The sequence below is a fragment of the Zingiber officinale genome, chromosome 2B (assembly GCF_018446385.1).
Source record: "Zingiber officinale cultivar Zhangliang chromosome 2B, Zo_v1.1, whole genome shotgun sequence".
NCBI lineage: Eukaryota > Viridiplantae > Streptophyta > Magnoliopsida > Zingiberales > Zingiberaceae > Zingiber > Zingiber officinale.
The window spans coordinates 34,552,025-34,624,113 of record NC_055989.1 but is presented as its reverse complement, the minus strand read 5'-3'; the positions used below and the strand labels follow the sequence as shown (position 1 = coordinate 34,624,113).

At 38.6% G+C, this 72,089-nt stretch overlaps 1 protein-coding gene across 1 annotated transcript; it reads left to right on the top strand.

The window, feature by feature from the left end:
- Positions 1–28,779: 28,779 nt before the first annotated feature.
- LOC122049062 (cytochrome P450 85A1-like) lies at positions 28,780–31,998 on the top strand. Its single transcript, XM_042610547.1, has 9 exons — positions 28,780–29,008; positions 29,801–30,122; positions 30,379–30,528; positions 30,605–30,856; positions 30,934–31,023; positions 31,100–31,178; positions 31,300–31,406; positions 31,496–31,620; positions 31,813–31,998. Exons 1-9 carry the CDS (start codon positions 28,830–28,832, stop codon positions 31,904–31,906), a joined length of 1,398 nt encoding a protein of 465 aa, XP_042466481.1. The 5' UTR covers positions 28,780–28,829; the 3' UTR covers positions 31,907–31,998.
- Positions 31,999–72,089: the final 40,091 nt, after the last annotated feature.

Below are 72,089 nucleotides of genomic sequence, written 5' to 3'. Positions count from 1 at the left end.
AAGTGATTCCTATAAAGTCCGGTAACGGGATACTCTTGTCACTAGAGCTCCTTGGTCATAAATCATATGAACACACTAACAATCAATAATCATAGAAATAGAAATAATAATTATGTCCAATTCCCTACTTCCTTATGGAGAATTGCTCCTTTCGAGATGATGCTCTAGACATCCAAAAACGGGATATCCTTTTCACTAGAGCTCCTCGGTCATACAATGTAGGGCATTCCCTCTACGAGATCAATAATTCTACACAAACATTCAATCAAACATGAGAATTAAGTTCAAACATATCACTACACACATAAGATCAAATGAATACAAGGCATAGCAATGTTAGATAGATAGGAAATTTGCAAATCCTTGAGTTCTTACATCAATCTACATCACAATTACTCCCTTAATCCTAGAACAATAGATTTACTCCATGGCAAAGAGGAAATATCCAAAGACATTGGAATTACAAGCATTAAAACCCAAACTAGAAGAAGAAGAGAGAAGAAGCTTATCTGATGCTTTGAGTGATCTTCAAATCCAATCATTTACTTTTGGAGTTGATGAGATGATGAAACAGCTTCGGATCGTCGAACGGAGAGCAAAGAGAGTGTAGATTGGAAACAAGATGGATTTTCCAAAGGGAGAACCTTCCTCCCTTAAAAAAGGGAAAGAACCCCCCTTAAATAGTTTTGACAATGGGTCTGGCATGACCCATACCACGATCATGTGGCATCCACATGGTCACCCTCTACTTGGCCTCTAGTCAGGCGGCACGGGCGTGTGGATTCACATGACCATCGTTTGCTTGGTCTCTGGAACCATGTGGAATCCACACGGCCATGGCCTGCTTGGTCTTTGGAAAATCTACACAGCTATGTGGAATCCACACGGCTAGAATCTACTCCTTCTCTAGAAGCCCACACAGTCGTGTGGATCCATATAGCCGGGGTTATCTTCTTCTCTGCTTCATAGCACGACCATGTGGAATCACACGGCCTAAGTCTTTTCCACCTCTAGTAAGTGGCACGACCATGTGGATTCCACAAGGCCAAGCCCCTTTGTCTTCGTTCATTCTCTGAATCACCTATGAATGTCATGTATGAGTGGCACCTCCATTGTGTCATGAGTAAGACCATTTTCAGTCGAGGTGAGAGTGACAGGGTGGTTAAAAAAAAGTTGAGCTTTACTATTTCTAGGCAATGTTGAATAAATTTAAATTTTATGCAGGGTTCCACTTCCTTCAAAACCCTAGCAAGATCTGACAAAGTTATTATGGGTACAATTGTTTTTGGCAAATTAATTACACAAATTACTAAACACTTAGAGTAAAATCTTTTTAGTTTAGATATTATTAGGCAACTCTAATATTGATATTGATACTTGTGCAACAATAAAAATGACTACTCAGGAAGAGAATGGTTTTGGTTTTATTAGGAGAAATGGGTCTCCACTTCTCCTACCTAGCCCCGATCACATCACAGTTTGTAACCCTGCCAATTGGGTTGTTAAGGACTTAATGACCAATTATGCCCCCACCCCCATAGATCGCTCTGAACTCTCCTCCTCTAGATACCCTAAGTTAGCTAGACATTCTAAGTTGACTAGATATTCATTTGCTTATGACGATACGAGTCACTCTAGATTTGATTTTTTTTTTTAAATTTTCATACTTCTATGGAGACTCTTCATGAGGAGCATGTTGCCCACCAACACTTATTGTAGGGGCATGTTTTCCTAACTCAAGATCAGTTTCAAGAAATTTGGAATCATTTTGAGAGGACAGAGGACTTTTGAGGTCAAGTTACTAATTTTGTAGGTAATCAGTACAGGGAGTGGGCAAGAGATGAGTTTATATGCTCCATGGACTTGATAAGGCAACAGTTTTATATTCTTTTTCAATATCATGAGCATCTTGGTACCCTACCTAGTCTACCTAGATTCCCTCCTAGTTCTTGCTCAACTTCTCCACCTCCTGGTCGTTCATTTCCACCTCCTTGATCTCAGTTTCATTTAAGATAATAAAATATCCAAGTCTGGGGGGTTGTACATATTCTTTTTAGTGCATGTTTCATTTGTTTCAGTCTTATTTGCAATTTTCTTTCATTTACTTTAGTCTTGTCTTGCAGTTTGTTTTGGTTGATTTAGTTTATTTTGACTTCATCTTGATTTACATGTGGCATGTCATTTGCATCAATCATCATAGTATTATTATTTTCCCTTAATATAAAAATACTAGCACGTTGGTTCTAGATTTCATGTGATTGTTGTGACTTTTGGTGGTAATATATTTAGTGATCTATCTTTTCCTATACAGATTACATGAAATGAGTAATATTTTTACTATAGCAGTGTGAGTGTTGACCTTATTTTAGGATCTCTTTACATTTTATCTAATTTTAATGGTAGATAACTTTAAAAATTGTCATGATTTATAAAACTAGACTAGTACTTGTGCTTCTAAGGTAACCTCTCAATTACATTTTAGTTATTGAAAAAATTTAGATCATGTCAACTCATTTGGAAAAATTAATATCCTTTTAGTTATAGTACTACATCTTGCAAGCACAAAAAAAATGATTATTCATGAACAATGAATAAAAAAATAGTTATCGTGAGTGGAAACTAGCAATTAGTAACTTTGAGACCGAATTAGGTTACTGGAAAAATAAATATTATGTTTCTCTTGATTTGCATCAATCCTTTGAGACCTTGTGTAATTTGAGAGAGGATGAACCATGTATATGACAGGTAAATGCCTATCCTCAGAGGCATGAAGAATATAGTTAGATAACGACTTGACTAGGCTTAGAGATTAACACTTAAAAATTTTAGGCCACTCATGGCACTAAGTATGGAGAACTATTTTTTAGGACATACTTAAATAACTTTTATATCTTCCTCACCAATGAAACCATATGATAGGATTTGATCGACTCATTAGGGATTATGATGCACTCTTTCACCACAAGACTCTAGATTACAGATTTTTGCTTGAGGGCAAGTAAAATTTTAACTCTCGGGTTGTGATGTGCGTAGATTATGCATATTTTTAGGTATTAGTTATCACACATCTATTTGCATTCATGAGTATAATCTATGTTTATTGCACCCTATTTGATTATTATGGCAAACTTTCACTCTTTTGGTTCGGAGATTTTCTCTTGTTGTATTTTGATTGATATGATATTTTCTGGAGCGAAAATGGAGCAAATCGGGCATTCGAGTATACTTCAATAGCACACATGGTCGTGCCTCATAGGCACACGGTCGTGTAATCTGTAGGCACAAGGCATAATTCAGTGTGAGTAATGACCCAAGAGGCATGGCCATGACTTTTAACAACAGAGATCATGCCCTAGTGATGCCTTAAGGCACGACCATACTCGACATCAAAAGCTATAATTCCACGACCATGCCTCATAGGCACTCTCATGCCCTTCAACAGCCGATGTTATTATACGACAATCATGCCTTTTAGGCATGGTTGTGCTCTTTTCCACCCACATGAATTATGCCACGGTCGTTCCCTTTGCCACAATCGTGTGGTGATGAAGTAGGGGTTGTGTGACCCTAGTATAAAAGGTGCTTTAGATCCCCTTTTGAATGGGAGATGGGTTTTCCCCTCTAAGGAAACCCACGAGGTCCAAATCCATAGTAGATTCCGACGATTCATCAATGATCCGAGGTCATTTTCAATAATCTATCCATCATCCTATCAAGGGTCTCTTTCTCAATGACTCTAATTCATCCCGCTAAGCTTTCTCTTCTCTTTTCTCCTAGATTTGAGTTGTAAATTGTTTCCTTTAATGTCTTTGAGTTCTTGTACTCTTGCTGTGGAGTAGTCTTCCGAATTTTAGGATGTAGGAAGTAATTATATTGTGATGTTGATGTATACACTTTGGATTTGCCAATTTACTATTTCAATGATATGTTTATACCTTGTCCTTGTTTGATTGAATGTGTGTGTGAAGTGTGATTGATAGATTGGGTGTTTGATTGAATGAATGTGAAAGATTGGTCACCATGTAGAGGAGATGCTTTAGATCGTATGACTGGAGGGTCCTTAGTGACAGAGGGTATCCCTTTAACTAGACCTTCTAGAGTATATCGCCTTGAAATAGAGGTTAATTCTCTACAAAGGATTATCTAATTATATATTAAAGGATTTATCCCAATTCCATGTTAGGAAATGATCTGTGTATTTTAGACTGCATGACTAGGGGGTCCTCATGTGACAGGGGGTAACTGGACTTTCTACATTACCTTTTCTACTTAATAGCATTGAAATCTAACAAGATAAACACTCTAGTGCAGCTGACATAGGATCACACCGATATTTAATTAGAATTCCTACAATACCATAAACATAGAGAGTAAGAGATGAACAATTCATAGTACATCAACTAACATTATGATAAAATCAAAATTCTAGAATAGTTTCCCAATCAACTTTTTAATCAAACTTTTATCCTCCGGACCTCTCTCCCTCTCTCTCTCTCTTTCTCTCCAAAATTTTGATTCTTAAATGTTTAAATCTCGATAGTGTAGATAACTTGCTTCGCAGATTCAACTAGTGCTTAGTCTACAGTCCTTATGGAACTGATATTTTATTACTTGACAATTTAACCATACAATTATGATAAGACAATAATGCATGAGGCTCGATATAAGCGAGGTTGTGTACGTGAAAGAGAATTAAAATAAAGGAAAATAATTTTTTTTTCAAAAATTTCATTATAAATTAATTAAATCAATTTAATCTAATTAAATTTGGTTATAATTTAACTAAATTAAATTAAAATCAATTCTAATTTAGATTAACATATTCTTTATCATCACGTTTATACGATAAATTTTGTTCAATTTTATTTTAATCAGTATCTTTACTTAGTGTTCATTCAATTTATTTATTTTATTAAAAAATTCAATATTTAATTAAATTTTTATAGATAATGAAAAAATCCGACTCGGCTATAGTCCATGGCTGCCATCACGTGGCTCTGTCTATCTGTGACGGCATTTGAACCCTTTGTTGGTCTCCACAAGTGACTCTCTATCACTCACCACACTTTGCTTGTGAGTGACAAAGATGAGGGCCAAGTAGGAATTCTCCTTATTTTCTAGTTACACTGCCTGATTCTCTCCTGTTAAGGCGGATTCTGTTTTGTGGAAACGCCAGTCCACAGAGAGTGATCTTGAGTCCTCTCTTTTAATTTTTTTTTTATTAAGGTAAACGAACTCGAAATTAGAAGTCTTTCTTCCCTCTTGCTGATTCTTCCCATGTAAATAGGCCTTATAGGGCTGGGTGGGTCTAAAGTCCAATGGCCTTGCAGAACCTTCTTTTTCGGTACGTGTTAGGAAAAAGTACCATAAAAAAAAATTATTAAAGAGAGATACATAACTTCTTTATCCATAATGCTTTTAACTTTGGCTGCCAATTGCATGCCTTGGCATCGAGGACTTCCTCAAGCTCGCTTTTCATAAACTTAATTTTAGCACTCGTCGATCTCCCTTACCCACTTCCCCATATATCTATTATATCAAAACTCAAAGAGAATCTCACCATAAAAATCCCATTTAAAATTCCACATAAAGGCAATTTTTTTTTAATAAAAGTAGTCAACTCACCCTCCACTATTTGATAAAGATCATAAATATATTGAGATATATATTGAAAAAAAAAAATATTACACTATCGGAACTAACATTCAATTGAGCATGCTATAGTACAATTGAATTTATAATATTACCTGCATGAGGCCAGACACAAATACATAGTTTTGGAAAAATTAAGTTTCCGTATCAAATGATTCCTTCAGTGTTCCTTCCAAGGAGAAACAAATGGTAAAAGTAATAGTTGCCTGACAGAGATCCTTGCCAAGAATAGGCAAAGACATTCCCTCAGCAGCATAAATAAGGAGGGAGAGCAATAGAAATATGCAGTGGACAGGCATGTGTGAGAGGAAATGCCAAGGTTTCCTTTTGGGTCACAAAAGCCTTTGGCCATGGAGGTGGATACCACGTGCGACCTCATGTTTCATCCCAAACAGAATTTTTTTTTTTTTTCCTTCTCCAACATCCAACCCCCACCAAAAGCTTTTCCTTTACCATCTGGCATGTGCTGTGTTGGAATTGAGCATTTTATATAAAGATTCTCTAAATATGTTTTTTGAAATATTTCCAGATCCTTTGATATCAAAACATTTCTTGTCGATGCATTAGGAAGTGCAAATCATCCTTGAGATCTTAATTTTTGGCGGTGTCCTCGCTCTCTTGCCTCTCTGCAGTGGATTGCTCGGATGGAATGAGGTAATTGCGCACTGGAAGAAGGATCTTCATCAGCAAGATATTAATGGAGTTACTTAAAAAGGAACCAGTGTTTGGTTTAGCCATGGATTCAAGTTCTTGACCTCTTCCTTGCATGCATATTGTTCTTCACTGCATGTGTGTACATATTCTATAGCAAAGATTAATCTCCATTTATGTGAATTTTGTGTATGCTTTTAGCATGTTCAATTGACCAATTTAATAGGAGGACATGTAATTAAAGTACTAAAATGTAGTTTAACTATGATTTTTATTTGCCCCTTGGGGTACGGTAGAGATAGGACGGCTGTCATACAATAAAGGGTTTGATTCTCTCGTAAAGTATATCATATGTCCATAGTGTTCGAACCACACGTGATGTTGGGTCATCCATCATGACTCATATTTATCCTAATATCCTATGAAAAATTTTCATGGAATCATATCGGTCATTTTTAGAATAATTGGTTGAAAAAATTGAATATCTAAATTTTATAGGCACCTCCAATGAATGAAGACACCTTACATGTATCGAGGCACCCACGCATATCACACAAGTTCATCACCTAGGATAAAATTACTATATATATATATATATATATATGGATATATAAAATAAATGGTGAGCATCCTCAAAGATACTATAAATACAAGTCTCTTCTTGAATTTTTTTTTTTTTTTAGTTTAGATTCTAATGGTGATTGATATGTCCCTATGAAAATTTCTCATAAATTATTAAAATAAATCAGAAAGTTCTTATGGAGATCCATCAAAACGATTAACTTTTTTAGGATTATGTCCTACTAAAATAAAATTTCTACAATATAACACAGTTAAGATTTGACCTTTAATTATCTGATTGGACCTAACGGCTACATTGCTCGGGGCTAAATCTCTTCTTAACTTTTGCAGACAATAAATTATTGCAATTCCTAAAGCATCATAATTGTATAAGGAGAAGATGGCATGTGGTCCTGCAGCATCAATCATGCAATCTTATATAATATAGCAAAGACATTCTCTCGGCAGTACAAATAAGGAGGGTGTTGAATGGAAATATGCCATGGGCAAGCATGTATCATGGAAATGCCAAGGTTTGCTTTACAGTCTCTGTTTACCCTCAATTGTGGACGATCTAGGAAAAGGAATTGCGGGCGAAAAAATATTGATAGGTGATAGGAGAAGGGGAAATCCAACGTGGAAGAAAGGAAAGAATGGTAAGAGGATGTTTTGCGGCTGCTGCGGCCCGAATCACGACTTCTACAGCTTCGACCTCCTCCCTAACTGCGATTTCATCAGAAATTATTGATACTAGAGTTTAAGAACTTGTCGCCGGAATTTATTTGAGAAGGATGGAAATTTCATTTTCCATCCGATTTTAAGTCGATGAAAAATTTTAAAAAAAAAAATATTGTCAATCCATCCGCGAATAATTTGTAAGCCAAGTAAATAAGAGATTCTATTTCAGTTTCTATGCAATTACTTTTTTTTTTCTTTCGTACGCCCTCTTCGTACCTTCTCCGGAGTAAAAACCTCTATTCCTTGCCTTTGTCCATGGGAGTGGATACCATGTGCCACCTCACATTTCATGCCAAATAATTTTTTTCCTCCCAACATCTAATGCCCACCAAAAACTTTTCCTTTACCATCTGTCATGTGGTGTGTTGGAATTAAGCATTTCATACAAAGCTAAGATAAATATACTTTTGAAATATATTTTAGATCTTTTTAGTATTGATGTAAAAAAAATTAGGTAAAAAAAATTTCTAGTAACGAAATGAAATCGCATACAAGAGCTCACTATCCTTGGTTCTAGTACCAACCACTTTGAATTTTTATGGGATATTCAGTTAGTTAAAAGATGATAGATTTATTATAATAGAACAAGAATCAAATTTTGATGAGCACATATCCTCGGAAAAAAACTCCTCCAACCCTTTAACCGTTTGACGGTCGGCTATAAACTAACCCCGTGATTTATCTCCTTTCATGTAATTTAGACGGACGATGAGAAGCCCCCGGGGCAAGGTTGAGTTGGCTAGTGTAAGGTAAATTTGCTACAATAGGACAAGGGTTTGAATCTCGACAAAGCCGAGGAAAAAATACCCTCCCCGTACTAGACAACTATAGTTTCCCGATTTACCTACTTATAGATGATCAGAGAGCCGACCATGTGGAACCGCTGGGTGGCGGATTCCATCTTTTTTACAACAATAGACGGACGATGAGAAATATATATGGTGAGCGAAAGCTCCATTTTGCTACAATAGAACCAACCACTTTGATAGTGTTAATAGCCCTTTTGAATTCATTCTAAATTATTATAACCTTTTTAAAGATACGTTCATTATAAGCGAATTATTGAAAATTTTTCTAGTGAAAATAGATTATATCAATAAATTTACTGTTCAAGCTTAATCTTGATCACTGGTCACAAATATTAAAAAAATATCTATCAACTATGTTACTTGATTATGTTGGTTGATTAAGTTTGTGACTCACCCCAATCTTCAAAGATATAGATGGATATAATGTGAGAGATTATAATTGAAATAAGAGGTAAAAATATTTAAATTTAAGAAAGAGTTGAAGATGATGCAAGAGATGTTCATTCAATGAGATCATGACACTCAAAAGCATCCCCTTACGAATTGGCGTAGTTGATTCATACAAGGGTGTATTGCCAATAGATTTGGGTTTGATTCCTAATAGATGCGAAATGTATCGTTAGTTGTTTTAACTCCTCCTTGTATGTGTTGTTATTGTTGGGTGAAGTCCCTTATGATTTACCTCCCTTCCAAATATTACAAGTCATCCTAGATGGGTTGTCAAGATGACGGTTTCATCTTTTACTCTCAACGAGACCCAAAAGCATGATATTAAACATAAGAAAAAAAAAGGATAAACTAAGTAACGTTAAACCTGGGGTGACCAACTTGATCCTATGGAAGTTTTCTACCGGTCACTAGGCACCCTATTTTGAAAAAAAAAAGCCTCTACAAATGTACCACAATTGGGGATCAAACTATAAATATCTGTATGACAATTTAACGATCTTCCACTACATTACCTCTCTGGATGATATCGACATAAGAGATACTACATCAACTTCTCATTCGACTCTAACTTAGTGATTGTTCCTGTAAAATCCCATGACTCACTTTCTATGACTCTAGCATATGCATACCACATTTCCATCAAACACAAAGAAAATTTCATCGCATATGAATATCAAAACTCAACATATATCTTTCGAATGGAAAGTTTCATAAACCCGAATCAACATGAGAAAAACAAATAGTCTTCAACTCACAACCACATAACTCTCAAAGGACAAATGTTATTAACATACTCCAGTGCCCCTGGACAGTGTGTCTTGCATCCATCCCGCCTCCTCGTCTACTCCATCCCCTTGTTCTCTACCGCATCCTTAAAGGTAGCGCCCTCACCTACATCATGTACGTTGTGAGCCTATGAACTCAACAAGAACATTCCACTATAATGTATATGACATTCATCATGGAGCAAGAGTGGTAGCTAGGTAGCATAGAATATAAACCCAATTGCATAGTAAAAAGTAAGCACGGTATAATGAATTACATGGGACATAACCTTGTTTGCACATTAAGGAAAATAACACAACATAAGGATAACATGGAACGTAAACTTAATTGCATATTAAGGACAAATAACACAACATATGGCTAACATGGAACATAAACCTCTTTGCACATTAAGAAAAATAACACAGCATATAGCTAACATGGAACATATACCTATTTGCACATTAAGGAAAATAACAGAGCATAAGTACTATAACATGGAACCTAAATTTAATCGTACATTAAAGAGAATTAACACCTCATAAAGGAAAGCCATCACTTAGTTCTGGGTAAGGGTGTATATGTCGCAAATGGGTAACTATCATTTGAGCACATTCCATCTAGTTCATAATAATTTATGGTCATTTGGTCAGAGGCCTCATTCGATGCATTATCGTTCATTTTGGAAGGGCCTTCCCTGGAGCTCATCCCAAGGCATCCAATCCGTACTGTCACCATAAGTGGACATATGTAACTCGTTACCCTACATCAATAGCATATCATATTCCTATCATACTAGTTTAAGTAGCATTGTTCCACACAGACTATAATCATGCCAATCTTGAGAAAAAATAAAATCCATACACACCTAAACTTCTAGAAAACTTGGAGGAGAGAATGCATCATCGAGAGAACATAATCATCAATCCCGAACCTATCAGGAAGAGAAAACCAACTTAATCCTGTTGCTGCAATATTCCCTAGGTCAAGGTTGACCTGGTTAACCAAGCCTGAGTCTTGGTTTGGGTTTCGATGTTTGACAATATATTGGGTTTAGATGATATGGACAATGCAGGTGTAGTTGTTCATTTGGGGAGATTGTTGATACAATTCCCGTTTGGTCAAAGTTGACCAGTTAAGATTGTGAAGGAAAGTCAAGTAGGTCAAGGTTGACTGGATACTTGACTGAAAGTCCTGGTGAGTGAAGCCAGGCAGAAGGAAGTCCTGGTGAGTGAAGCCAGGTAGAAAAAAGTCCTAGTGAGTGAAGCTAGGCAGAAGGAAAATCCTAATGAGTGAAGCTAGGTGAAAGTCCTGGTGAGTGAAGCTAGGCAGGAGGAAAATCCTGGTGAGTGAAGCCAGGTGAAAGACCTAGTGAGTGAAGCTAGGCAATTGGGAAAATCCTGGTGAGTGAAGCCAGGCAGGAGAAATCCAGATGGGTCAAGGTTGACCAGACATCTGGTGAGAGTCCAAGTAGGTCAAAGGGATTGACCGGATACTTTGCACGAGAAAGAAAAGTCCAAGTAGGTCAGAGGGATTGACCGGATACTTGGCAAGAAGAGAAAAGTCCAAGTAAGTCAGAGGGTTTGACCGGATACTTGGCAAGAAGAGAAAAGTCCAAGTGGGTCAAAGGGATTGACCAGACACTTGGTGAGAGAGTCCTAGCTGGTCAAGGGTGACCGGATGCTAGGTCTTATGTACCAACAAATCATGGTAGACTAGATGTTGGTTTAGGGGGCTTTGGATTTTGTTCTGGATCGATCATCCGATCGATTGGATCATGCCCAATCGATCGGCCGATCGATCCGGTGAGTTCCCATGAGCAGAACCCCTCTGGATCGATCGGTGGATCGATCCAGAGGTCCCAATCGATCAGTGGATCGATTGGGACGCTGCTACTTCGTGCGATAAGCGCTGGATCGATCCGTGGATCGATCCAGGCGTTTTTCCAGAGCACAGAAGCGCTCTGGATCGATCCGTGGATCGATCCAAAGCCTCTCCGATTGATTGGGAGCATTCCAATCGATCGGGATTCGACCGTTAGGGTCGATTTAAGCCGCAGGCGTTCATTTCCTTCGGCATCGCTTCTACGACAGAGCTCAGAACTTCACCAGTGACTCCACAGAGCTCTCCACGCTAGTTCTTGAAGTTCTTGGAGGTTCTTCCAAGTCAAAAGGCGGATCTATTGCAAGAGGAAGAAAGCTAGGGTTAGGGTTTTCTTGTACTCATTGTAAGCTTTGTGCTTGTATTTTGTATCCTTTTCCCTTCTTCTTGTAGTGTAAACTTGTAGGGCTTCTCCGCCTTCGGTAGTTACCGAAAAGGAGAGTTTTATTAGTGGAGGGTGCGTGAGTAGGTGTGGATCCTTGGACTAGTCACCTCTTGTGAGGTGGATACCAAGTAAACCAACCTTATTAGCGTTGTATGCTTTTGTTTCTTATATTTTCGCTGCATATCTCTGAAGAAACGAGCAACGCCGACGACGAGCACGCGAAGAGCTATGCACCCCCCCCCCCCTCTAGCTACTTTTCGGTCCCAACAAGTGGTATCAGAGTGAGGCCGCTCTTCACCGGAATCATCGCCGGAAGGGGCAAACAAAACAAGCAAAGCTAGAGGGTGAAGAAGTTGGAGCAATTCTACAAGTCGAAGACTTCATCACAAGAAGCTCAACTTCAAATGGAATTCCGAGATGGACTCGGATTCGACACGAGGGTGCCTCCACCATACACATCTACAAGCTTCGATCTTTGGAAATCAAGGATCGAAAACTTCTTAATGGTGGAGATAGAGCAATGGTTTGCTCTCATGGAAGGTTTTGAAGCTCCCACAAATTCCAAGGGCAAAGTACTCAAGAGGAGCAAGTGGAACCAAGACCAAATCCAAAGATGTGAGGCCAATGACAAAGTGACCAAGCTTTTGGTCAATTTATTGCCAAGCAACATCCTGGAGCAAATTGGGGAGTTTGAAGATGCCAAGGAGCTTTGGAGCAAATTGGCAAGGATTCATGAGATCCCCTCCACTATACCAAATCAAGGAGAATCCAAAGAGGGTGACTCAATGGATCAAAACTAAGAAGAGGAGGACTCCGAGGTTGAGAGATGCTCAACCTCCGAAGAGGAGGTCCAAGAAGCTTCATCCTCAAAGGAGAGCAATCAAAAGAGCAAGGAAGGAGTATATTCCTTGTTTCATGTACAAGAGGATGAAGATGAAGAAGAAGGTGAAGCCTCCACCTCTAGGATTGAGGGGGAGCAATCTTCATTGACACCGGAACAAGAGCAAGAAGAATCCTCCACATCCGGGTCAAGAGAAGAAGAGGATGAGGAAGCTTCTACCTCCGGATCCAAAGGAGAAAGTGTCATCCCTACACAAAAAGGTATAAACATTTCAATTAATAATAAAAATCATATTATATGCTTTGAATGTAGGGAATATGGACATTACAAGAGCAAATGCCCTAAATTGGCCAAGAAGAAGGGCCAAGTGGCATTAAAGGGCAAGGAGAAGCCCAAGGAGACCATCCCCGGAACAAAGAAGAGTAAGGAGCACATTGTGTGCTTCTTTTGCAATCAAAAGGGGCATTACCGAAGTCAATGCCCTAATGGGAAGAAGGTGGTCAAAGCTCATGGAGGAAGTTCAACTCAAGGGGGAGCCTCTAAGGTAAAAAAGAAGGTATCTTTTATTGAGCCTATTTCCTTGCAAAATGGTAAAAAGCATGCTAGGTCAAATTTATATCATTTTAATGCTATTTACCATGAAAATAGGAAGCATGATAGCATTAAGGAAAATCATGTAGCTTATCATGTCAAAACCTCTCAATCTAGGGTTAGAAAGGTAGATAGAAACTTAGGTAAGAACCCTAAGGATTCTAGGTATGTACCTAAGAAGAAGAAAAATCATGATTTTAGTGAAAAATCTATGGTTGAGGGATTATGGAAGGAAAATCAAGTCTTGAGGTCAAGACTTGATAAATTAGAGAAGACCCTTAGAAAAATCACAAATATGACACAAGGGTCTAAGTGTAAAAATCTAGGTCTAGGAGTATCAAAGTCATCCAATGACCATAGAGGTTTGGGATACAAACCTAAGGCTAAGAAGGATGAAATTTCGTACCATAAGGTTCCATATAGTTATGGAACTAACCCTAGGTCTAGTGGTCAAGTCAAGAATACTAGGGAAGTCATCCCTAAGAGTATTTTTGCAATAAATGTGACTAAGGCTTCTAAGAAGTCTAAGAAAGTCACAAACAAGGTCACAAGGGAGACTATCCCTAGAGTTGACCTAGAAAATGTGACCAAGGTTTCCAAGAAGCCAAACAAGGTCTCTAGGAAGGTATCTAGGGAAGTTATCCCTAGTAAATACCTAGAGCATCCAAGGAGCACCAATAGGTGTTGGGTTCCTAGGAGCATTTCTCTACCCCATAGATGGGTAAGAGAGTGTCAACTCTAAGAAGAAGGGTAGTTAACCCAACTTTGAAGAAATTGACACTCAAGAAGCATTTTCAAGGTTATTATTAACCTTTGAAAATGAAAAGGATTATTGTTTACTCTTCGAAAAGAGTAAAATGTGCCAAATTTGAGAAGTCTTGATCTTATTTTAAAATGGCACTGTTTAGGAAAGACATAAGAAATACCAAGTTGGGATTTTGGTATTTGCTTAGTAACTTAAGGCAAATCTAAGCCTTAATTTAAAATGGTACTCTTGTGAAATATGCCAACATTTGAGGAATAAGCTCGATTTCAATTGGCATAAGTTAATCAAGAGAATTAGAAATGCCAATTTATGTTTTGGCATTTTCCTGAAGCATTTAGGGTGATCTAGGTTAATTTTTAAGTTTAGCTAAGGTTTAAAGATACTTAGATAGGTAATCTAGGTATACTTTATTTATGCTAAATCTTGCCATGATTGTTTGCCCATAATATGCCATGACATCATATTTAGGTTTGTATTTTGCATTTATTCTTTTATTATGAAAAATATAAAAATATCATGTCATGTCATACATACATCATATAGTTATAGGAATCTTTCTTTTGAACGTTATTTCTTTTTGATGTATGTCATAACATTATCATGCATTATTTTATTTTCTTTAAATTAAGAACAAATGACATTTATCAACAAGTGTTTTCAACAAGTGTTGTCAACAAGTGGTATTAACAAGTAACATCCCAAGTAGATGTTCAATATCCACAAAATGCCTAGATAGATATGCATGATCCCTAGATTAGGGCAAAACCCAACTTTATATCTCACAAAGACCAATAAGATGACTTGTATGTGTTTTAGTGCACATTAGATATAAGTGAGATGTTAGGATGATGAACAAAACTCAAGATGTTGATTTAGTGCATTCTTTTGAGTTTTAAGTTCATCAAAACATATAGTTATGTATTTTCCCATCATTGGGAAAGCTAATGTACAAGTAATGTGCATTAAGCCCAAGGAATATAGTGGGATATTGGTTTTGAAAATGTTTTTAAAATAATTTTGGAAAACCTTGGTGAAGGCTATCTTTTGATAGTAATCACCATTGAATAGTTAGACACAAACTTGAAGAAAACAATAAAGTTTTTGCAAGTTCTCAAGTTTGTGTCAATCTTTGAAAATATGATGTATTTTCATAAAAAAAACTATTTTTTCATGATAAATTATACCCTAAATAATGTCTACACAAATTTTTACGATTTTTGGAATTTTGTAGAATTTTCTAGGGGTTTCTGAAATTGGCTGAAATTGAATTTCAACAATTTCAGGCCTTCAATCGATCAGTGGATCGATTGGAGTGCCTCAATCAATCATCCGATCGATTGAGAAGACATTTCTCGCGAGCAGAAGCTCGCTGGATCGATCAGCCGATCGATCCAAGAAGACTGAATCGATCAGTGGATCAATTCAGCAGGGTTCAATCGATTGGAACCCAACTCTAATCGATCAAAGATGCTGATTTTGGCTGGGAAGGTCTGATTTCAGCATCTTTGAACCTATTTTAGTCTAGGTAACCATTCCAAACCCCTAAAAATACATTTGTATACATAAAAAGGGTATTTTCGTGTGGAAAACAAGGATGGATTGGTTAAGAAAGGCTAAGTTGAAGTTTAGGTTGAGGTTAGATTTTGAATATTTGAACCTCAAAACTTCTTAAATTGGGTTTCCTAAAGTTTTAGGGATACCAAGTCATTGTTGGTGCAATGACAGAAGTTACCACCATGTCTTTAGGGGGAGGGACTCTTTAAAGACATGAAAATTATTTTTCATGAACCTTGGAAGGTGGTTAACCTTCCGTTAAGAACATGCTCAAGGTTGAGCGTTTGAACTTTAATGGGGAGTGGATATCCTCATTGTTCAAGTGGTTTCAAGTGGATAATGCTCAAGGATGGGCATTTGCCTACATTGGGGGAGAATTTAGGGTTAAGGATAATGAAGGGTATGGGATATTCATTATCGTGTTGATCACAACGAGTGAAGTTGTGAACAACGATGAGCAACTCTTTAGGGGGAGAGTTTTCAACAAGTGAATTTGTTGATGTGTGCCCAAAAATGGGGCATGGTTTGATGTGTGCCAATAGGGGGAGAATGAAAGGGAGTAAGTTAGGATTTCATTACCTAGAGGGAGTTTACCCTCTTAGGGGGAGAATGAAGGGCTTAACTTATGGATTCATATATTGGCATGAAGGGAGTTGAGGGTACGGGAGTAGCCTAATTTCCTAACTTAACAAGAGGTATTGTCAAATATCAAAAAGGGGGAGATTGTTGGTGCAATATTCCCTAGGTCAAGGTTGACCTGGTTAACCAAGCCTAAGTCTTGGTTTGGGTTTCGATGTTTGACAATATATTGGGTTTAGATGATATGGACAATGCAGGTGCAGTTGTTCATTTGGGGAGATTGTTGATACAATTCCCGTTTGGTCAAAGTTGACCAGTTAAGATTGTGAAGGAAAGTCAAGTAGGTCAAGGTTGACTGGATACTTGACTGAAAGTCCTGGTGAGTGAAGCCAGGCAGAAGGAAGTCCTGGTGAGTGAAGCCAGGCAGAAGAAAGTCCTAGTGAGTGAAGCTAGGCAGAAGGAAAATCCTAATGAGTGAGCTAGGTGAAAGTCCTGGTGAGTGAAGCTAGGCAGGAGGAAAATCCTGGTGAGTGAAGCCAGGTGAAAGACCTAGTGAGTGAAGCTAGGCAATTGGGAAAGTCCTGGTGAGTGAAGCCAGGCAGGAGAAATCCAGATGGGTCAAGCTTCACCAGACATCTGGTGAGAGTCCAAGTAGGTCAAAGGGATTGACTGGATACTTGGCACGAGGAAGAAAAGTCCAAGTAGGTCAGAGGGATTGACCGGATACTTGGCACGAGGAAGAAAAGTCCAAGTAGGTCAGAGGGTTTGACCGGATACTTGGCAAGAAGAGAAAAGTCCAAGTGGGTCAAAGGGATTGACCAGACACTTGGTGAGAGAGTCCTAGCTGGTCAAGGGTGACCGGATGCTAGGTCTTATGTACCAACAAATCATGGTAGACTAGATGTTGGTTTAGGGGGCTTTGGATTTTGTTTTGGGCAAAAACCAAGATCTGGATTGATCCACCGATCGATCCAGCAGATCTGGATTGATCAGTCGATTGATCCAACAGATTTGGATCGATCAGTGGATCGATCCAATAGATCTGGATCGATCATCCGATCGATTGGATCATGCCCAATCGATCGGCCGATCGATCCGGTGAGTTCCCATGAGCAGAACCCCTCTGGATCGATCGGTGGATCGATCCAGAGGTCCCAATCGATCAGTGGATCGATTGGGACGCTGCTACTTCGCGCGATAAGCGCTGGATCGATCCGTGGATCGATCCAGGCATTTTTCCAGAGCACAGAGGCGCTCTGGATCGATCCGTGGATCGATCCAAAGCCTCTCCGATTGATTGGGAGCATTCCAATCGATCGGGATTCGACCGTTAGGGTCGATTTAAGCCGCAGGCGTTCATTTCCTTCGGCATCGCTTCTACGACAGAGCTCAGAACTTCACCAGTGACTCCACAGAGCTCTCCACGCCAGTTCTTGAAGTTCTTGGAGGTTCTTCCAAGTCAAAAGGCGGATCTATTGCAAGAGGAAGAAAGCTAGGGTTAGGGTTTTCTTGTACTCATTGTAAGCTTTGTGCTTGTATTTTGTATCCTTTCCCCTTCTTCTTGTAGTGTGAACTTGTAGGGCTTCTCCGCCTTCGGTAGTTACTGAAAAGGAGGGTTTTATTAGTGGAGGGTGCGTGAGTAGGTGTGGATCCTTGGACTAGTCACCTCTTGTGAAGTGGATACCAAGTAAACCAACATTGTTAGCGTTGTATGCTTTTGTTTCTTATATTTCAGCTGCATATCTCTGAAGAAACGAGCAACGCCGATGACGAGCACGCGAAGAGCTATTCACCCCCCCTCTAGCTACTTTTCGGTCCCAACAAATCCCACAAAAACAGGAACAACACAAAGCCTAAACACTACCTTGCTATCTGTCCTTAAGAACAAGAAGGCCAAGGCCAACTCCAGGAGTAAGAACCACATTGCTTCTAGATCTACCCACAAAAACACATCTAACTCTAAAAAAAAAATGCAAAAACACCACCGAATCAATCCTCTAAGCCACCCCAATTATCTTGGAATCCGAGAACACCATGGAGAACCAAGAAACAACATGTAGCACTTAAAATTCTACTGGATCAATCACTATAATCCACAGTCATATGAAGGAACAAAACCACATTGAATTGAATCCATCCAATATCACAGAGGTTTGGAGAACAAAACTACCTCGGAAGGAAACCACCATCCAAATTTGTCCAGCAGTTCAGAAATGACAGGAAGGAGTAAGGATATCATCAATCAAGACATTAATCACCAGCACTCGGACTAGAGATTTCAGAAGCACTAGGAAAGAGCAAAACACCATCACAACCCGCTGAGACTCCGCAAGAATTGGTCCAGAAATTTAATTTGTCAAGAAGAACCTGAATGAAACTCATTCCGGTCACTAACACCCAAATCCACTATAGAAAACTGAAAAAATGCACGATGGAGCAAGAATCGTCATAGGAAACTGAATCACAACCACATCAAGCCTTCGAACAACATCAACAAACATTTTAGCTCCTCCTAGATACCTAACCCTTACTTCACTAAATCCAAACTATTATAAGAAAACATACTTGTCTTCCCTTTCGTGTTCCACCTTCGGGAGCCCTTGCCCAACCATAGTCGTGTCGCCGACGTGGTGGTTGAAGAACTCCTCGTCTAATCGCGATGTCCTCGGGGACTTGTCCGTGCGTGGGTGGCACCTACATAGGTCTCTGAGTCCGATGGAGAGCTCGATCGGAAACTGCGAAGATGAGAAAGAAGAAGGAGACGGCGATTTGGAGAGAATAGTGAGGAAATGTCAGAAACAGCATATACCTACCTATTTATACCTAGGTTAATTGATCCTAACTTAGACTAATTAAATCAATCAGCTCCCAATTTAATTGGGTGTTAAATTATACTTTCATCAAGTTAGTAGTCCTATCTCCTTTTAACTTACCTTACCAGTTCATTTTAAATCTCGAAAATTTTCTAAAACTTCGTAGAAAATTTTATAAATTAGTTCCTTAATTAGCACTCGTGAGATCCTATAATTCTCCCCTCCTTATAAGGATTTTATCCCATTTATTTTACTTACCAAATAGTTCAGGGTAACGGTTGTGCATATTTAGCTCGGTCTCCCTAGTAGCCTCCTCCATAAGCTGATTTCCCCCGTAAGGCCTTCACTATTTTGATCTCCTTGTTCCTCAGCTTTCAAACTTGGTGATCAAGGATTTGTTTCGATGCTTCCTTATGGGATAGATTCAGAATCCACTGCACGGACTCATGGCCAATCACATGAGAAGGGTTAAAAATGTACCTCTTAACATGGATACGTAGAACACGTTATGAACATCTGATAGGTGTTGGCACTGGGAATTCAGTTCTATGTAAATCCCCTGTACAAAAATTTGTACGAGCACAGAACCTTTCCTAGCAACCCACATGCTCGATCTGACATGTGTTTGATCAATCAAGTAAGTTCTTGATTGATCAAAGCGCACATTGATCGAAGCACAAGATCGCTGGCCTCTTGTATTGGTGTTCAAGATCCATACAAAGAAAAATAAACTAATTGCGCTGCGGAATAAAAGAACTAGTTGTACCTTTCTTCGTAGCTAAAGACCTCAAAATCTTTTGCCGTATTCCTCTCCTTTTCTTGGACGTTGTGTGGGCGACGATCTACCAAGACAACACCACCCTCTTTTCTTTTCTTCCAAAATCGTCGGCCACAAAAGAGTCGCTAAGATGGGGCACCTTCTAATCTTCTTCCTTCTCTTCTTCCTCTTCTTGCTTTTCTTGCTCTTCTTCCCTTTCTTCAAGCCGCCGCCCACAAGTGGATGGGAAGGGGCGCCGACCACCAAGGTAGAAGGGGGGCGCCGGCCACCAAAGAGGAGGAGGGGATAAGGGTGCCGACCCTAAGCAAGTAGAAGGAGAGGGAAAGGGGGGAGGAGAATAGGTTTGTGCCGCCGGTGCTAAGAGGAGGAGAGGGGGCGGCAACCACAAGGAGAGAAGAGATTATGGAGAATAAGAAAGTTAGGTTTTAGGGGCCACATCCTATTCCTTTTTATAGACTTGTCGTCGGTTACAAGGAAAGAAAAATTAACAAAATTTTATTTAGAAAAAATCTAAACAAATTATGTTAAAACAAACCAAGTTAAATTAAACTAAACCAAGTTAAGTTAAACCAAACTAAGTTAAGTTAAACCAAACCAACTTAAACCAAACCTGGTTATGGATGGGTGGATGCGAGACTTTATATATAGAGTCTACAATAGAGACCTAGAGGAGGAATTGGTTTTAACCTCCTGATGGACTTGAGCTTCCTGTGTTCGACCCGAACACCCAACTCAAGTTCATCAATAATAACCCATACCACTAAAGGGTCATTATTGAACTACCGCACCAATCCCATATTACAATATGAGCTCCTACTTATTATGAGTGTGTTAATCTCCTTGTGTTTAAGATATCATATGTCCGTTAATTAAATGAGTTACTGACAACTCATTTAATTAACATCCGACTCCAAGAATAGTACCACTCAACTTTATTATCATGTCGGACTAAGTCCACCTGTAGGGTTTACATGATAATCCTTATGAGCTCCTCAAAGGGACATCATAAACCTAAATAAATAGATCACAGTTTCCTTTTATAATCAACAACACACCATATAAATGGTACTATCTCCCAACTTATCGGGCCTATTGATTTAACGAATAAATCTCACCCATTGATAAGTTAAAGAAATAAATACTAAGTATATGTATTTGTTATTATATCGGGATTAAGAGTACATACATCCATAATAATAGAGGTTCTGTTCTTTTATATAGTCAGTATAAATTGAACAACCTCAAATGGTCCTACTTAATACACACATAGTGTACTAGTGTAATTATATAGTCAAGACAAACTAATACCAAATTTCACTACAACTGTTCCAATGGTTTGTCCCTATTCATCTTGGTTGTGAGCTACTATTTATAATTTATAAGGAACTGATAACATGATCTTCTATGTAGCACCACACACCATGTTATCTACAATATAAATTAAATGGACAACTGCATCGACATATATATAAATATAAAATACAGACATTTGATCAAAATGATTCTCATTTCAAAATATCTCAAAAACGGATGTTCATACAAAAGCTAGACTTATAATATACATCCCAACAATAAGTTCGATGGTAGAGCAACTCGATATACTTGTGTTCTAATTCGGTCCAAATCTCAAAAGGCCCAATATACCTTGGAGTGAGTTTCCTCTTCTTCTCGAATCTCGGTACCCTTTTCATCGGTAACACCTTGAGGAATACATGATCTCCACCTACAAACTCTATATTTCTCTATCGTTGATCGCTATAACTCTTCTGGCGACTTTGTGCTACCAACATCCTATCTCAAATCTTAGCTACTAAATTCACGGTATGCATCACAATGTCTAGGCCCAAAACTACCCTCTCTCCTACTTCATTCCAATGCAATGGTGTTCTACACTTTCTTCCATACAACGCCTCATATAGAGTCATACCTATGGTGACTTGATAACTGTTATTGTAAGTAAACTCTGCCAGAGGTAATCTTGACTCCCAACTTCCTTTAAAGTCCATCATGCAAGCTCGCAGCATATCCTCTAAAATATAATCACCTGTTTGGATTGACCATCAGTCTATATGGATAAAATGTGGTATTAAAGGTGAGCTTTGTACCTAACCCACGATGCAAGCTCTCCCAAAACCCGGAAGTAAATTTTGGATCTCTGTCTGACACGATCCGAGCTAGAATTCCATGTAACCGTACTATCTCTCGTATATATATTTCTGCATATTGCATTATGGTGAAGATGGTTTTTACCGGTAGGAAGTGAACTAATTTCATCAGTCGGTCAACAACAACCCATATAGCATTCTATCCCTTAGGTGAGGTTGGTAATCGCACTACAAAATCCATGGAAACATCTTCTAACTTCCAAGTGGGAATCGGAAGTGGTTCTAGTAGTCCTGCTGACCTCTGATGTTCGGCCTTCACTTGCTGACAAGTAAGGTACTTGTGAATTACTTTGACTATGTCTCTCTTCATGCCCGACCACAAGTACAATAGTTGCATGCCTTCATGCTTCCGAGGTGGACAGAGTACGGAGTGGTATATGCATCAATCATGAGATTCTCTTTGAGTGAATCAACCTTAGGCATCCAAATACGACCCCTGTACCACACAATCCCATCAACAGTTGTGTAGGTAGCAGAACCCTTTGCTTCATTGCTACGTTTCCATTCCATTAACTGTTGATCAAATGCTTGTTCTATCCGGATTCGGCCCAGTAGGTTTCGAGTAATGGTTAATGTTGTCAAACTAATCTGCTCAATTGGTGCTAAAACTTCTAAACTCATCTGTTGAAGCTCTATTATCAACTATTGCTGGGTTATCAACTATGACAACATCATGGACTTGCAACTCAGGGCATCTGCCACCATGTTAGCCTTACCTAGATGATAATTAGTGTTGCAGTCATAGTCCTTCACCAATTCCAACCACATCTCTACCTCATATTCAATTCCTTTTGGGTAAAAAAATATTTCAAGCTTTTGTTGTTATTGAAAATCTCACAACATTCCATATAAAGGTAATACTTCCAAATCTTTAGAGCAAAGACGACTACCCTAATTCCAAATCATGTGTGGGATAGTTTTGCTCATGTACCTTCAACTGACATGAAGCATAGGCAATTACCTTCCCATTCTGCATCATCACCGCCACTAAACCATTTTTAGAGACATCTGTGTACACCATGAATTACCCAGGACCACCTGGAATTGCAAGCACAGGCACTATCATCAACCTTTCTTTCATCTTCTCAAAACTCTTCTCACACTGGTTCATCCATTCATACTTTACCCCCTTTTTGATCGGCAAAGTCAAGGGTAGGGAAATCTGTGAAAAGTTCTATATGAACCTTCGATAGTATCTTGCCAGCCCTAAGAAGCTTCAGATTTCGATAACATTTCTCAGGATAGCCCAATTTCGGATTGCCTCCACTTTAGCTGGGTCCACCTTTATACCTTTCTCCGAGACTATGTGCCCCAAGAATGTAATTTGCACTAACTAGAAGTTACATTTGTTGGACTTCGTGTATAAGCGTTTATCCTTTACAGTTTGCAGCACCGTAGTCAAGTGTTGATGGTGATCTTTGCGACTCTGAGAGTAGACTAATATGTTATCAGCAAAGATAATAATAAACTGGTCTAAATATGATTGAAAGATCCAATTTATCAAATCCATAAAGGCTATTGGGGCGTTAGTCAATCCAAATGGTAGAAATAGAAACTAATAATGCCCGTAACAAGTTCTGAATGTAGTTTTATGGACATGTTCATCTTTCACCTTCATTTGATGATAACCAGACCTCAAGTCGATCTTTGAGAATATCGTTGCTCCTTGTAGCTGATCGAACATGTAATCAATCCTAGGTAGTGGGTATTTCTTCTTGATCGTAACCTGATTTAGCTCTTGGTAGTCAGTGCATAGACGCATTGCCCCATTCTTCTTGCGTACAAACAACACTGGCGCTCCCCATGATAACACACTCGGTCAAATGAATCTCTTGTCTAGCAGCTCTTGCAATTGCTTCTTTAATTTTTTTCATTTTTGTGGGTGCCAATCGATATGATGCTTTAGACACTAGGGTGGTTCCAAGCATCAATTCAATCCCAAACTTCACCTCTCTGACAGAAGGTCATCCCGAAATATCGTCTGGGAATACTCTTGGAAAATCCTGGGCCACCTCCACTTCTTCCAACTTTACTCTATGAGTCTCCGAATTGACCGTGATAATGGCTAGAAGTCTGTTACACCCATTATCTAGTATTCGTTGAGCTTTACATGTTGTAATGATATAAGGGAAGTTCAGTCTTAGGGTTTCATTGAAAATGAAGGATTCATCATTTGGTTGTTTCAACCCGACCGCTCGTTGTTTGCAATCGATGATAGTCTCATGCCGAGTTAACCAGTCCATCCCTAGAATCACATCAAAATCCACCATTTCTAAAATAATAAATTTCACATATACCGTATGATTTTGCATCAACATATGACAATTCCGTATTATATTATTGCTATACAGTTCTTCTCTAGAAGGTTTTGAAATGCTATATCCTGTAGCCATTCATTCGGGTGTAAGGCCCAGTTTTGTAATATAAGTCATGGATATAAAAGAATTGGTAGCTCCGAAATCTATTAATACATGAGCAGATAGATTGACAACAAAAATTCATACCTGTGATGATAGCAACATCTAGATCTACCTGCTCCTGTGTCATAGCAAACACCCTTTCCTTGATCGACCCCTTGAGCTGGGGGCAGTAGCAAAATGTCTCAGCTTCTTGCACATGCAGCAAACATTTGAACCCATCAGACACTGATCTGCATGAACCTTCTCACACTTAGGAAACTGGACCCTGTCATCGACCTTGGGAATAGTGTCTTCAACTAATAGAGATCCCTAGTGCTGCTATCGTGGCTGTATTTGATTCTACTTCTGCTTGTCTTAAAACTAAGCAGTAATAGGCTTCTTCCTACTCGGCCCTTGCTATTCCCTTCCTTGGTAACCTGCTCTCTTGTTTTGCACTTCCTTGATCATATCATTCATATCTCTTTCTGACATCAGAGCCTGATCCATTGCCTCTCTAAATATGGTAACCTGACTCAACCTGACATCATGTTAAATTGCAGCTCTCAACCCATTGGTAAAATGCTTTAACTCCTTTGCTAGTTGTCTTGTAATCATGGGTACAAAGTATCGACCTTTCTCAAACTTCTTGACATATTGGGCCACTGTCATGTCTCCTTATCGAAGCTCTAGGAATTCTCTTTCCAGTTGGGTTCTGCTATCGGTGGTGAAATACTTCTCATAAAATACTTCTTTTAAAACCATTCCAGGTTAAAGCAGCCAAATCCACCGTCAAACGTTCACCCTTCCACAATATTCGAGCATCATCTGGTAGCATGAATATGACACACATAACCCTGTCAACATTTGTAAGTTGCATAAAATCATAAATCATTTCCAGTGATCGTATCCATCCTTCCGCCATAATCGGGTCTGTGGTACCCTTGAACTCTGCCGGACCAAGCTCTCTGAACTGTTTGTAGACCGGATTAATACTGGTTTTGGGATGACTGTGTATATTTTTATTTTCCCTATCTCTCAACAGTGGCTGAATCTACTCTCCATGAATGTGATTCTCCTCCTATAAGAGTACGGTAAGTCTTGCTAGGAACTGATTGTTCTGGCCACCCATCTCACAATTGTTCCTTCTAGCAGCCATATCCTGTACATCCCAACATACGTCATCATTACCTTGTTTATATATATTATACCATACTCTTGTCACAGCCAAGTTACCAAATCAAGTTCAGGACGATAATAAAATAAATCATATAAACTTGAAGGTAGGGGTATTCGAGTTCTTGATAGGATAGTGTGCGCACATTGTCCTTATAGGAGCGACCATTTTGATACCAAATGTAAAACCCCATTTCTCACTTTCTATGACTCTAGCACATGCATACCACATTTCCATCAAACACAGAGAAAATTCCATCGCATATGAACATCAAAACTCAGCATATATCTTTCGAATGGAAAGTTTCATAAACCCGAATCAACATGAGAAAAATGAATAGTCTTCAACTCATAACCACATAACAATCAAAGGACAAATGTTATTAACATGCTCTAGTGCCCTTGGACAGTGTGTCATGCATCTATCCTGCCTCCTCGTCTACTCTGTTCCCATGTCCTCTATCATATCCTTGAAGGTAGCACCCTCGCTTGCATCATCTATGTTGTGAGTCCATGAACTCAATAAGAACATTCCACTATAATGTATATGACATTCATCATGGAACAAGAGTGGTAGCTAGGTAGCATAGAACATAAACCCAATTGTATACTAGAAAGTAAGCGCAATATAATGAATAGCATGGAACATAACCTTGTTTACACATTAAGGAAAATAACATAGCATAAGGATAACATGGAACGTAAACTTAATTGCACATTAAGGAAAAATAAGGAACATAAACCTATTTGTACATTAAGAAAAATAACACAGCATGTAGTTAACATGGACCATAAACCTACTTGCACATTAAGAAAAATAACACATCATAAGGATAACATGGAACCTAAATTTAATCACATATTAAAGAGAATTAACATTGCATAAAGGAAAGCTGCCACTTAGTTCTAGGTAAGGGCGTACATGTCGCACATGGGGTAACTATCATTTGAGCATAATTCCATCTAGTCCATAATAATTTATGGTCATTTAGTCAGAGGCCTCATTCGATGCATCATTGTTTATTTTGGAAGGGCCCTCCTTGGAGCTCATCTTAGGGCACCCAACCTGTACTATCACCATAAGTGGACATATGTAACCCGTTACCCTACATCAAGATCATGTCATATTCCTTTCATACTAGCTTAAGTAGTATTATTCCACACATACTATAATCATGCCAAACTAAAATCCAAACACACCCGAACTTCCAGATCACTTGAAGGAGCAAACACATCATCGAGAGAACACAATCATCAACCCTGAACCTGTCAGGAAGAGAAAATCGACATAATCCCATAAAAACAGAAACATCACAAAGTCCAAACACTACCTTGCTATGTGTCCTTAAGAACAAGAAGTCCAAGGCTAACACCAGGAGCAAGAACCACATTACTTCTAGATCTACCCACAAAATCACAGCTAACTCTAAAAAAACACAAGAACACCACTGAATCAATCCTCCAAGCCACCCCAATTGTCTTGGAATCCGAGAACACCATGGAGAATCAAGAAACAACATGTAGCACTTAAAATTCTACTGGATCAATCACTAGAATCCACAGCGATACGAAGGAACAAAACCACATCGAATTGAATCCAACCAACATCACAGAGGTTTAGAGAACAAAACAACCTCAGAAGGAAACCACCATCCAAAACTGTCCAGCAGTTTAAAAACGACAGGAAGGAGTAAGAACATCATCAATCAAGGCATAAATCACCAACAATCGAACCAAAGCTTTCGGAAGCACTGGGAAAGAGCAAAACACCATCACAACCCGCTAAGACTCCCCTAGAATTGGTCCAGAAATTTAATTTGTCAAGAAGAACCTGAATGAAACTCATTTCGGTTACTAACACTCGAATCCACTATAGAAAACCAAAAAAATACACGATGGAGCAAGAATCGTCATAGGAAACCGAATCACAACCTCATCAAGCCTTCGAACAACATCAACAAACATTTTCACTCCTCCTAGGTACCGAACCCTTACTTCACTGAATTCATACTATTATAAGAAAATGTACTTGCCTTCCCTTCCGTGTTCCACTTTCGGGAGCCCTCGGCCAACCATGGTCGTGCCGCCGATGTGGTGGTTGAAGAACTCCTCGTCTGATCGCGATGTCCTTTGATTTGTCCGCTCGTGGGTGACGCTTGGATAGGTCTCTGAGTTTGGTGGAGAGCTCAGTCGTAAACCGCAGAGATGAGAAAGAAGAAGGAGACAACGATTTGGAGAGAATAGTACGGAAATGTCAGAAATAGCTTATACCTGCCTATTTATACCTAGGTTAATTCAATCAACTCCCAATTTAATTGGGTGTTAAAGTAGACTTTCATCAAGTTAGTAGTCTTATTCTCTTTAACTTACTGTTAGTTTTAAATTCCAAAAATTTTATAAAAATTCATAGAAAATTTTATAAATTAGTTCCTTACTTAACGCTCGTGAAATCTTACCGTTCCTACCATTTGAGTTGACTTTCATATATTTCCATACCCTACCTAAATCTTCGATTCCTACCATTTGAGTTGACTTTCATATATTTCCATAACCTACCTAAATCTTTCCTTGTATACCACTATTTTTTTTTTTCCTTTTGGTTATATTTGAATAATTTATTACTCTCTATATATATTCATTAATATATCCATATTAATATGTTACTAAAAAAATTTAAAATAATAAATTTATTTATGGACATTAATATTAATACATGAGCAAATTAAATCAATAAAAGGCAATAATTATACTTTAAAAAAATACTTGTTAAACGATTATTTGATTGGTAATTTTTGATTATTTTACTAAATTTATCAACTTTTTATTTAATAAAAATGGTCGATAAGATAAAATAAAATGGCAATAGTTTTTCCAAATATAATAAGCAAATATATTTTTGTAGGTACCTTAATTAAAATTACTTTCTAAATATATTTTTTATATTTACCAATGGGTAATACTTTTTTTTTAAAAAAATATCAACTAAATATATATTTAAACGATAAATTTTTGAAAATTTATAAGCTATTTGTTTGACTAGTAATTTAAAATAATACTGTTTTTTCCCTGTAAATGATATTCACAGCACATAAAATACCGGATAAAAATGTAATCCATATTTATTGTTCAAAAGAAGAAATTTTTAGTCTTCCCCCGTAAGTCTTTCTTTTTTAGTAGCTGTTTGTGAAGGATCTCTATAAATACCCACACATGCAACACGAGAGAGAGAGAGAGAGAGAGAGAGAGAGAGAGTGTTTCTTGCATGTGTGTGTGAAACAATGGTGCTTCTTGGCATTGTCCTCTGTCTATTGGTGCTTTGCGGTGGCTTGCTTAGATGGAACGAAGTGAGGCACCGGCAGAAGGGTCTACCTCCGGGGACGATGGGGTGGCCTGTCATAGGCGAGACCTTGGAGTTCCTTAAACAGGGACCCTCTTTCTTGAAGAACCAGAAAGCCCGGTGAGCACTACTAGTCTTAATTTCCTTAGGGATTCAAACTCCTAATTTCTCCTCGCACAAACACTATTCTTCACTCATCTGCATACATATTCTATTACAAAGATTAGTCTCCATCATGTGCTTCTATACCTTTTACATGTTAAATTGGCCAATGTAACTGGTAGGAGGACAAGTAATATAATCCGAGCCAGGTGATGGCCTACCCGGGTGGTAGTCCGAGGGACCAACACCGATGACATTGAGGGGTTGTCGGATTTGTGATGGAAGAAAGAAAAAAAATGAAGGGATAGCCCAGGAAGAAAATGGAGGAAGATAGGTTAGTCCAGGAAGAACAGAGGAGGATAGGTTAGAGGGTTTCGTTGATCACACCTTAAAGTAGTTTCACTTTGTTTAATATTTTCAGGTGTGTTTCAAATTCTCTTTGTTATACATAACTACATAAAAATTAATATACTTTAATTTGTCGCATCAATGCATCATTGGAAATGAATTGTGAGTATCCTGCAGGAAAAATCTACTATCACTGCAAATCTCTAAACCATGCTATGCACAATAATTATTGCCTGCAATTCCTAAAGGATCATAATTACACAAGGAGAAGATGGCTGTGGTCCTGCAGCACCAATCATGCAATCTTAATTGATATGACAAATCAAGTCGAATCAAAATGGCTTATGAAAACATGTATACTCGTATATATGCATATATATTTGGTTTCTAGCTCCATCCTTAATTTATCTTACAACTACTACTACGATATGCTCGTACTTATTTTGGCCTGATATACATCAGGTATGGGAGTTTGTTCAGAACGCATATATTAGGTTCTCCTACAGTGATATGCACGGAACCAGAAATTAATAAGTACGTCCTGATGAATGAAAACAAGGGACTGTTGCCTGGATATCCGCAATCGTTGACCAATATAATGGGGAAGTGGAACGTGGCGGCACTACATGGTCCCCAACACAAGGCCATGAGGAGTGCTATGATCGCTCTTGTCGGTCCCACAGCCATCAGGGACCAACTCCTCCCCAAGATTGATGAATTCATGAGATCCTACCTTTGTCACTGGAATAACAGAGTTATTGACATTCAGGAGGAATCCAAGGAGGTTTGTAGCCTCCACATGATTCAAAATTGTACCCTGTATTTAACAATTTTCAGCTCTCACGATAACATGCCATCACTGCCGTTGAACATATGTTTATAAATTTGCTTCTGGATAGCCATTGGAACTTAACTTGTTAAAATTACTACTGTATGACCTAGAGATCACAGGTTTGAGTCTCGGGAATAACTTCTTGCAAAGCAATAAGACTGCTTTTTTATAGATATTTGAACCTAACTTGTGATCGTTTATGGTCTAGCTGTGGTTGAACTCAGTGTTGAAGCTGATTGCCGGCATTGACATAGTTCCACTGGCCAAGTCTCTCAAATTTGATTTCATCAAGCTTGTCCATGGAACCATTTCCTTACCTTTCAACTTTCCTGGCACAAACTATCATCGCGGACTCCAGGTACTAAAAGGACAATCGAGGTTATATATTTACCAGAACTTTCATTATTTTTATCGTCGTGGATCATTTCCTGCAGGCCAGAAGAAGGGTGGATATCATATTGGAAAAACTTATAGAGAAGAGAAGAGCCTCTCCTGGAGAATCCCAACATGACATCCTTGATGCCCTCCTGAACACTAACGATACAGGCAAACCAAATCTTACAGATGAACAGATTGTTGATGTCGTCCTTACACTCATATATACCGGTTTCGAAACTGTTTCGACTACTTTAATGATGACTGTCAAGTACCTCCATGATCATCCCGAAGCTCTTGAAGAATTGAGGGTAACATAATTATTGATACTTTTGGTCTCTGCTTTTCCTATAGAAAAAAATTCTCACTCTATACTTTGGGGTTTTAGAATGAACAATCTGCCATCAGGAAGAGGAAGAAGTCGCCAAATGAAGCGATCGACTGGAACGACTACAAATCAATGAATTTTACTCGTGCAGTTAGTGGGCTAGTTCATCTTCTTGTGCTTGTTGGCTTCCATTTCTGCAGGAAACAGCTTATCGTTCATGTTGCAGGTCATATTTGAAACATTGAGATTGGCAACTGTTGTTAATGGAGTGCTAAGAAAAACAACCCAGGAGACGAAATTGGAAGGTGAACTTGACGATCTGATAATTCATATTCTTTTGATAAAGTGATCTTATTTATATTCTTTTTGTGGAAAAATATTACTTAATCAGCCAAATAACTATTGAAATTTCTCTACCTACATCAGGAAATAGCATTCCCAAGGACTGGAGAATCTATGTCTATCTTAGAGAGCAGAACTATGATCCCGTTGTGTATCCAGAACCACTTAAATTCAATCCTTGGAGATGGATGGTAAAAATAAGAAAGAATGAGATCCTGCTGTTGAACTGAGTGGGACTGAGTAACTAACATTTCATTGATTCTTGCCCTTCTCATTACAGGACCAGAACCTGGAGGCCAACAATCTATTTATGCAATTTGGATTAGGTGCCAGGGTGTGCCTCGGAAAGGAACTAGGAATTGTAGAAATATCAGTATTTCTTCATTACTTTGCAACCATGTACAGGTATTCTACTCTTCTGTACAATTACCATCATCATTCATTTGCAAAATTGAGTAGGTTATGCAACAGTCTTAACCCAATTTTCTTTCTGAAAGAGTACTTCTTTGACTAAACTTATTCTGACAATTTTCATTACTTGATCATGCAAACCTCTCTTAGATAGTCTAATAAAAATTAATGGTGTTCTTGTGGCAGATGGGAAGAAGTTGGAGAAGTCAAAATACTGAATTTTCCAAGAGTAGAAGCACCCAATGGGTTTCAAATATTTGTATCAAATACAATAAGTTGACATTGGGAGATGAGCTATCAATAAAGGCCATACTATGACTTCTCATATTGTATTGCAGCCAATGAATTATAATAAAACTATAAATTCTTCTAGGGCCGAAGGAGAATATACATAGATAAATATATTATACAGAAGGGGTGACCACCATGTGACCATGAGATCATTAGTTTGAGTTGTCAAAATAAATTTTTGCAAAATTGTAAGATAAAATTGTGTACAATTAATCCGATATGATCCAATCTTTCTTCAAATCCGTATATATATATGAGATATAAGTTATAATATTAGACAAATTATGTTTTTTTATAAACAAATCCCTATTAGTTACTGAGCAAAATCGATCAACCTTTTTGTTTTTACCAAAGCATCTAGTGAATACACCTAAATTGTTTTGCCATAATTATCTTTGATCGTTTGTCATACGAGTGACTTTTCAAGCAGTCTAATAGGTGCATTTAAGTAGACTTATGTAATAATTTTATTCAAAATAATTTTTAATTGTTATAAAAATATTAAAATATATAAAAAAGTTTTTTTTAAGTAATACAAAACAAAGTGATATCAATTTTATCATAATTTTTTTTAAAATACTACATAAATTATAAACTAACATATACAAATATTGAAAATTTAAAAATTTATAAAAAAACATAAAATAGTTATAATAGTTTTGATCAAAAGTCATTTACAAAATGCAAGGAGATGAATAATCATTGGCTAAGATCGCTTGTATAAGTGTTCAATCAGAGTTAGTTTGTAGTACATATATCAAAACATAGATAAGAAACATAAACAATCCAATCACTTATCCTTTTATGCAGTTAAAAACCCTTGGTTCTTACTTCACACTCTTGGTGTAATTATGTTACTAAGCATGTGGTTTGCATGCAATTTTGATGTTTGGACAAAGTTTAAGTTTGAAAAATATTGTTGATATCACATGATTTGCAAGTGTGAAGGTGCAAGAAAACTTAACATGTATTGTAGGTGTAATAATGAAAATTCAAGTAGTTGATAAGGACTATATTTACTTGGCAAGTAGAAGACCCAAAAGGTCAATGAGGATAGGTAGTTGGCATGATGAAGTTTAAGTAGGTTGAGGATTCAATACTTGGCACATTGAAGCCCAAGAAGGCTGGCAATCAAATCCTTAGAAGTTTAAAGTCCCACTAGGTCAAGGAGATTGAATGATGGGCAAGGTGATGAAATCCCTGTTAGAGTGTATACTAAAAGCCTAATTTTTTGTAAACATTTATTTTTGAAATAAATAATCACATTGGTCAAATGTCTGCATTTATATGCTAAGTATAGTTGTTCAATTAATTTATATTATAAAAAATGTGAAACCGCCACATCAACGGCCCCCCTAGAGCTGGTCCCACGGATATGGAGGGAGGTAAATGCAGGTACACAGGTGGAAAGTGCATAGAGGAGATGTTAACCTCAGGCAGTGACACCCCGGGGATCGACCCCTGGACCTTTCAGTCACAGAACCATGCACTCCCCATCTGTGCTACGCCCTGGGGACAAATTAATTTATATTATAGATAACATGGTGTGTGGTGTCAGACACAGAAGATTATGTTATCAATTCCTTATAAATTATAAACAGTAGCTCACAACTAAGATGAAAAGGAACAAACCATTGGAATAGTCGTAGTGTAATTTGGAATGTTTATCTTAACTATAAAATTATACTAATACACTCTGAGTGTATTGAGCAGGACCATTTAAGGTAAGTTCTTTTTATACTGACTGCATAAAAGAATAAAACCTTTGTTATTATGGAAGTGTGTGCTCTTAATCCTGATATAATAACAAGCATATATATATCTAGTATTTACTTCTTTGACTTATCAAAGGGTGCAATTTAGTTCAATAAATCAATAGACCCGATAAGTTGGGAAATGATATTATTTATAGTGTGTGTTGTTGATTATAGAAGGAAACTGTGTCCTAGTAATCTAAGTTGATGATGCCCCCAAGAGGAGCTCATAAGGATTGTCATGTAAACCCTATAGGTGGACTTAGTCCGACATGACGATAAGGTTGAGTGGTACTACTCTTGGAGCTAGATATTAATTAAGTGAGTTGTCAGTAACTCATTTAATTAGTGAACATTCTATATCTTAAACACAGGGAGACTAACACACTCATGATAAGAAGGAACCCAAAATGTAATTTGGGATTGGTGCGGTAGTTCAATAATAATTCTTTAGTGGTATGAATTATTATTGATGAAATTAAGTTGGATATTCGGGGCGAACACGGAAGCTTAATTTTATCAGGAGACCAAAACCAATTCCTCCTCTCGGTCCCTATCGTAGCCTCTTATTTATAAAGTATTATACCCACCCATATCCACCTTCTTACCCACCTTAAGGTGGCCAGCCAAGCCTAGCTTGGAGCCCAAGCTAGGGCTGACCAAACCAAGGTGAGTTGTTTTCATTAGGTGGCCGACCCTAGCTTGAACCCAAGCTTGGTGTGGCCGGCCACAATAAATTAAAAGGTTTTTATTTTTAAAATTTTTCTTATGTGGAAGCCATAGTTTTAAAAGAGAGTTCAAAATTTAAATCTTTCCTTTTATAGTTCTCTACAAAAGATTAAGTGAAAGGTTTGATATCTTTCCTTATTTGTAGTTAGAAGGAATATTTTAATTTTTGATAAAACTTTCCTTTTTTGTAACCATCCTCATGATTTTAAAAGAGATTTTTAAAATTAAAATTTTCCTTTTATAGTTTCTACAAAAGATTAAGAAAAGATTTGATATCTTTCCTTATTTGTAGATTGAAAGGAAGATTTTAATTTTAGAGAAAACTTTCCTTTTTGTAAATCATCCACATGTTTTAATAGAGAGATTTTAATTTATAAAAGTTCCTTTTATGACCAACCATGAAGGGAATTTTAAAAAGAGAAATTTTTATTTAAAAATTTCCGGAAACAAATTAGGAAATTTTAATTTTGTGTCTAAAACTTTCCTTGTTTGGAGGGATTAAGGTGGCCGACCATATATAGTTTGAAAGGGAAATTTTATTAAACTTTCCTTTCATTGGCAAAGAGAATAAGGAAGTTTTAATACAACTTTTCTTATTTGCCAAGACCAAGGAATATAAAAGAGAGGGTAGAGGTTCCTCACCTCATAACAATATCTCTTCTATTATTTCCTCTCTTCCTTGGTTGGTGGCCGACCCCCTCTCTTCCTCTCCATCCCCTATTCTTCTTCCTTGGCCGGCAGCATCTTCATCTCAAGGGTTTTGGTTGGTGGCCGGATTTTGTTAGAGGAAGAAGAAGAGATAGGAGGCTTTGTTTCGAGCATCCCTTGGAGCTTGGTGGTGGTGGCCGAACCTCATCTTCTCTTGGAGTTCTTGTGGTGGCCGAAACTTGCTTGGAGAAGAAGGAAGCTTGGGTGGTTCTTGTCTCGGTAGATCGTCACCCACACGACGTCCGAGATAAGAAGAGGAATACGATAGAAGATCAAGAGGTTGTTGCTTACAAAGAAAGGTATAACTAGTAATTCTATTCCGCATCATACTAGTTTTCTTTGTATAGATTTTGAAATACCAAACACAAGAGGCATATGATTCTAGGTTTCGAATTTGTGATTCGAGTTTGTGTTCTTTTGTTTTTTTGATCTTGTGATTGGATTGTTCCTTTTGGTTAAATCTAGGGTTACTATAAGGAAATTAAATATTAAATTTTGTTGAAAGACTTTGTCTAGGAAGTGGTGGATGCTCCCGTTACCCAAGAAGGGTTAGTGCCTCGCCATGTTTAACCTGGAAGCCAATCTCTGAAATTAATATTTAATTGAATTTGTAACATGGGTGAATTTGGATCAATAATGTTAAGTATCATTTGCGATCCAAGTCTAAACCTCTAAGAACAGATAAGTTAAATTTGGAATCAATAATGTTAAGTTCCGTTTGCGATTCCTAATTTAAATTCTAAAGAACACAATAGGTTGTTAGGAATGGTTCAGGACTTGTACAAAATTTTTGTAAAGGGGAACCGATACGATATTCCGAGTATCAACCAACAATTGGGATCAGAGCTAGGGTTTGCCTCTGTGTGTTTGGTTTTCAGTTTAATTATGCGCATGCCATATATAATTTAGGCAGGATAATAGTAGGATGTGCTAACTCTGTGGTTGTAGGCTCCAACTATTATGACTTATAGATATTATGTGTGATTGGACCCTTGGACATATCAAAGGTATTTTATGTGTGTGCATGATTATATGTATTAAATACAGCAAGGGCTGTATTAGTTTTAGGATTTTATATTTTTTTTCGATCTAGATTACATGTACATTTCTTCCTGGAATATAGGATCAATATATGTAAAATTTATTTTTGTTGCGGATAGTATCCTTGCAAGGCGTGGTACTATTTGTGGACCAGAGGCGCAGCGAAAAAAGAAGCAAGATAGATGCGGCAACTAGACCTGATTGCGGTGGCTAAAGATGGCAGCAGCTAGGGTTGGCAGCACACGGAGGACATTAATGGAAGAAGCCATAATAGTTGAAAAATTAATTTCCATATTTATTGCTTTTATTTACTGTGATGCGTGTGATGTGTGCTTACATGGTTAAAATTCCTCACCTTAAATATCTAAGTGGGAGAGGGATTAGTAAATAAATTCCACGATCTTCATTACTGGTTTGTAAGTGATGCAACAAACTTGCGTGTTGGCTCTGAGTGCCTCCCTCCACAATGGATGAGTTTGTTTGCGGATCAGTAGATCAAACTTCCTTTATGAATGATTATTGGTTTGTAGGTGATGCATTCAAACTTGCGTGTTGGCTCTGAGTGCCTTCCTCCACAACAAATGAGTTTGTTTGTGGATCACTAAATCAAACTTCCTTTATAATTATTGGTTTGTAGGTGATGCATTCAAACTTGCGTGTTGGCTCTGAGTGCCTTCCTCCACAACGGATGAGTTTGATTGTGGATCACTAGATCAAATTTCCTTTATGGGTAATTATAGAATTTTTTTTAGGTTTGTGTAATCTTCTCTAGGTGAAGGAGCACAATCCTATAAGTAATCAAGTAATGGTATACACTTAGACACATTTAATAGTATCCTCCTCATCGGAGTCACTGCTACTATTTGTGCGACCGAAGGAAAAACCAACTATTAATTTTATTTGTCATAAAGTTAGGTTGACAAGAATAAAATTAATGGGTAAAACCTCCTCTTACAAATGCTTGATTTTGTATACGGTCATACTAACGTGACATGCAAAATTCACGGTGTTTTGAGGTGTTGGTAAATTTAAATAATATTATTTGAGGAATCAATATTATTCTAAATTTAGAGTCTTGACCAAAAGTTTATTTTGTAATTCTTAGGATGACTTTAAACCCACTGACTATTATACTGAAAGAGAACAAACTTACTGGTCCCAACTACATAGATTGGAAAAGAAACCTAGACATTGTCCTAACTGCTGAAGGCTATAAGTTTGTACTGTTAGAGGTCTGCCCTAATGTGCCTAATAACAATTCTAGTGAAGAGGAGATTGAATATCATAGGAAATGGGTCAAGGCAGATGAGATGACGCGGAGTTACATTTGACTTTTATATCAAATGTGCTGCAACATCAGCATCAGACCATGCCTATTGGCCAAGACATGATGTACAATCTCAAGGAACTCTTCGGACACTAGAATTGGGTTGACAGACAAGACCGTATGATCTCTAGGTACTGGATTAAAAGCAGGAATGAAGAAGTCAAAAGGTAAGTGCTTCATTTGCAAGTAGTCTGGATATTTGTAGGCGGACTGTCCTCGTAAGAAGAGAACAATATAGGTATATCTTATTCTCTAGTAGTTGGAACATGATTAGTGGTGTTATCTACTAGTTTGCAAGTAGTCTGGACATTTGTAGGCGGTTTGTCAAATGTCTGCATTTTATATTTATATATATGTCAATGTAGTTGTCAATTTAATTTATATTGTAGATAACATAGTGCGTGGTGCCACACAGAAGATCATGTTATCAGTTCCTTATAAATTATAAATAGTAGCTCACAACCAAGATGGATTGGGACAAACCATTGGTACGGTTGTAGTGTAATTTGGTATTAGTCTATCTTGACTATAAAATTACACTAGTATACTATGTGTGTATTGAGCAGGACCATTTGTGGTTGTTTGATTTATACTAACTACATAAAAGAACAGAACCTCTGTTATTATGGATGTGCGCCCTCTTAATCCCTATATAATAACAAGAACATATACTTAGTATTTATTTCTTTAACTTATCAATGGGTGAGATTTATTCATTAGATCAATATGCCCGATGAGTTGGGAAATAGTACTATTTATATGATGTGTTGTTGATAGGGCTGTAAATGAACCAAGCGTTCGTGAACAAGCTTGGTGTTCGGCTTGGTAAGAGCTTGTTTATGTTCGTTCAATATACATAAGATTAATTAAACAAACAAGCTTGAACAGCTCGTTAAGCTAAACAAACAAGCTTGAACACATATGTGTTTAGCTCGTTAACGTTCGTGAATAACGTTTGTGAACAATATTAACAAATCATATTTATTAATAAAACTCTTTTCAATATACTAAATAAATAATAAAATAAAATAAATAATAAAATAAATAAATAAATAAATAAATTTAAATTATTAATCTTAATAACCAATCAAACAATTAAAAGTTTCAAACAATCAAATAAGCTTGAATTGAGAGCTTGATAACATCTAAACGAACCAAGCTTGGCCAAGCTTGAATTAAGAGCTTGATAACATCTAAACGAACCAAGCTTCAAACAAACTCAAGCTCATAAAAAATAAACCAAGCCAAGCTTGAACACTCATTTCAAAAGCTTGGTTCATTTTAAGCTCGACTCGGCTCGGCTCGGTTATCTTATCAAACAAGCTTGAACACTCCAAAGCTTGGCTCAGCTCGGCTCGTTTACAACCCTAGTTGTTGATTATAGAAGGAATCTGTGTCCTAATTATTTAGGTTGATGATGTCCCCTTGAGGAGCTCATAAGGATTATCATGTAAACCCTGCAGGTGGACTTATTCCGACATTATAATAAAGCCGGAATAAAGGAAGTTTGACCTACAGGTGGACTTATAATTGTAAACCCTGCAGGTGGACTTATTCCTTATAAAATATAACCATCTATAAAGGAAGTTTGCCCTAGTGATCCGCAAACAAACTCATTCGTTGTGGAGGGAGGCACTCAGAGCCAACACATAAGTTTGTTGCATCACTTACAGACCAGTAATGGAGACCGTGGAATTTATTTACTAATCCCTCTCCCACTTAGTTATTTAAGGTGAGGAATTTTAACTATGCACACACAAATCACAGCAAATAAAGCAATAAATATGGGGAAATAATTTTCCAACTATTATGGTCTTTTTCATCACTGTCCTCCGTGTGTTGCCAACCCTAGCTGGTGTCATCTTTAGCCACTGCAATTGGGTCTAGTCGCCATATCTATTTTACTTCTTTTTTCGCTGCGCCTCTGGTCAACAAATAGTACCACGCCTCACAAGGATACGATCCGCGATAAAAATAGAATTTTACATTTATCGATCCTATATTCCATGAAGGAATATACATGTAATATAGATCGAAACAAAAATGTAAAATCCTAAAACTAATACAGCTCCTGTTGTTTTTAATACATACAATCATGCACACATATAAAATACCCTCGACATGTCCGAGGGTCCAATCATACACAATCACATTAGGGCCATAATAGTTGGATCTAGGATGCCTGCAACGACAACGTTAAATCTATTTGCACATCCTACTATTATCCTGCCTAAAATATGTATGACATGTGCATAATTAAACTGAAAACCAAACACACAGAGGCAAACCCTAGCTCTGATACCAATTGTTGGTTGCTACTCAGAATATCATACCCGTTCCCCTTTACAAAAATTTTGTACAAGTCCTGAACCTTTCCTAACAACCTATTGTGTTCTTTAGAAATTAAATTAGGAATCGCAAACAGAACTTAACATTATTGATTCCAAATTCAATTTATTTATTCTTAGAGGTTTAGACTTGGATCGCAAACGATGTTTAACATTATTAATCCAAATCCACCTATGTTACTGTTGGGTTCGTTGGGCCGCGAAAACCGCTTTTTCGCGTCGCGGAAACCCCGAGTCACCCAAAGCCATGGATCTCGTGCAAAGATTCGTAAACAAAATTTTTCGAAAAACCTTTTTCTTGTACGAGTTTGTAAAAACTTTAGATCTACACTAAAGTTAAGATCATTACCCTTGATGCGCGCCCCACGCGAATCCCGCTCGTCCAAATGGTGCCGGATCTCAAGACCGTCAAGCGTACGGTCCTCTAGAAGTATCCACACGGACACACTAGATGGAGGTGACCAAAAACCAAGGTGTGCTAGCACCTATGTGGTTCGGCCAAGGAAGGAGGAGAGGGAGAGAGCAAGAAGAACTCTAGGAGGAAGAAGAAGGAATGAATGATGGAATAATTTTCAAAATGAAAATTATTCTCCTCATTCAAGTGGCCGGCCACCTTCTCATGTCTAACTCCCATTTCCACATTAAATGCAATTAATGTGGAGCCATTAAAGAGTTGTAACCCCCATGAGGTGGCACTCTAGGATGATGTGGATCAACACTATTGGTCCACATCTTGCCACCTCACTAAATGACATGGCAACAAGTGTAACCTCCTCATTTAATGTGGGTCGGCCACATTAAATGCTATGGAGGCTTGTAACCTCCATGAGGTGGCACACATTGATGATGTGGAGCAATCCTATTGGTCCACATCTTGCCAACTCACTAGTGATGTGGCAAAAAGTCAAGTCAAACATGACTTTTTCTCTTCCTCTCAAATCAAGTCAAACTTGATCAAATCTCTCTCATGGTTGATCTAATCCAACCATATGATTCAAGCCAACTTAATATAATGAATCTAATTCATTAAATTAAGTTGATTTAATGAGTCATAATCTAAATTAGACTCATTGAATACATGAATCAACTTGAGTCCAACTCAATTAGCCCAATTTGGATTACTCTTAATCCAATATGATTCATCAAATAAATCTAATCCTCTTGGTTCATCATATGAACCAAATCTCCATCTAATTGTCCTTAGTGTGTGACCCTATAGGTTCTTGTAACGTTGGCAATGCCCTAAACCTATTTAGGAGCATAAGTAATGAGCGGTATCTAGCAACACATCATTACTACCCAAGTTACAAGAATGTCGAGATCCGACATCACCTTGTGACTCTTCACAATATATGACAAGTGTCTTTCTATCCTAGACATCTAGATTGATCAATATGAGGCATAGACCGTGTCATCCTCTAATCAATCTAAATCTTGAACTCCAAGTAGACTCACTCGATCAAATGAGCTCAACATCTAATGTTGACTCATTTGGGCATGGCCATGCACTTAGTGGTCTCACTCTATCAAGAATACCGATGTCGCTCCCGTCATATGGGAGGGATAGATCCCATCTACATCACTCACATCCCTCTACATAATTCGTTATATACCCTGTAATTGCCTTTATAGTCCACCCAGTTACGGGTGACGTTTGACGAAACCAAAGTACATAACTCCTTATGTAGGGATCCATGGTGACTTCAGGTCTAAGGACTAATAGTCATACTAATAGCTACATGAGAAAGTATATGACACTCATATAACGATCCATGATACTTTCTCATGGCGGGTCATTCAGTATACATTCTCTAATGCATACCCATGTGTCAGCTTGATATCTCTATATCCATGACTTGTGAGATCAAGTCATCGAGCTAACCTACATGCTAGTCTTATTGTATTAACATTGTCCCTGAATGTTAATACTCGACTAGGAATGATTTAGAGTAGTGTTCCCTATATCATCTCACTATCGATTCAACCAATCGATTGATATAGGTAAGAACCTTCTACTCAAGGACGCTATTATACTTAGTCTATTTGGCACTAATATAAATAAGTATAATAACCAAACAAATGCCTTTATTAATATACAAGAATATGATATACATGAGTCCATACAATCATCAAATGATTGGCTCTAGGGCTCTAACTAACAATCTCCCACTTGCACTAGTGCCAATCAGTATAGACTCTAAGGCCTAAAGACCTAGTGTGACCATCATGCTTCCTCTGTGCCAAAGCCTTGGTCAAGGGATCTGCGATGTTAGCTTCTGTAGGTACTCTGCAAATCTTTACATCTCCTCTATCGATAATCTCTCGAATGAGATAGAAGCGCCGTAGTATGTGCTTGGTCCGCTGGTGTGAGCGAGGTTCCTTCGCCTGTGCTATAGCTCCATTATTGTCACAATAGAGCTCAACTGGGTCAGCGATGCTAGGAACCACCCCAAGTTTAGTGATGAACTTGCGGATCCAAACTGCCTCCTTTCTTGCCTCGATGCGAATATACTCATTGTAGAATCACTCATGATCTTGCTTGAACTCTTCCAGGTGGCACCACCATTAATGCAAAATACAAACCACGATTACGATCGAATCATCCCGATCGATCGAAAGTCGGCATCACCGTAACCCTTACAGCTTAGCTCATCATTGCCTCCATATATCAAGAAATATTCTCTAGTCCTTCGTAAGTACTTAAGAATATTCTTGACCGCTATCCAGTGACTTTCACCTGGATCTGACTGGTATCTGCTCGTCATGCTCAAAGCATACGAGACATCAGGTCGAGTACACAGCATGGCGTACATGATCGATCCTATGGCTGAGGCATAAGGGATCTGATCCATGCGGTCTCTCTCCTCTCTAGAAGAGGGACCTTGAGTCTTCGAAAGACTCACGCCATGTGACATCGGCAGAAATCCCTTCTTGGAATTCTGCATGGCAAACCGAAGGAGTACCTTGTCAATGTATGTACTCTGACTTAGGCCAAGCAATCTCTTAGATCTATCTCTATAGATCTGTATCCCTAGAATGCGGGATGCCTCACCTAAGTCCTTCATTGAGAAGCAACTCCCTAGCCATGTCTTGACAGACTGAAGCATAGGGATGTCCTTCCCAATGAGTAGTATGTCATCCACATACAATATGAGGAAGACAACTATGTCCCCTACAACCTTCTTGTAGACACAAGGCTCATCTTCGTTCTTGATGAAACCAAACTATTTGATCGCATCATCGAATCGAAGATTCCAGCTCCGAGAAGCTTGCTTTAGTCCATAAATGGACCTATGCAGCTTGCATACTCTACTAGTATGCTGTGGATCTACAAAACCCTCAGGTTATGTCATGTACACATCCTCGAGTAGGTTTCCATTCAGAAACGCGGTTTTGACATCCATCTGCCATATCTCATAGTCATGGTAGGCTGCAATAGCAAGCATGATCCGAATGGACTTAAACATCGCTACTGGAGAAAATGTTTCATCATAGTCAATACCATGAATCTGCTTGAAACCTTTAGCTACCAAGCGACCCTTATAGATAGGTCCATCCATGTCAGTCTTTCTCTTAAAGACCCACTTGCACCCAATGGGTTTTACCCCTTCAGGTGGATCAACTAAAGTCCATACTTGGTTGGTGTACATGGATTCCATCTCGGATCTCATGGCTTCTAGCCATTTCTCGGAATCTGGTCTCATCACAGCTTCTTGATAGGTGGTAGGCTCATCCTCTATGAGCACAACGTCTTCATGGTCAGACAAGAGAAATGAGTATCTCTCAGGCTGACGACGTACCCTATCAGACTTGCGAAGAGGTATGCCTACTTGAACTGGTTGTTGTTCCTCAACTCTTTGTGGAACAACATCATCCACAACACTTTGTGGTTCCAGTTCAACTTCCATCGAGGCATCAGTGCTATTGTTCGCATCTTGAACTTCTTCAAGATCGAACACGCTCCCACTAGTCTTTCTAGAAACAAAATCCCTTTCTAGAAAGACCCCAGTCTTTGCCACAACTACCTTGTGCTGACTGGGAATGTAGAAGTAATATCCCATAGTTTCCTTGGGATATCTGATGAAATAGCACTTGTCAGATTTGGGTCCTAATTTGTCAGAGACTTGACGTCGAACGTAAGCCTCACAACCCCAAATCCTCATGAAAGACACCTGGGCATCTCTCCCAGTCCATATCCTATATGGTGTCTTTATCACGGCCTTTGATGAAACTCGGTTGAGTATGAAAGCTGCCGTGTCTAGAGCATAACCCCAGAGGTATGTCGGAAGATCTGTGTGACTCATCATAGACCGTACCATATCTAATAAGGTACGATTCCTCCTTTCGGACACAACATTCCACTGTGGTGTTCCAGGAGGAGTGAGTTGGGATAGAATCCCACACTTAGCTAAATAGTCACGAAACTCATGGCTTAAGTATTCACCACCTCGATCTGATCGAAGTATTTTAATACTCTTGCCAAGCTGGTTCTGTACTTCATTCTTGAATTCTTTGAACTTTTCAAAGGATTCGGACTTATGTGTCATCAAGTACACATAACCGTATCTACTGAAGTCATCAGTAAACGTGATGAAGTACCTATAACCGCCTCTAGCAGCGACATTGAAAGGGCCACATACATCACTATGTATGAGTCCTAACAGATCAGTCGCTCTCTCGCTATGCCCACTAAAGGGAGTCTTGGTCATCTTGCCTCGTAGGCATGACTCGCATATCTCATATGATTCTAAATCAAATGAGTCCAGCAAACCATCCTTATGGAGCTGGGATAAGCGCTTGTCATTTATATGACCTAAGCGACAGTGCCAGAGATAGGTGTGGTTCATATCGTTCGATTTGAACCTCTTAGTACTAACGTGATAGATAGAGCTCTCAAGGTCTAGAATATAGAGTCCGTTCATCAGAGGTGCACTACAATAGAACATATCGTTTAAATAGACAGAACAACATTTGTTCTTTATTATAAACGAGAATCCTTTCTTGTCCAAACAAGAAACTGATATAATGTTCTTAGTTAATGCAGGCACATAACAACAATCGTCTAACTCTAGTATAAGCCCAGAGGGCAGAGATAGAAAATAAGTCCCTACAGCAACAGCAGCAACCCGTGCTCCATTACCTACTCGTAGGTCTATCTCGCCCTTTGTCAATGCTCTGCTATTTCTCAGTGCTTGTACACTAGTACAAATGTGCGAAGCACATCCGGTATCTAATACCCACGACGAAGAAATAGAGAGGTTGACTTCTATAACATTTATACCTGAAGTAGAAATCATATTTCTCTTCTTGTTAAGATCTTCCAGGTATCGCGTGAAGTTCCTCCTCCAGTGCCCTGCTTGTCCTTGATATAGTTGACAAAGATGTGCAACCATATCGTAAGCACCCATCAACTCATGTTGCTTCTGAAGCTCAGAGTTCATGGTCGCGAGCATTAGACATGACACATCTGTTAGGACCAAAAGTAGCTAGAGGGGGGGGGGGGTGAATAGCTCGTCGCGTGCTCTTTGCTCGGCGTTGCTCGTTTCTTCTAAGATGTGCAGCGGAAAATACAAAGAAACAAATCACACAACGCTAACAAGGTTGGTTTACTTGGTATCCACCTCACAAGAGGTGACTAGTCCAAGGATCCACACCACGCACGTACCCTCCACTATGAAAACACTCCTTTTCAGTAACTACCGAGGGCAGAGAAGCCCTACAAGACTCTCAGTACAAGAAGAAAGGAAAGGGAAACAAAATACAAGCGCAAAGCTTACAATGAGTACAGAAAACCCTAACCCTAGCTTCTCTTCTTGCCTTTGATCCACCTCTTGACTTGGAAAGCTTCCAAGATCCTTCAAGAACTGGCGATCTGATCTTTGAGAGCGCTGTGGAGGAGTTGGCGAGAGATCTGGAGTGAATCGGTGAAGAGATGCCGAAGGAATCGTGCGCCTGCGGCCTTTATCGACGCCAACGGTCGGATCCCGATCGATTCGAATGTTCCCAATCGATCGGGGAGGCTTTGGATCGATTCACGGATCGATCGGGCCTCTATCCCGGAGCCCCGGATCGATCCATGGATCGATCCGGCGCTCCGGATCGCAGCCGCGTCCCAATCGATCCACCGATCGATTGGGACATCTGATCGATCCACGGATCGATCCGACTCTGTTCGCTAGGAAAGGCTTGGATCGATCCATCGATCGATCCAAGTTTTTTTTGCCCAAAACCAAGTCCCAAGCCTACCAAACCAACACCGGTCAACCTTGACCCGTTGGTACTTCATGCCTAGCATCCGGTCACTCCTTTGACCGCTAGGACTTCCCACCAAGTGTCTGGTCAATCCCTTTGACCCACTTGGACTTTTCTAGTCGTGCCAAGTATCCGGTCACTCCCTTGACCTACTTGGACTTCCACCAGATGTCTGGTCAACCTTGACCCATCTGGATTTCCTCATGTCAAGTATCCAGTCAATCCTTTGACCTACTTGGACTTCCCAACACCAGATGTCCGATCATCCTTGATCCATCTGAATTTTCCCTTGCCTGGCTTCACTCACCAGGACTTTCACCTAGTTTCACTCACTAGGGTTTTCCATCTGCCTAGCTTCACTCACTAGGACTTTCCATCTGCCTAGCTTCACTCACTAGGACTTTCCATCTGCCTAGCTTCACTCACTAGGACTTTCACCTAGTTTCACTCACTAGGGTTTTCCATCTGCCTAGCTTCACTCACTAGGACTTTCCATCTGCCTAGCTTCACTCACTAGGACTTCCCAGTCAAGTATCCGGTCACTCCTTTGACCTACTTGACTCTTCTTCAATCAATATCTTATTGTCAAACATCTAAACTCAAACCAAGACTCAGCTTGGTCAACCAGGTCAACCTTGACCTGAGGGATGTTGCACCAACAACATCTAATGCGTCATCTTGATGCTTCTTGTAAGCATCTTTGTCAGCTCGCGGGGCATTGGCAGGAGGACCCTCCGGAATGGGCTGCTCCAGAACGTACAGTTTACGTTCCTGAGTGAGAACTATTCTCAGGTTCCTGTACCAGTCCAGGAAATTTGCTCCGTTGAGCTTGTCCTTCTTAAGGACAGATCGCATAGAGAAAGTGTTCGTATTCGACGTCATGGATATTCTACAACAGAAATAAATGCAGAAATAAATATCATATTCTTTTAAAATCATTTAATTAGACCTTTAATTAAATGATGCTCCCACTGAATTCTATAATTCTTATGGGACAAGATCCACATCATACTAACCCTCGAGTTAGCTTTGGCTAATACGCCCAAGGCTTAGTATGATCGGTAGGTAACGATTACCAATTACATCTCTATGCAACTCTTGTTTATAGAATCAATATCCGCATTTATATTAAAACTCGAGTTAGCTTTGGCTAATACGCCCGAGAGTTAATATAAACGTGATTTTGTCCTACCTTTCCAACTATTAGAAGAATGCCTATAGTTGACTCGATCCAACCGAGTAACTAGGAATACTCAATCTAATTGAGTTTGTATTCACCCATGCATTGATAGGCGGGACCAAGATTGTCCCTCCGTACCCTACCAAGATAATATGTAATGCTCTGCTTTGGCAGATTCAACAATACATGTGATCGAGGTAGTGATAGGTATCACGGCACGGTTAGACATTTAGAGTTGGTTCGATCTAGATCTAATCTAATCGAGAAGGATGCATCTTGTGCACGACTTAGATCTAATCTAATCGCAAGGGTGCATCATGTGCACGACTTAGATCTAATCTAATCGTTAAGGTACTAATTAATTAATTAATTATTAAACATGCATCAGATACATAACAATTAATTAATTAATCTATTTGTGATTTAGTTATGGCCCTACTACGATCTTCTCAAGCCAATGAGAAGATCGAATGGTCAACCTAGGGTCAACAGCTTCTCTAAGCTCCTCCCTTTGACCACCTTGTGTTGCTCATGCCCGCCTCGGAACTCCGTCTCGTGTGGACCCTCCACCGCTCCAATTTGTACATTACAATTTGAAACTCGAGTTACATTTGAGTCTAAATCTAATTTACAACCAGAATAAGAGAAAGGCACGACGCGCAGGCCGTGGAAAAAAAATAAAAATACAGAACACACAATCATATGACGGCACGCAGGCCGTATTATGAATTACAACACAAATCCAATCTTATTGGGTATTTTGGGCCATGACTATCACAAATTAATATATAATTCAAAATTATATATTTTTCATAATTTTCTATAATTTTAAAATAATTTTTACAATTTTTATGAATAAAATTTCCCGGCGATCCCGTTTAGCGGTTTCGGGCGCAATTGCGGAACGGATCCCCTTGCGGGGCCCAGGGGCAGCGCCCCTACCCGCGATCTAACCATCGCGAGGGTTCCTTTGCGATCCAACAGCGCCTAAACCTGCTGTCCCAAAATAATTTGGGTCGAGACATTGCCGTTTCGGAAAAATCTTCCCGGCGGGTTCGTTTTTAGCGATTTCGGGTGCAATCACGAAGCAAATTCCCTTGCGGGGTTAGGTGCTATGCCCCTACCCACGATCTAACCATCGTGAGTTGCTCCTTTGCGATCTAATGGCACCCGACCCCTCTGTCCCAAATGGATTTGGGGCAAAACGAAGCCGTTTAAAAGAAAACTTTCCGGTAGCCGAAGCCTACAAGTGCCGAGACACTTGTGCTTCGCTTCTACGGAAAAATTACAAATAAAAACTCTAAAAACTCAATTTTTACAGAAAATTACAGAAGGTTTATTTTTCATAAAAATACAAACGAACTCGTACAAGTCTTTGCACGTGGCTCTGATACCACTATTGGGTTCGTCGGGCCGCGAAAACCGCTTTTTCGCGTCGCGGAAACCCCGAGTCACCCAAAGCCATGGATCTCATGCAAAGATTCGTAAACAAAATTTTTCAAAAAACCTTTTTCTTGTACGAGTTTGTAAAAACTTTAGATCTACACTAAAGTTATGATCATTACCCTTGTAGCGAAGCCCTTCGCGATCCCGCTCGTCCAAGGTGCCGGATCTCAAGACCGTCAAGCGTACGGCCCTCTAGAAGTATCCACACGGACACACTAGATGGAGGTGACCAAAAACCAAGGTGTGCTAGCACCTATGTGGTTCGGCCAAGGAAGGAGGAGAGGGAGAGAGCAAGAAGAACTCTAGGAGGAAGAAGAAGGAATGAATGATGGAATAATTTTCAAAATGAAAATTATTCTCCTCATTCAAGTGGCCGGCCACCTTCTCATGTCTAACTCCCATTTCCACATTAAATGCAATTAATGTGGAGCCATTAAAGAGTTGTAACCCCCATGAGGTGGCACTCTAGGATGATGTGGATCAACACTATTGGTCCACATCTTGCCACCTCACTAAATGACATGGCAACAAGTGTAACCTCCTCATTTAATGTGGGCCGGCCACATTAAATGCTATTGAGGCTTGTAACCTCCATGAGGTGGCACACATTGATGATGTGGAGCAATCCTATTGGTCCACATCTTGCCAACTCACTAGTGATGTGGCAAAAAGTCAAGTCAAACATGACTTTTTCTCTTCCTCTCAAATCAAGTCAAACTTGATCAAATCTCTCTCATGGTTGATCTAATCCAACCATATGATTCAAGCCAACTTAATATAATGAATCTAATTCATTAAATTAAGTTGATTTAATGAGTCATAATCTAAATTAGACTCATTGAATACATGAATCAACTTGAGTCCAACTCAATTAGCCCAATTTGGATTACTCTTAATCCAATATGATTCATCAAATAAATCTAATCCTCTTGGTTCATCATATGAACCAAATCTCCATCTAATTGTCCTTAGTGTGTGACCCTATAGGTTCTTGTAACGTTGGCAATGCCCTAAACCCATTTAGGAGCATAAGTAATGAGCGGTATCTAGCAACACATCATTACTACCCAAGTTACAAGAATGTCGAGATCCGACATCACCTTGTGACTACCAATCTCTGGCACTGTCGCTTAGGTCATATAAATGACAAGCGCTTATCCCAGCTCCATAAGGATGGTTTGCTGGACTCATTTGATTTTGAATCATATGAGATATGCGAGTCATGCCTACGAGGCAAGATGACCAAGACTCCCTTTAGTGGGCACAGCGAGAGAGCGACTGATTTGTTAGGACTCATACATAGTGATGTATGTGGCCCTTTCAATGTTGCAGCTAGAGGCGGTTATAGGTATTTCATCACATTTACTGATGACTTCAGTAGATATGGTTATGTGTATTTGATGACACATAAATCTGAATCCTTGGAAAAGTTCAAAGAATTCAAGAATGAAGTACAGAACCAGCTTGGCAAGAGTATTAAGATACTTCGATCAAATCGAGGTGGAGAATACCTTAGCCATGAGTTTCGTGACTACCTAGCTGAGTGTGGGATTCTATCCCAACTCACTCCTCCTGGAACACCACAGTGGAATGGTGTATCCGAAAGGAGGAATCGTACCCTATTAGATATGGTACGATCTATGATGAGTCACACAGTTCTTCCGACATATCTATGGGGATATGCTCTAGACACGGCAGCTTTCATACTCAACCGAGTTCCATCAAAGGCCGTGATAAAGACACCATATAGGATATGGACTGGGAGAGATGCCCAGGTGTCTTTCATGAGGATTTGGGGCTGTGAGGCTTACGTACGACGTCAAGTCTCAGACAAATTAGGACCCAAATCCGACAAGTGCTATTTCATCGGATATCCCAAGGAAACTAAGGGATATTACTTCTACATTCCCAGTCAGCACAAGGTAGTTGTGGCAAAGGGACTTTGTTTCTAGAAAGACTAGTGGGAGCGCGTTTGATCTTGAAGAAGTTCAAGATGCGAACAATAGCACTAATGCCACGATGGAAATTGAACTGGAACCACAAAGTGTTGTGGATGATGTTGTTCCACAAGGAGTTGAGGAACAACAACCGGTTCATGTAGACATACCTCTTCACAGGTCTGATAGGGTACGTCGTCAGCCTGAGAGATACTCATTTCTCTTGTCTAACCATGATGACATTGTGCTCATAGAGGATGAGCCTACCACCTATCAAGAAGCTGTGATGAGACCAGATTCCGAGAAATGGCTAGAAGCCATGAGATCCGAGATGGAATCCATGTACACCAACCAAGTATGGACTTTGGTTGATCCACCTGAAGGGGTAAAACCCATTGGGTGCAAGTGGGTCTTTAAGAGAAAGACTGACATGGATGGACCTATCTATAAGGGTCGCTTGGTAGCTAAAGGTTTCAAGCAGATTCATGGTATTGACTATGATGAAACCTTTTCTCCAATAGCGATGTTTAAGTCCATTCGGATCATGCTTGCTATTGCAGCCTACCATGACTATCAGATATGACAGATGGATGTCAAAACCGCGTTTCTGAATGGAAACCTACTCGAGGATGTGTACATGACACAACCTGAGGGTTTTGTAGATCCACAGCATACTAGTAGAGTATGCAAGCTGCATAGGTCCATTTATGGACTAAAGCAAGCTTCTCGGAGCTGGAATCTTCGATTCGATGATGCGATCAAACAGTTTGGTTTCATCAAGAACGAAGATGAGCCTTGTGTCTACAAGAAGGTTGTAGGGGACATAGTTGTCTTCCTCATATTGTATGTGGATGATATACTACTCATTGGGAAGGACATCCCTATGCTTCAGTCTGTCAAGACATGGCTAGGGAGTTGCTTCTCAATGAAGGACTTAGGTGAGGCATCCCGCATTCTAGGGATACAGATCTATAGAGATAGATCTAAGAGATTGCTTGGCCTAAGTCAGAGTACATACATTGACAAGGTACTCCTTCGGTTTGCCATGCAGAATTCCAAGAAGGGATTTCTGCCGATGTCACATGGCGTGAGTCTTTCGAAGACTCAAGGTCCCTCTTCTAGAGAGGAGAGAGACCGCATGGATCAGATCCCTTATGCCTCAGCCATAGGATCGATCATGTACGCCATGCTGTGTACTCGACCTGATGTCTCGTATGCTTTGAGCATGACAAGCAGATACCAGTCAGATCCAGGTGAAAGTCACTGGATAGCGGCCAAGAATATTCTTAAGTACTTACGAAGGACTAGAGAATATTTCTTGATATATGGAGGCAATGATGAGCTAACTGTAAAGGGTTACAGTGATGCCAGCTTTCAGACCGATCAAGATGATTATCGATCGCAGTCAGGGTTCGTATTTTGCATTAATGGTGGTATTGTCAGCTGGAAGAGTTCGAAGCAGGATACAGTAGCTGATTCTACAACAGAAGCCGAGTATATTGCTGCATCAGAGGCAGCAAAGGAGGCAGTTTGGATCCGCAAGTTCATCACTGAACTTGGGGTGGTTCCTAGCATCGCTGACCCAGTTGAGCTCTATTGTGACAACAATGGAGCTATAGCACAGGCGAAGGAACCTCGCTCACACCAGTGGACCAAGCACATAGTACGGCGCTTCCATCTCATTCGAGAGATTATCGATAGAGGAGATGTGAAGATTTGCAGAGTACCTACAGAAGCTAACATCGCAGATCCCTTGACCAAGGCTTTGGCACAAAGGAAGCATGATGGTCACACTAGGTCTTTAGGCCTTAGAGCCTATACTGATTGGCACTAGTGCTAGTGGGAGATTGTTAGTTAGAGCCCTAGAGCTAATCATTTGATGATTTTATGGACTCATGTATATCATATTCTTGTATATTAATAAAGACATTTGTTTGGTTATTATACTTATTTATATTAGTGCCAAATAGACTAAGTATAATAACGTCCTTGAGTAGAAGGTTCTTACCTATATCAATCGATTGGTTGAATCGATAGTGAGATGATATAGTGAACACTACTCTAAATCATTCCTAGTCGAGTATTAACATTCGGGGACAATGTTAATACAATAAGACTAGCATGTAGGTTAGCTCGATGACTTGATCTCACAAGTCATGGATATAGAGATATTAAGCTGACACATGGGTATGCATTAGAGAATGTATACTGAATGACCCGCCATGAGAAAGTATCATGGATCGTTATATGAGTGTCATATACTTTCTCATGTGGCTATTAGTATGACTATTAGTCCTTAGACCTGAAGTCACCATGGATCCCTACATAAGGAGTTATGTACTTTGGTTTCGTCAAACGTCACCCGTAACTGGGTGGACTATAAAGGCGATTACTGGGTATATAACGAATTATGTAGAGGGATGTGAGTGATGTAGATGGGATCTATCCCTCCCATATGACGGGAGCGACATCGGTATTCTTGATAGAGTGAGACCACTAAGTGCATGGCCATGCCCAAATGAGTCAACATTAGATGTTGAGCTCATTTGATCGAGTGAGTCTACTTGGAGTTCAAGATTTAGATTGATTAGAGGATGACACGGTCTATGCCTCATATTGATCAATCTAGATGTCTAGGATAGAAGGACACTTGTCATATATTGTGAGGAGTCACAATTAGTAGTCACAAGGTGATGTCGGATCTCGACATTCTTGTAACTTGGGTAGTAATGATGTGTTGCTAGATACCGCTCATTACTTATGCTCCTAAATGGGTTTAGGGCATTGCCAGCGTTACAAGAACCTATAGGGTCACACACTAAGGACAATTAGATGGAGATTTGGTTCATATGATGAACTAAGAGGATTAGATTCATTTGATGAATCATATTGGATTAAGAGTAATCCAAATTGGGCTAATTGAGTTGGACTCAAGTTGATTCATGTATTCAATGAGTCTAATTTAGATTATGACTCATTAAATCAACTTAATTTAATGAATTAGATTCATTATATTAAGTTGGCTTGAATCATATGGTTGGATTAGATCAACCATGAGAGAGATTTGATCAAGTTTGACTTGATTTGAGAGGAAGAGAAAAAGTCATGTTTGACTTGACTTTTTGCCACATCACTAGTGAGTTGGCAAGATGTGGACCAATAGGATTGCTCCACATCATCAATGTGTGCCACCTCATGGAGGTTACAAGCCTCCATAGCATTTAATGTGGTCGGCCCACATTAAATGAGGAGTTACACTTGTTGCCATGTCATTTAGTGAGATGGCAAGATGTGGACCAATAGTGTTGATCCACATCATCCTAGAGTGCCACCTCATGGGGGTTACAACTCTTAATGGTCTCCACATTAATTGGAATTAATGTGGGGTTACACCTCCTTGAAGGTGGCCGGCCACTTGAATGTGGAGAACAATTTTCATTTTTGAAAATTGATTCCATCATTCATTCCTTCTTCTTCCTCCTAGAGTTCTTCTTGCTATCTCCCTCTCCTCCTTCCTTGGCCGAACCACATAGGTGCTAGCACACCTTGGTTTTTGGTCACCTCCATCTAGTGTGTCCGTGTGGATACTTCTAGAGGACCGTACGCTTGACGGTCTTGAGATCCGGCACCATTTGGACGAGCGGGATTCGCGTGGGGCGCGCATCAAGGTTAATGATCTTAACTTTAGTGTAGATCTAAAGTTTTTACAAACTCGTACAAGAAAAAGGTTTTTCGAAAATTTTTTTTTACGAATCTTTGCACGAGATCCATGGCTTTGGGTGACTCGGGGTTTCTGCGACGCGAAAAAGCGATTTTCACGGCCCGACGAACCCAACACCTCTACCCTCTCTTTTATATTCCTTGGTCTTGGTAAATAAGGAAAGTTTTAATAAAAACTTCTTTATTTTCCTTGCCATTTAAAGGAAAATTTCATTAATTAAAAAAAATTTCCTTTTCTTCTATTAATGTGGCTGACCCCTACAACTCCTCTAAACAAGAAAAGTTTTAAACATAAAATTAAAACTTTCTAATTTATTTCCAGAAATTTTTAAAATAAAAATTTCTCTTTAGAAATTCCTTTCATGCTTGGTTATAAAAGGAAACTTTTATAAATTAAAATCTCTCTATTAAAATATGTGGATGATTACAATAAGGAAAGTTTTCTCCAAAATTAAATCTTCCTTTCAATCTACAAATAAGGAAAGATATCAAACCTTTTCTCTTAATCTTTTGTAGAAACTTTAAAAGGAAAGATTTAATTTTAAAACTCTCTTTTAAATCATGGCTTCCACATAAGGAAAGATTTTTTAAAAAAATAAAATCCTTTTAATTTTATTGTGGCCGACCACCAACTTGGGCTCCAAGTTAAGGCCGACCACCTACTTGATCCATCCAAGTTTTATCTTGGCCGACCCTTGCTTGGGCTCCAAGCTTAGCTTAGCCGACCACCTTAGGATGGGTAAGAAGGTGGGTATGGGTGGGTATAAGACTTTATAAATAAGAGGCTATAACAGGGATCGAGAGGAGGAATTGATTTTTGTCTCCCGATGAACATGAGCTTCTCGTGTTCGCCCCGAACACCCAAATCGAGTTCATCAATAATAACTCATACCACTAAAAAGTTATTATTGAACTACCGCACCAATCCCATATTACTATATGAGCTCCTTCTTATCATGAGTGTGTTAATCTCCTTGTCTTTAAGATATCGAATGCCCACTAATTAAATGAGTTACTGACAACTCACTTAATTAATATCTAACTCCAAGAGTATTACCACTCAACCTTATTGTCATGTCTGACTAAGTCCACTGCAGGGTTTATAAGACAATCCTTATGAGCTCCTCTTGGGGACATTATCAACTTAGATTACTAGGACATAATTTCATTTTATAATCAACAACACACAATATAAATAATACCATTTCCCAACTTATCGGATCTATTGATTTATCGAACTAAATCACACCCTTTGATAAATTAAAGAAATGAATATTGAGTATATGTGCTTGTTATTATATCATGATTAAGAGCACACACTTCCATAATAACAAAGGTCTTATTCTTTTATGCAGTCAGTATAAAAAGAACTTACCTTAAATGATCCTACTCAATACACTCAGAGTGTACTAATGTAATTTTATAGTTAAGATAAACTAATACCAAATTACACTACGACTATTCCAATAGTTTGTTACTTTCCATCTTAGTCATGAGTTACTTTTTATAACTTATTAGGAATTGATAACATGATCTTCTGTGTGTGACACCACACACCATGTTATCTACAATATAAATTAATTGAATAACTATACTTAACATATAAATATAGACATATGACCAATGTGATTCTTTATTTCAAAATAAATATTTACAAAAAGTTAGACTTTTAATATACACTCTAACAGTGGGTGAGAGGGTCGAATGGTGTACATGTTCATCTATATGGATTTGAGGGAAGCTACACCCCTAGGGTCAGGTTGACCCAATTAGAAGGTCGTAAGAGTTAGCCGATCGACTCATAGAGCCATAGGGGGTGTGCCCCTTGGGGATAAAGAGAATCCAATCAGTAGAACATCTATGAGATAGCTAAGAATGTTGGTTTACAACATCTGTTAAGATTATGCTAATTCGATCAGTTGATGGTCTTCCCAGCCCGGCATAATGGAACACTAAGTCAAAGGGAGAAGAACCCTTAGGTTCGAGATAAGCCCCACAACTAAGTGTCTCAAAATTGAGAAAGGTAGAACCAATCCACTAGGTTTGCAGAATCCAATCGACAACGTCTCTAGGTCTAAGAGGAACTCTAGTGAGGTGAGTCACCATTTCTAAGGGTTTGTATAATCCAATTGGATGTCTATAGCCATAGTCACATTGACCTAACCGGGCTTTTACCACCTCATTAGGTTGACCATCTGATCCTACATGGAGGCTTTCAATATCATCCTCATCAAGACTTAAGAGCAAACTCTATTGGGCTAATTAATCCAGGACAACCGATAAGGAGGGGGTGGGGTGGGGTGAGGGAGAATACTAATTCTTCCTAATTTGTTGGTTTACATAAACAAATTAACATATATAGCAAAAAGAAAAGTCGGAAGAATATCTCTGCTTAACACGAGATATAAATAGTTCAACAACCCCCAAGACTCATACTTTACGACGTATGATCCTTTAAGGATAACTCCGGAATCTATATTTTCTCCTTTTCGATAGCACTAGTGGTGGATAAACCGATTTGTAATCTATTATAGAAGAATAGTTGTGAATAGTTCGTCTATTCACAACCCCTTTAATCCTTTTTATAGTCTCTAATTTGAATTCAAATGTTGAAACAATTATGTTGTGCCGATATCAATCAATTGACTAATTTACACCATCATTTGACTTGACTAATTAATTATAGTGATTATCCAATACTACAGTTACTCCATCCATTAATGGCTTCATTGAAGTTGTATACTATAGCATTAGTCGATTTGCCGTAGGCATTAGTTGACTAATTCATGATCAATTGACTCCTTAGTTGATTAGCTTTTAAAGAAAAGAATTTTGTTTGTTTATTTCATGATATGAGTCGAATGCTTAGCTAAATCAGCAATCATTTAATTGATTTCCACATTGGTGGACTGAATTAAATCATAAACTAAAAATACTTTAGGTTTTGGATTTTTTAGTTGATTGAATGTTCCAATTAGTTGACTTAGTCAACAATCGATTAGATCCAACTCTACTCATCTGGATTCCGGACTATGATAATCTCAATGATTGAATCTCACCTAAATTGAGAACTACCCTCTTTTGAGCACAATTTGCTTTCAACCCTTAACTCAACAAACAACTTTCTCTACCACAAAGCCATCTCCCATCAATCTTCTTGTCCCTTGAATGCACTTGAGCCCTAAATTAGCTCCTCATGTCATTCTTCATTCTCTTCCTATGTAGTCTTCTTCTTAAGCATAACTGCACTCAGATGCTTCTCAACCTTAGGTCCCTTGAATGTCTTATACCACCCTTCTTCGATCTTCATAGATCTGACCCATCATGAAACCAAGACCTTATCTACACCAAGTCATCTTCATCTATGAGTCCACCACGTCTTTCATGGCTCAAACACATCAAACAAAAAAAAATCACATGTTCTAACTTAAACACTTTATCCAAAAATCAAAACCTAAGGTTGAAGCTGACCACTTGAGGTATGATTACACTAATAGACTTGACTTTAGAAGTGGTTAGAGTCATAAGAACAGTTGAATGAAAGAGTGTTTCTCTTGATTGGTACATGAGTCAGCTAAGTAGTCATCTCAGGGACAAAAGAAACAAATAAAATATTTCTATTCAGGTGTTAGTCAACTAGTCAATTGATGCATATATTTCATGTCTTTTATCATCTTTTGATGCATAGTTTGGCCCATTTTATATATATATATTTTATATTTTCATCTCTTTATACTCTATTTCGATATTTTCCTAGTTCGGAGAACTGTTCTTATGTATTTATTTTGATAGGGCATGAAAAGGCACAAAAATGGTGCTAAAAGCTAACTTTTGAAGACTTCCTAAAAGGTAGATCCGCTATCTTAGTTGTCCCCCTAGTGCCGGCCCCACGGATATGGAGGGAGGTTCATGCAGGTACACAGGCCATAGGCGCATGGCGAGGTAAACCCCAGGTCGTCAGTTCCTGAGAATCGACCCCTGACCATTACGCCAGAGATACCATGCGCCCACCGTCTGTGCTACGCCCTGGGGGAAAAATTTTGAAGACTTCCTAGATTCCATGGGGGTTCGTGCCAACCAGAACGACCCATATCGAATCCCAGGCTTTTTCTAGATCAAACCACGGGCGGTCGTGCTAGCCGGCACATCCCGTGTTGGAAATCTAGATGTTTCACAAAGCTCACCATGGGTGCCCGTGCTAGCCGGCACAACCTGTGGCCATTCCCAGGATTTTTCACAGAGTCCACCACGAGCACCTATGTTGGAATGTATACTATAAGCCTAGCTTTTGTATGAACATCTGCTTTGAAATATTTTGAAATGAGAATCACTTTGGTCAAATGCCTACATTTTATATTTATATATATGTCAATGCAGTTGTCTATTTAATTTATATTGTAGATAACATGGTGTCTGGTGTCACACAGAAGATCATGTTATCGGTTCCTTATAAATTATAAATAGTATCTCACAACTAAGATGGATTGGGACAAACCATTGGAACGGTTGTAGTGTAATTTGGTATTAGTCTATCTTGACTATAAAATTACACTAGTACACTTTGTGTGTATTGAGCAGGACCGTTTGAGGTTGTTCGATTTATACTGACTACATAAAAGAACAGAATCTCTGTTATTATGGATGTGTGTCCTCTTAATCCCTATATAATAACAAGCACGTATACTTAATATTTATTTCTTTAACTTATCAATGGGTGAGATTTATTTGTTAAATCAATAGGCTCAATGAGTTAGGGGATAGTATTATTTATATAGTATGTTGTTGATTATAGAAGAAAACTGTGTCCTAATTATTTAAGTTGATGATGTCCCCTTGAAGAGCTTATAAGGATTATCATGTAAATCCTGCACGTGGACTTAGTCTAGCATGATAATAAAGTTGAGTGATACTACTCTTGAAATTAGATGTTAATTAATTGAGTTGTCAGTAACTCATTTAATTAACGGACATATGATATCTTAAACACGGGGAGATTAACACACTCATGATAAGAAGGAGACCATATTGTAATATGGTATTTGTGCGGTAGTTCAATAATAACCCTTTAGTGGTATGAGTTATTATTGATGGACTTGGGTTGGGTGTTCGGGCTGAACACAGGAAGCCCAAGCCCATCATGTAACGACCACCCTTCTTACTACTACTACACTCTAAGGATGACCGTTACTTGACTACTAACTCTACTTAACCGGTATGATTAAAAACCACATGAAAACCCTGCGAAAAATTTCGGCAGAGTCTCCCTTGTACCGGTGACCTTAAACTGATATACAAACACTATATACATGAGCCACAGGCAGCTGGAACATTTAGCAAACACCCACGTAGTTAAATAAGTATCAACACACAAATATCTACTTACTAAACTGAACTCATCCTACATGCAATCTAAACAGAATAATCTCAAATGACATGAACTTAAAATACAACTCAAATGTTTACAATAACTAAAATGTGGAAACTAAAAATAAGGAAAGAAGACTAAAGGAACTCCTTTCTAGTCCCAAGACTTCCATAGTCCTGGCATCACACATCATCTGCGCCACCTTGTCGCCTTCCTTTATCTGCAATAAGAGGAAATGTAATCTATAAGAAAAATGCTTAGTAAGCGCTATCTAACTCACAAAAACTCGATATGCATGTGAATATACTGAAAACTAAAACTGAATGCTCAAAGGGAAAACTACTCATGCTCATCTACTAGTAAATAAACAAACATACTGAAGTGCTAAACATGTAAAGCTACTCATGCTCTTCTAATAGCAAAGAACAGTAAGCTAATCTAAATAACATGCTAGCATAAAAGGGAACTAAACTTGCTGATTCTAAAACAAAGTGAAACTTGATTCATTTGTTCTAAAATTATTCTTTTATACTTTTATACTTATGTGAAACTTATTTTGTTTGTTCAAAAACTTATACTTGTAATACTTCAAAATAATAATCAACTTTCTTCTTGGGCCCGGCAACTGTACTTCCTATGCGCTCATCCCTAACTAGACCCGAGATAGCTGGTCCCGAATCTAGTAGGTTTACTAGGTTATCTAAACCTAGGGACGACTATAGGAGCCCAGCCCAAGGACTACTGAGAGTCCTGCATACTAGGTTATCTAAACCTAGGGACAACTATGGGAGCCCAACCCAAGGACATCTGAGAGTCCAGTACAGTGCCACTGATAAAAGTAAAATACTTGTTATCTTTTAATACTTTTAATATATAATGCCTCGGCACTTTCTTTAGTACCTTGTGTGCCAAAATCCCTAAAGTCTTGACTTCGGGATCTACTTAAAGCCTTGGCCTTTTTCTTTCTTTACTTTATCTGTCTTATACTTGTTAATACTTCTAAAAGAATTTAATAGAACTCTTATTTTTCCACTAGAATACATGGCTGTTCATGCTTGTTAAAAATAGCCAATGAAAACTAGAAAATCTGCATATCATACAAGCTTAAACTACATCTAAAACTTGTTGGAATTAAAACCTTAAATCTTGCTACAACATAGATAAAAGAAAGAGAGCAAAGAATGCATGCTACTCAATAATCTCTAGCTATTCCAAAGCGGTACAGTGTAATCCGAAAGCAAAGAAAACAAAGCACACTAGCTACTCTTAAACTTCTAGCCGTTCTAATGCTGTACAGAAAATCCAAAGCAAGGAAAACATTATAATTCAATACTACTCATGCTATTCTAGTAGTAAGGAAACTACACATGCTTAACTAATAACAAATAGGGAAAGTCTAACAACATGATAGAATAAAGAGAGATTATAACCTGCTGAACTGGAAATAAGAAACTTGAAAACTGAAGCTATAAAAACTAATCACCAACTAAAAGCTAGGGTTCGGATGGAAGCAAGCCTAAGCACAATCTGATGACTAGGATTCGGATCATAGCAATTGAAACAACCAAGGTACAAACTGAAATCTGGCTTGCTAAACTACAAACTGAAAATTTAGCACAGTTGAAAATTTAAAAGAAACAATCGAAACCTCTTTAGGGATGCTACACCAGGACACTAAGGAACAATCAAATCTTCTTCAAGCTTGCTACAACAGAACTAAAAAGGAGCATTCAAATATGAAACTACTAGCAGGTTCCGTAAAGCACATTCTGAAAGCAAAGAAGGATACTAAAGCCCTAGGAACCATCTTGTACAACCTGTTCCGGAATCAAACAGGAAACTAAAACCTAAATTCAAATCTGTCTTTCATGCTTCAAATTCAAGAATGCAAAGATACGAAATTATGGAACTCTACACGAACAGAGCATGCTCATCAAGGTCACCACAGAAAAATCTAACTTAAAAGCTGCAGTACCAATTCCAAAGCTTGAAGGGATCAACTCACTTGCTTAAACTTAACTAATCTTTTTCCTTTCTTCCTTTAACCTCCCGGCAGCAAACAAAACCCCGAAAGCTTCATGGCAGAAACTCGAACAAACAAGGAAACATCAAAACGAAGTCAGAACTACTCTTACCGCAGGTGAGAAGCACTTACTAGGGTTCTTGGATTCAAACCGAAGAGGAAGGACTTCTAGGGTTTCGGAGGGCTGAAAATCTCGACCTCTTTCTCACCTCTATGTGCTCTCCTCGGCAAGGTGACCTCAACGATGTGAATGGCTCTCGGAAAACCTTCTCAGTCGGCCGCTGGAGTTGCCCTAGCTCTTGTTACAGATTTCGCCTGAGAGAAGAAAACCGCCGCGTCGGGAACGAGAGAGAAGAGGAAGAGAGGGATTTAGGGTTCGGCCAAAAACCAATATCAACTTATCTCTCTTATAGCCTAGCGTTTCTGTTATGGTTTAAGACCTAGTCATTGTAAATTTTTTTACGAAACATCCGCAGCACACTTGGTTAGCCAGATTTTAACCAAATCAGAGATCTCGGCTTTGATTCCTCAGCCGCGCACTTTTATTTCCAATTTATTTTATTGTTCCTAACTACTACTTAAATATATATCGCTCCATATATGATTAACAAAACATCTGTAGACCAGATGGTTGGGCTGAGTTCGTTAAGACTCGGGTTCGGGTTCGTGATCTTGGGTTCAAAACCCAGCTTCAACATTTATTATTATTATTATTATTATTTTACTTCTTCCTCTTGGTAAAAATACCAAACGAACTCCAAAAATTATGTAAAAATACTCTAAAAATTTCTAAAAATCTCTAGAATTTTTCTATAGCATTTCATAATATTTTTGAATTATTTTTGGAGCTCCAAATGAGGAAATTTGGGTCATTACATATCAAGAGGCCTAAACCAATTCCTCCTCTAGGTCCCTGTTGTAGCCTCTATATAAAGCCTCGCATCCACCCATCCTTAACTTGGTTTGATTTAACTAAGTTTGGTTTAACTTGATTTAGTTTAACTTAACTTTGTTTGGTTTAACTTAACTTGGTTTGGTTTAACTTAACTTAGTTTGGTTTAACTTAACTTGGTTTGATTCAACTTGGTTTGGTTTAACTTGGTTATAGAAAGAGAGATTTTTTCTAAACAGAATTCGGTTATAGAAAGAGAGATTTTTCTAAATATAATTCTGTTATCTTTCTTTCTTTGTAATTGACGGCAAGCCTATAAAAAGGAGTAGGTGGTGGTTCCTAAAACCTAATTTTCTAATTCTCTACAATCCTCTTCTCTCCTTGTGATCGGCGCCCCTCCTCACCTTGCTAGGGCCGCTCCTCCTCACCTAGCTAGGGTCGCCACTTCCTCACCTTGCAAGGGCTGTCCCCCCCTCCTCTCCTTGCTTAGGGCCGACACCCCCTTTCCTCTCCTAGCTAGGGTCGGCACCCCTTCCTAGCAATCTATTGGTGGCCAACGGCTTGAAGAAGAGGAAGATTAGAAGGTGCCCCATCCTAGAGACTCCTTTTGTAGCCGGCGGTTTGGAAACCGAGAAGAGAAGGAGGGTGGTGTTGTCTTGGTAGATCGTCACCCACACATCATCCAAGAAGAGGAGAGGAATATGACAGAAGATCAAGAGGTCTTTAGCTACAAAGGAAATGTACAACTATTTCTTTAATTCCGCTGCGTAATTAGTTAGTTTTTCTTTGTATCATTTTCGGAATACCAACACAAGAGGCCAGTGATCTTGTACTTCGATCAAGGTGTGCTTTGATCATTCAAAAACTTGCTTGATTGATCAAACACATGTTTTATCGAACATGCGGGTTGCTAGGAAAAGTTTTGTTCTTGTACAATTTTTTGTACAGGGAAATTGAAACAGAATGGAATTCCAGCGCCTTCAAGTGGTATCAGAGCATGGTTTTTGGTTCTGTGTGATTGATTTTCGATTAAATTATGCACTACTCGTATATAAATTTAGGCCGGATAATAGTAGGATGTGCAAGATAGATTAACTATGTGGTTGCAGGCATCTTAGATCCAACTATTATGACTGTGTGTTTGTGTATGATTTGAACCCTTGGGCATGTCGAGGTTATTTTGTGTGCATGATTGTAATAATTAAATACGGTCGGTTGTCGTATTATTTTTCTTACATTCTATTTGATCTAGATTATATGTAAAGTCCTTTTTGGAATATAGGATCGATACATGTAAAATTTTGTTTTTTTATTGCGGCTTGTATCCTTGCTATACATGGTGCTATTTTGAGGACCAGAGGCGTGGCAGAGAAGGAAGCGAGATAGACGCGATGATTTGATCCATTAGCGGCATATTGGAGGACAACGATCCATTGTCGGCATATTGGAGGACAGCGTTGGATGAGGCCATAATAGTTGAAAATTTTATTTTCATATTTATTGCCTTTATATGCTGTTTTATGTGCTTTGATGCTATGTGCTGTGATGTGTGTGCATGCTAAAAAAATATTCTCAATTTAAATAACTAAGTGGGAGAGGGATTATTAAAATAAATTCCACGATCTCCATTACTGGTTTGTAAGTGATGCATTCAAACTTGCGTGTTGGCTTTGAGTGCCCTCCTCCATATCGGATGAGTTTGTTTGCGGATCACTAGATCAAACTTCCTCTATAGATGATGATAGGAAATTATTTAGGTATGTGTGATCTTCTCCATCTGAAGGGGCACAATCCTAATTAATGGACTAAGTATGAAGTAATGGTATACGCTTAGGCGCATTTAATAGTATCCTCCCCATCAGAGTCGTTGCTATTATTTGTGTGACCGAATATGAACCAACTATTAATTTTATTTGTCATAAAGTTAGGTTGACAAGATAATAAAATTAATGAGTAAAACCTTCTCTTACAAATGTTTGAATTAGTATACGTCCACACTATTGTGACATACGAAATTCATGGTGTTTTGAGATGTTAGTGAATTTAAAATATATTTTTTAGGAATTAATATTATTTTAAATTCTAAAGTTTTGACCAAATATTTTATTTTGTGATTCTCAGGATTTCAAAATGGCTTTCAATCCTCTTGCTGTTATTTTAAAAGAAAACAAACTTACTAGTCCAAATTATATTGATTGGAAACAAAACTTGGACATTGTCTTAACTGCTGAAGAATACAAGTTCATACATTTTGAGGTCTTTCCTAGCGTGCTTGATAAGGATTCTAGTGAAGCAGAGATAGAGAGACATAGGAAATGGGTCAAGGCAGATGAGATGTCGCGGTGTTACATTTTGGTATCTATGTCAAATGTGTTGCAACATCAGCATCAGGCCATACCCACTACCTATGACATGATGCTCAATCTCAAGGAACTCTTCAGACACTAGAATCGGGTTGTCAGGCAGGAGGCCATGAGAAAGGTGGGATGCCCTTGTAGAAAGGAGAACAATAAAGGTATATTTTATTCATTAGTTGTTGAAGCATGTTTAGCAGTGTTATCTACCAGTATTTGATGTGTAGATACGGGAGCCACTGATCATGTCTGCAATTCATTGCAGGGGTTCCAGGAAACTCGATGACTACATGAAGTGGAGATCATCATCTACATAGGCAATGCTACAAGAGTGGCTGTTGTTGTGGTGGGAGATGTTTATTTATCTTTTGATAGGAATAAAACCTTGATTTTGAAAATTTATCTTTACGTACCATGTTTTAGAAAGAACTTGATTTCAGTTTTTAAATTATTTATGGATGGATATTCTATTTCTTTTGATAACAAAGTGGTTGTCAAGAAAAATAGCATGATTATCTATTCTGGTGCGTTGGTTAGCAATTTGTATACTCTTAATCCAATAACTCCCACGATGAAACAAATAGAAATTAATAACACATCTTCTAATTCTAATAAGAGAAAGCAACATTCAGAAATGAACCAAACATATCTTTGGCATCTAAGGTTGGGTCATATTAACTTGAGTAGGATTCAAGGGTTAATAGTCGATGGACCTTTGGGTTCATTGGTAGTGGAAAACTTTCTGACCTGTGAGTCTTGCTTGGAAGAAAAAATGACCAAGAGACCTTTTAAGGCAAAGGGGTATAGACCCAAAGAAGTGTTAAAATTGATTCATTCTGATTTGTGTGGACCTATGACTATCCAGGCAAGAGGTGGTTTCAAATATTTTGTCTCTTTTATAGATGACTATTCGAGATATGGATACATTTACTTGATGCGCCGCAAGTCTGAGTGCTTTAATAAGTTCAAAGAGTACAAGGCTGATGTGGAGAAATGTCAAGGTAAAAGTATTAAGACACTACAGTCTGATCGTGGTGGCGAGTACCTCTCAGGAGAGTTTAGGAGTTACTTATCAGAGGCCAGGATTCAATCCCAATTGTCTGCACCTAGTACACCCCAACAGAATGGTGTGGCAGAACGAAGGAATAGGACTCTTATGGAAATGGTTAGATCAATGATGAGTTATTCAGAATTACCAAATTCGTTTTGGGGATATGCTCTGGAAATGACGGCGTACATTCTGAACTTAGTACCATCTAAGTCAGTACCCTCTACTCCCACATAATTTTGGAATGGGCATAATCCTAGTTTGAAACACATTCGAATTTGGGATAGTCCAGCACATATGCTGAAGGGATATGCTGATAAGTTGGAATCACGTACAGAAGTGCGCTTATTCATGGGATATTCTAGAGGAACGAAAGGTGGTTTATTTTATAGTCCTAAAGATCAGAAGGTCATTATTAGCACCAATGCCCTATTTTTAGAAGAGGACTATGTAATGAACCACAAGCCCATGTGTAAAATTGTTCTTGAGGAAATAAGAGAGGACACTTCTACTTTAGTACCAATGGTACAAGATGAGATACCACAAGTAACTACAACACGTGTCACAAATGATGCACAATTACATGTAGTGCCTCGTCGTAGTGGAAGGGTTGTTAGGCAACCTGAAAGATTCATGTTTTTGGAAGAGTCTTCGGACTTGATCCCTGGTGAACATGAAGTTGATCCCTGGACATATGATGAAGCACTCCAAGATAAAGATGCAGCATCTTGGCAAAGTGCAATGAACTCTGAAATAGAATCTATGCATTCTAATCAGGTCTAGGAGCTTGTAGAACCACCAAATGGTGTAAAAGCCATTGGATTTAAATGAGTCTACAAAAGGAAAAGAGGAACAGACGGGAAGGTGGCGCTTCATAGTTCGATTCGAACCCGTTTGGTTGCTCTTTAATTGGATCATCCTCTTCTTCTTTAGCATTTTTCGAACTAGGTTGACTAGTTCGGAGGTGAGGTCTTCATCATCTTTAGAATATGATTTATCTTCAAATTTGTGCTTGGCTTGGTATTTAGGCTTCAACTTCTTGTTTGTGAGTTTTCTATAATCAACATAATACCTTTCTCAATCGAAGTAGCATTAATCTGTTCATAAGTTCAAATTTAAAAAATAATTCATCTAATTTATTTTTTGAAAAATCTTGATCGGCCTTGTAAGTATCGACCATCGATGCCCACAAAATGTTTCTCAAAGATGCATTCAATACATACCTTAATACATCACGGTTCTCGATAGATTGTCCTATTGCGTATAGGCCATTGAGAAGATCTTAGATCTAGATGTGTAACTAGCTTATTGACTCTCCTTCTTGTATTTTTTATATTATATAATTTATTTAAAATTAAATATTTCTTACATATCTTAGTGTTGGAAGTTCCTTCATGAAGCTCGACCTGCTTACCCCATAGGTCCTTTGTGCTACTAAATAGTCCAACTCAATTTAACTCCTCTTTGGTCAAGCCGCACTGTAAGGTCTGAGTTGCTTTTGCATCCGCCTCAATCTTACTTTTTTTAGTTCATCCTATTTTTCATCGGCGAGAAGTACTCCATCTTCAGTGGGGAGGTTGAATCCCATTTGGATCATGATCTACATCTCCACTTGAGTCTTCAGGTGGTACTCCATTTGACCCTTCCAGTAGTTGAAATCCTCATTGATGAAAAAAAGGAGGGCGGACAATGAGGTAGCCTTCTTGATGGACGATGTAGAAAAAAATATCTCCCACAAAAAGAAATGAACGAAAGTATTGTCAAGACTAGGTCTTGGATTAGTAGTGCTAAAGAAATGAATTGTTAGTATTAGCTCTAAGAGCCAATTATGAGATGATTAGGCGTTTTGAGTTACTCATTGAGTTAGACTCAAATGAATCCACTCATTGGATTGAGCATTCATTGGATTGAGTCTAATTCAAATTGGACACATTGGATTAACAAGTTAGACTCATTCGGTTATTGGATTAATGAGTTAGACTCATTGGGTTATTGGATTAATGGTTAATCCAATATAATAATCCAACCCATTAAGAGGAATACAAAGAGATAAAAAAAAACCCTTGGTATTCATTGGATGAATATAAATAGGTTTTTTGATTAGATTTTTCATTAGAGATGAAAATAAAGACTCTTAATCTTCCCTTCTTCCTCCTCTCTTCATCCTTGGCCGAATTCTTGCTCTTGGCCGAACCTCCATGTGTGGCTAGCACCATAGTCGTGGTTCTTCTCCAAATAATGAGTTCATGAGACAAATGGAATATGTTCGTGTGAATACCATAGAGGCATGAACACTTGATCACACTGAGATATGCATCCAAAGAAAAGTTACCGCGGAGATTGAGAAGGACACACAACAAGGTATAAATCTCATCAAACTTAGTATATATGTTTTTTTTCCTTCGCATGGATCTTCTAGAGAGGATCTAGTTTATTTTTTCTCTGCGCTTTCTGAGTGTTTAGCGCACTAGATCCTTACATTAGTATCAGAGCTACTTGCGAAGGCATATACTAAATTGTTAGATTTTTATATGTGATATAGAAATTGCATGAGATGTTTATTATGATTTGCATGATTATGAGTCCTTTTTTGTTGGTATCGAAACAAAGTTGTTGTGAATAAAATGGTCTCGGCCAAACTAGGTTTCGGCCAAACCAGGTCTCGACCATACAAAGGTTTCTACCAAACTAGGTCTCAGCCAAAGATGTTGTGAACAATAAGGTCTCGACCAAAATTGTTGTGGACAATAAGATTTTGGCCAAAGATTTTATGGGCAATAGGGTCTCGAGCATGATAGTAACTCATACAATGAGTATGCAAAATAATTTTTCTTCGGTGGTGCTGCCCCTAACCCTCGCAAGGGGCGCTACCCCCTTGACCCCCGCCTATGGCTAGCGGGACCGCAGTGGCATTGGGCTCATAACTCTTTATTGAAATCATAGTAGATTTATGTCATAAGGATATTGTGAATATATATGACATGGTGCATGGTTATGGCTATCTACCCCAATGTGATTGGATGTATGTGTGTGATGTTGTAATTCATAATACAGCTTGCGTGTCATGCCTTCATCTTTTATCACTCTTGTTGTAAATTTAGACTACCCTCGAATCTAACTCGAGGTTTCTTTTAGATTTTGTAATATACAAATTAGAGAGAAATTAGTCTACTGGGTGATGGTGTAAAAGGGAGAAGGACAACAACACACGACAACCAAGGAAGCACTTCAAGAAGTTACTTGGACCTAGGTTGACTTTTTGATCTTCTCATTAGCTTGAGAAGATCATAGTGATGGGGCCATAACCATGCCATGTTTAATTTACCATATATGTTGATGTGTGTCATGATTGTATGTGGTACATGTGTAGTTTAACAATAATTAGGTCCTTTTAATATATGCCTAGCAAAGTTTGGTACTCAATTCTAGTTTGATCAATTGTAGTCAGGTTTTACGAAAGCAAAGTGACTTGATTTATCTTGCTAGAGTGTGATAGGACAATTGTGATATTCGACTATTGAACTTTGGGTGTGACTTAATTAAGTTACATCAATTGGATTGAGTCTTAGAGGCATATCTCATGCGATATAATTCAAATGATACTAGTCTTGGGCGATATCCAAAGCTAACTCAAGATGAGTTATAATGAATTTTATAAGTGTTGGGTTTTTCGAGCCGCGAAAACCACTTTTTCACGTCGCGGAAACCCCAAAACCCCCGCCACATAGATCCGTACGAAGAAAAAATGAAAACAAAATACGAGTACAAGTTTCTAATCTAGATATACACTAGATTTACAAAGAGGAAACCTTTTATACCTTCAATGCGTGCCCTTTTCGTATCCCGCTCGTCCAAGGAGATGCCGGATCTCAAGTTGTCAAAGTAGACAACTCTCTAGAAGTATCCACACGAACACACTAGGTGGAGAAGACCAAACAAAGGTGTGCTAGCACCTAGCTTGTTCGGCCAAGAGAGGAGGAGAGGGAGAGCTTGAGGAGAGAGCTTGAGGAAGAAGAAGATGTAAATGACACTTAAATGAAAAATGAATTCATTCCCTTCACAAAAGTGGCTGACCACTTTCACAAAAGTGTAACCCCCATTTTGCATTAAGTGTGGCCATTAAAGAGATTTGTAACCTCCAAGTGGTGGCACACACATGTGCTAAACATGATGATGTGGCACCTCATCATTGGCCACTTAATGCCAAGTCATAAATGATGTGGCATAAAGTCAAGTCAAACTTGACTCTTCCTCTTCCTCTCAAGTCAAGTCAAACTTGACTTAATCTCTCTCATGGTTGATCTAATCCAACCATTTAATTCAAGCCAATTTAATATAATGAATCTAATTCATTTAATTAAATTGATTCAATGAGTCATAATCTAAATTAGACTCATTGAACAAATGAATCAACTTGACTCCAACTCAATTAGCCCAATTAAGGTTACTCTTAATCCAATTTGATTCATCAAATGAATCTAATCCTCTTGGTTCATCATATGAACCTAATCTCCATCTAATTGTCCTTAGTGTGTGACCCTATAGGTTCTTGTAACGTTGGCAATGCCCCTAAACCCATTTAGGAGCATAAGTAATGAGCGGTATCTAGAAACACATCATTACTACCCAAGTTACAAGAATGTTGAGATCCAACATCACCTTGTGACTACTAATTGTGACTCCTCACAATATATGACAAGTGTCCTTCTATCCTAGACATCTAGATTGATCAATGTGAGGCATAGACCGTGTCATCCTTTGACCAATCTAAATCTTGAACTCCAAGTAGACTCACTAAATCAAATGAGCTCAATATCTTATATTGACTCATTTGGGCATGGCCATGCACATCGTGGTCTCACTCTATCAAGAATATTAATGTCGCTCCCATCATATAAGAGAGATAGATCCCATCTACATCACTCACATCCCTCTGCATAATTCGTTACATACCCAGTAATCGCCTTTATAGTCCACCCAGTTACGGGTGACGTTTGACGAAACCAAAGTACATAACTCCTTATGTAGGGATCCATGGTGACTTCAGGTCCAAGGACTAGTAGTCATACTAATAGCCACATGAGAAAGTATATGACACTCATATAACGATCCATGATACTTTCTCATGGCGGGTCATTCAGTATACATTCTCCAATGCATACCCATGTGTCAACTTGATATATCTATATCCATGACTTGTGAGATCAAGTCATCGAGTTGACTTACATGCTAGTCTTATTGCATTAACATTATCCATGAATGTTAATACTCGACTAGGAATGATTAAGAGTAGTGTTCCCTATATCATCTCACTATCGGTTCAACTAACCGATTGATATAAGTGAGAACCTTCTACTCAAGGACGTTATTATACTTAGTTTATTTGGCACCAATACAAGTAAGTATAATAACCAAAAACCAAATGCCTTTATTTATATAAGAATATGATACAATAAGTCCATAATACAATCATCAAATGATTGGCTCTAGGGCTCTAACTAACAATCTCCCACTAGCACTAGTGTCAATCAGTGTAGGCTCTAAGCCCCAATGACCTAGTGTGACCATCATGCTTCCTCTATGCCAAAGCCTTGGTCAAGGGATCTGCGATGTCAGCCTCTGTAGGTACTCTGCAAATCTTCACATGTCCTCTCTCGATAATCTCTCGAATGAGATGGAAGCGCCGTAGTATGTGTTTGGTCCGCTGGTGTGAGCGAGGTTCCTTCGCCTGTGCTATAGCTCCATTGTTGTCACAATAGAGCTCAATAGGGTCAGCGATACTGGGAACCACCCCAAGTTCAGTGATGAACTTGTGGATCCAAACTGCCTCCTTTGCTGCCTCTGATGCAGCAATGTACTCGGCCTCTGTCGTAGAATCAGCTACTGTGTCCTGCTTCGAACTCTTCCAGCTCATAGCACCACCATTTATGCTAAATACGAACCCTGACTGCGATTGATAATCATCCTGATCGGTCTGGAAGCTGGCATCACTGTAACCCTTTACAGCTATCTCATCATTGCCTCCATATATCAAGAAATATTCTTTAG

Bases quoted from the DNA above. Each gene is read 5' to 3' on its own strand.
- LOC122049062 (XM_042610547.1), top strand. From the start codon at position 28,830: ATGGTGCTTCTTGGCATTGTCCTCTGTCTATTGGTGCTTTGCGGTGGC. The intron at 30,857-30,933 runs GTAACATAATTA...TTGGGGTTTTAG, and splicing joins AAGCTCTTGAAGAATTGAGG to AATGAACAATCTGCCATCAG. The intron at 31,407-31,495 runs GTAAAAATAAGA...TTCTCATTACAG, and splicing joins TCAATCCTTGGAGATGGATG to GACCAGAACCTGGAGGCCAA.